General features: G+C 52.7%; 2 protein-coding genes and 1 non-coding gene across 3 annotated transcripts; all 3 read right to left on the bottom strand.

Annotated features, from left to right (window-relative positions):
• Nucleotides 1–11,656: 11,656 nt before the first annotated feature.
• On the bottom strand, nt 11,657–11,763 carry LOC136321617 (U6 spliceosomal RNA). Its single transcript, XR_010728763.1, has one exon. It is a non-coding gene; the product is annotated as a U6 spliceosomal RNA (small nuclear RNA).
• An 18,912-nt stretch (nt 11,764–30,675) lies between these two features.
• Nucleotides 30,676–53,101, bottom strand: REXO1 (RNA exonuclease 1 homolog). The gene is made up of 16 exons (XM_066277110.1): nt 52,831–53,101; nt 41,195–42,888; nt 39,584–39,688; nt 38,544–38,754; nt 36,121–36,275; nt 35,623–35,754; nt 35,383–35,506; nt 34,572–34,685; nt 34,299–34,439; nt 34,042–34,155; nt 33,346–33,419; nt 32,979–33,089; nt 32,281–32,396; nt 31,992–32,130; nt 31,710–31,830; nt 30,676–31,607 (listed from the first exon to the last, which is right to left on the bottom strand). The coding sequence occupies exons 1-16, from the start codon at nt 52,985–52,987 to the stop codon at nt 31,519–31,521; spliced, it is 3,597 nt and encodes a 1,198-aa protein (XP_066133207.1). The 5' UTR covers nt 52,988–53,101; the 3' UTR covers nt 30,676–31,518.
• A 3,740-nt stretch (nt 53,102–56,841) lies between these two features.
• On the bottom strand, nt 56,842–67,326 carry KLF16 (KLF transcription factor 16). Its single transcript, XM_066277098.1, has 2 exons — nt 66,374–67,326; nt 56,842–59,011 (listed from the first exon to the last, which is right to left on the bottom strand). The coding sequence occupies exons 1-2, from the start codon at nt 66,828–66,830 to the stop codon at nt 58,710–58,712; spliced, it is 759 nt and encodes a 252-aa protein (XP_066133195.1). The 5' UTR covers nt 66,831–67,326; the 3' UTR covers nt 56,842–58,709.
• Between the last annotated feature and the right edge of the window lie 1,681 nt (nt 67,327–69,007).

The following is a 69,007-nucleotide window of genomic DNA, read 5'->3' as shown; positions in this document are numbered from 1 at the left end:
TGTGGCTTCTTGGACACTTACTGAGCAAATCACTTGCTCTTCCCTGCATTTGAGGCCCAAGAGTCGGAAGCAAAAAGCCTCTTGTTTTGTCTGGAAATTTAGAAATTGTCTTGGGATCCTTCTGGTTGTAGAACATTCTAGTTATGGTAAACTATGGTCCAATCAGGTCAAGCCCAATTGATGCAGGTCACAGAAGCTTCCCCACCGCCATCCCTTGGTCCTTTTATAACACCTTCATATCACACATGTGCACATATGCACAAACACACACACCAGCTCCTAGACCTCCTTCCCTGGTTGGCCATTTCCCCTCCAGCAGACCTGCACCCCATCCTCTTCCTGAGCCCCCTTGGGTCCCATCCTGCCTGTTGCCAACACCCAGCTGGTCATCACAAACCAAAGACCATTCTCCACGCAGGGAACAACACTTCCAGCACAGCTCCTTCGAGCCTTTGACAATTTTCTCTGAAATACCTCAAAATATTTAATGTATAGTTTATGTGATTAAAAAAAAATCCTTAGCTAGTTTTTGGAATACGTGACTTGAAGCTTTATACCGTTAAATTATAATTTTGCAGACAATGGTATGTCATTTCTTTGACGAGTTCCATGGGAGACATATTGAATGTTGGGGCAGCGAAAGCTGGGTGGTCAGAGGTGAAAGAAGGAAGGAGTGCGAGCGAGAGACTGAGCTCGAAGGACCAAAGGACCAGGCGTTTACAGATTTATTTAAACGAGTCCTTTAGGGAAGAAAGGGAGAGAGAGAGAGAGAAGGATACTTTTGTGTTCTCTGGTGTGTTCTGTTTCTTGTTTTTGGAGTCATGTCTTATAAGAGTATTTATTATTCTATGTGGTCTGTGTTCAAATGTAATTTAAAAAAAGGAAGAAAATGGAAAAAAAAGACGCAATGGAATTTGATTTGATGCATGACTAATGTACTCTTTCTTGATAATGTACTAAGTGGATGGGGTGGGGGGTGGGGTGGGGCGTGGGGCCAGAGCCCCCGCAGTCCATGTGCATCCTTGTGTTTTGTGCCCGATCCATGCTGTTCGGGCCCCTTTGCGCTGCTCTCTGTTAATTTCCCCCTTTCCAAGGATCTGTGTCCAGCCAGCGGGAGGTGGGGAGGAAAGACGGCAGACAGCAGGGCTTAAGCACCCAGACCAGGTTCCCACCTCCTGGCGCCCACATGCCACCTGCCTGTGCCTGCTGAGTACCCTGTTCCTAGTTCCTGGGCGCAGGTGGCTCTCACTGCCATCTTGGACCCCTGTTGGTTTCACATTAGCATGAATTCCCAAGTGTCTTGTTCAGAGGAGAGAGACAATCAATTCGAGTCTTGTCGCCCAGGGTGGTGTGAGGCTAGGGTGTACCCCAACTTCCTGAAATCCTAAGAACCCTCCTGAGACACCCCTTCGCATGGACCCAGGACACACACTGGCCAGAATCTACCCAGACACCTCCAGCCTCCTTGGCTCTGGGCTGAGCCTGAGTTCATCTTTCTGTCTGGCCTGGGAGGTGGAGGGGGATACGTTTCTGTGGAGCCCTCCTTCCAGCCCATGTTGGGACCCTACACAATGGAGGGACCCCCAAAATCATGAAGGGGTCTCCTGGAGAGTCTCCATGCCTATGACTACACTTCTGGCATGAAGCCCCATGCTTCCACCAGGAAAGCCCACCTTTCAGGACACGCTCCAGGAAGGGGGCCCCTTACACCCTGAAGGACAGAAAGCCTCAGTTTGGAAGATCAACACACCCAAAATGAGGGAGTAGTGCATACCTCAGGGCCCCTGCCACCCAGCCCCTGCATCACCTAGAACTTGGGACATCTCACATTCTCTGCCCAAAGCAGCATAAGCCACACCAGCCCGTCAGATCCTTGGGCCCCTCCTTGTGGCCCCAATAGACCCCCCCACCCCATCCCAAGGGATGGTCTTTGTGTGGGTTCCCTCAGCCAGGGGTAAGGGAGAGCCCTGAGTATTTAATCAAGACTGGACACTAAGGCTGTTTTCAGGAAAGACCCTACTGGGGTCATCCAAAGTACCTCCTAGTGCTAGAGGGAACTGAAGCCCTCTTCACCCCACCCTCAGGCGACAGGCTTAAAAGTTAAAAAAAAGAATCATCATCATTGTTAACCACTGCTGTGCTGGATTTGTTGTTTTGTTTTTCTCCAATAAATTATTTTCTAGTCACTCACCTAGGCGTATGTGTTGGCCGACGGTGGGGGGATGGGGTACAGGACGGGAAGGAATGGAGCTCACCCACCTCAAGAATGGAGACAGAGGGGAAAAGGGAGAAGAAAGTTGGCCTCTCCCAGTCCGGTCTTCTTTCTCCAAACCTTGCCCTCTTCCACAGTCACAGCCATAGCTGTCCCTGAGCCCCCACCCTCACAAGGCTGCACCTTCCTTGGGAACCATTAAGAATCAAAAAGCTCAAGGTCTTTGAGCCAGTCAAGGCTCAGAACAAAGATCTTGTTGGGACTTGCATGTGAGGGATCACTCCCCTTTGCTTTCTAAAGCATGAAGTGTAAGGTGGTATATTTGAGGGGAAGAAACCAGGGCAACCTGGTGGGGGTATAGGCTGGGGTGGCGACACAATTAGACTTTTACAACTGTCCTGGGAAGGGCCAGTAGGTGGCGTCAGGGAGCCAGGACTGGTAAGCAGAATCTGTTCAGCACATTTCTCCCTCTGAGAGCAATAAAGTTTTACCCACATTATCAACCCCAGGGAGAAGAAAAAATAAGTTTTCTGGCCCTGGCCGGTTGGCTCAGCGTAGAGCATCGGCCCAGCGTGTGGAAGTCCTGGGTTCAATTCCTAGCCAGGGCACACAGGAGAAGCACCCATCTGCTTCTCCATCCTTCTGCCTCTACTTTCTCTCTTTCTCTCTTCTCCTCCCACAGCCAAGGCTCCATTGGAACAAAGTTGGCTCAGGCGCTGAGGACGGCTCCATGGCCTCCACCTCAGGCGCTGGAATGGCTCCTGCCATTACAGAGCAACACCCCAGATATGGGCTGAGTGTTGCCCTCTGGTGGGCATGCCGGGTGGATCCCGGTCAGGCACATGCGGGAGTCTGCCTGACTGCCTCCCCGCTTCTAACTTTGGAAAAATACCAAAACAAAAACAAAAGCAAAAAACGACGACAAAGAAAGTTTTCCCTGCAAATCCCCCATCTGCCCCCTAGAGGTTAGTGTTTTGATTTTTAAAACCAGGAAAGACTATTCCAGGATGTATCACAGAAAGAAGCATTGGAAAAGAGTTATCCCAAGGAGCCCTGGGTCAGAGGAACCCTGGTTAATTAGAAAAAGAAAAGGATGTGAAGCCCTTGCCATCAGGGGAATGTCTCCTGTTGCTGGTTGACATTTCCTGAGCTCGGGCAATCATTGTTCTTCTTGAAGCAGGGGTGGCTGCCCCTCCGGAAGAGGTGGAACTTGGTTCCCACTGGGCACTGGCAGCCATTCCAGGGTGACAGCTGCCTCTCTGAGGGCAAGGGCTCCACCTCTACCAGCTCTTCATTTGTGGACCATTCTCCCCTATGTGGTGGCAGAGTTTCCACCAGAGTAGGGTGGGACTCAGGAAGTGGTTCCTTCGCCTCCTTCTGGAGCTGGAGCTCCTTTTGCCAGATATATGGCCAGCTCTTCCGAGACAGCACTGAAACCTTCCAAAAAGACATCTTCTCTTCCAGGGATGCTGGCTGGTTCTGGAAAGATGAGTGGCCTGAAGGCAGTGACTGGCTCTCAGAAAGGGGCATCTGGCTTTCTCTGGGCGATGGTGGCCTCTCTTTGGTTGGTGGCAGATTCTTAGGAAAATGTGGCCTTGTTTGCTTCATTGGCAATTTCTCATGGAAAGACCCAGATTGCCAGTTCGTGGAAGGAGTCACATTTTTGGTGAAAGAGAACTGCCTCTCCATAGTCAAGGAGGAGCTCATCACAGAGGTGGGTTGCATGTTCTCGGAGGACACCTTCCCGCAGTGCTGGTGCCTCTTCTTCCTCAGGAACAACACCTTCCTCTGGTACAAGGCTGACTCCTTGATGCTCAGGGCTAATTCTTCATCATATGGGATTGTGTGATCAACCAGTGTGTGGCTGTTGAACCCTGGTGAGCTCCGCAGAATTGTGCCCTGAGTGATGAGGTCTGCGTAGCCTTCCCGGTGGGAGAAGGCATAGCTAGAGCGCCGAGCATTTGACTCCCGGCATAGGTAGGGCAGAGGTTCCGCTATGATCTCCTCAGTCCGGGCATCCTCCTCTTCCTGCAGAACAAAGGAGTGAGTAAGTCATTAGGCTCCTACACCATGTTGCTTGCTCTCAGCCTCTGCACCCAGTGAGGGCCATTCATAACCCTTAGCCACTACTCATCAGCCAGTTTCTCTGCTACCCAAGTTGACCCTACTAGAGTCCTCCCACGAACCTGACTTTGACCAGCCAGTCACAGTACTTCTCAGTACTTCCCTGGGACTTGACTGGATCAGCTACCAGGTGGCTTTGGTACCCTCTTATGGAAGAACAGGAGAGGTTAACCATAGGGTAGCCATGTCTCCAGCCTGTGTGGCACAACATGGCAGGTTTGTGGTCATTTCTTGATCCACTATTCCAGTCGATTCTGCAGCCTATCCCAGCTGCAACTGCTCCTTTTAGGTTTTTGTTACCAAAGCCAATAAGTATATCCCCCACCATTTTTCATTTGTGGTAAAATAGACATAAAATGTACAAATTTAACCTTTTCTTTTTTCTTTTTTTTTTTTAAGTGAGAGGGGGAGATAGACAGACAGGCTCCCACATGTGCCCTAACCGGGATCCACCCAGCAACCCCCTTCTGGAGCTAATGCTTGAATCAACCGAGCTAGCTTCAAAGCCTGAGACTGATGCTCGGGTGAACCAAGCTATCCTCAGCACCTGGGGTTGACTCTCAAACCAATCAAGACACCAGCTGAAAGAGGGGAAGAGAGAAGGGAGAGAGGGAGGGGAAGAGAAGCAGATGGTCACTTCTCATGTGTGCCCCAAACCAGAGATTGAATCTGGGATGTCCACATGCTGGGATGACACTCTATCCACTTAGCAAACCAACCAGAGCCAATTTAACCATTTTTAAGTGCACGTCTCAGTGATATTAAGCACATTCACATCGTTATGCAACCATCACTTTCATCCATCTCTAGAACTTCATCTTCCCACACTGACAATCTGTCCCCATTAAACACTGACTCCTCCCACCATCCACTTTCTGTTTCTATGAATCTGACATCTCTAGGGACCTCCTGTAAGTAAAATAACACAGTATTTGTCTTTTTGTGACTGGTTTATGTCACTGAGCATAATGTCCTCAAGGTTCATCCACATTGTAACAGGGGTCAGAATTTCCTTCTTTTTTAGGGCTGAGTAATATTCCACTGTGCAGATAAACCACACTATGTTTATCCATTCATCTATTAATGGACACTAAGGGTGTTTTTAAACTCCCCCATTTGCCTAGACCTTTTCCAGGTTATTTCTGTCATCTCAACCCCCAAGTCCTAGATAATTCATGGTGGAAGCGTGACAATGTCAGCACTGGAACCAGGCTGGCTGTCTCCATCCCAGGAAGTACAGGCTCCTTCCTGGGGTCCTGGGGCCTGTTATTTGCCCCCAACTGAAGGCACTGAGTGTGCATCTGGGTCCCCAAAACCCTACCCCCAGCTCCACATCTCCTTGGAGTCCCTGCTCCCAGCACAGGCTCTGGTTGATGAGTCCCAAGAATACATAGTGGGGACTCCAGCCAACCTCACCTTGGGGCTGAGTTTCCTGAGGGCTTGGTAAATTACACGGAACACCAGTATGAGCAGGGTGTTGAATGACACATTCAGCAGGACCACCAGCAGTATGGAGGGGTGGGACAGCACGTTTTGGTCAGCATCTGGTGGCAGGGCAGGGTCACGGCATAGCCCAGGACGGAGCCTTTCCAGAACCTGCTCGGTGCCCCTCTTCCTAACACCCTACCTCCTCCCTCACCCTTTACTTTCCCAGGGTATCTTTGTGCAAATTCCCTAAAGACACAGTTCCCACCTATCTCCAGGGCTGGCTTCCCTGTCCCTTGCTGGGGGGCTTACACAGAAATGGGAAGGTCTCGGGGGAGACAGTGAAGAGCCAGAAGCCCTGGCTGGCCCAAGTCACGACCACGTAGAAGCAGAGGCTGAAGAAAATGGCCATCACGGACAGGATAGTCCAGTACTTGATGCTGAGAATGACCTGAACAGGAAAGGGGGATTAATCTATGAGCACTGGAACCCCAAGCAAAGCTACCTAGAGGAGGGTGGGGGCTAAGCCCCAAGGGTCGAAGGACATCTGCTAAGGCCTCTCAGGCAGGGTCACCAGGTGATGAGACCTCCATAACCTGTGTCCAAGGTTCCATGTGGAGGGGGGCAGCCCTGCCTACCTCCATGGTGATGGACAGCAGGCCCGACAGGGCCATGACCACAGAAAAAGACTGATAGTCGCTGAGGGGCCCAGCTGTGTCATAGCTGATCCACATAGTCATGAAGAAGTTGACCAGGGAAGTGGCCATGCCATGGGCAATGGCTTGGAAGAAGACCCAGTAGTTGAAGAGCTCATCCTTCCGGCCAGCGATGTACAGCTTGGGCAGCTCCAGGCTCTGCTCAGCGCTCACGTCTGGGGAGGGGCAGGCGATTCTGGAGGTTGCACATCAACATGCACGTGTTGGGCTGTTCTCAACATGCCTGAACTATGTATATGAGAATGGTGAGATGGTGAGTTTTGTTACTGGTGTTTTACCACAGTATAAAAACATTTTTAAAAATGAAAAGCATCCTGCTTCAATAGTGAATAGGAAGGTCATTGAGCTAAAGCCTGCCAGGCTTATATGCCTTTGCTGTGAGGAAAAAGGGACACTAGAAGGTAGGCTTCCCCCTCACTACTCTAAGGGAGGGTTCAGTCTCTTCCAGCCCTGCTCCAGCCACCTATGACCTAACCTTGCCCAGCATGCTGGGGTTTGCCACTGAAGGCTGAAGGTGCCCAGGGCCGTCGGCCCCATCTACGACACTGTGGACGAGCCTAGGGTATTTCTTCCAAGAAGCAGGTAAACTGATCTCATTTGCGCAAGGGCCACTTAACTATGTCTTGCCTGAACAGTCAGGTTTTTTATTCTTCCCTCGAAGATCTCTGTTGTGGGTGTTGACAGTCCTATTTTCTGCTGCTTTGTTTAATATATAGTGTTTCCTTTATTCCTCCTACCTCAATGCCCCACTCATATTTCAGACTGGGACCTACTCCTAATTTAGAGCTCTCTCTCCCCCTTTTGCCAACTTCTATTGTGAATTTACCTTTGCCACCCAGCTTAGTGTATCCCAAGGTTCTCTTTACCATGCCACAGTCACAGAGCTCCAGGGAAAAGCAACCTGGTCTCATCTCTCCAGGCAGAGGAGAACAGAAGCTCCATCTCCACACATGCTGCAGATGGCTTTTCCAGTCTACCTAAATCATTACCAACTAGAAGCAGCGGTCATTGGGACTTAGACGTGAGCTGCAAAGTATAGAATTGTGACAACAATTCCAGTGCCATGCGGACTTTTCCTGGATGTGGACTTTTTCTGGACTCCTGCTCCTTGTGACAGCTCCTAACGGACTGAACTGGGGTTGGGTTGCATTTGCAGGGATTTGGAATGGTGTTAGTGACAACTTGGACTTGGTGAACATGTTAAGGACACTACTCTTTTATGGATTCTTGTTGTATTGGCCAAGAGTTTGCTTAAGGGCTTTAATCACTGTAAAAAAAAAAAAAAAAAAAAAAAAAAAAAATATATATATATATATATATATATATATATATATATATGACTGGATAAAGAAGATGTAGCACATATACACTATGGTACACTACTCAGCCATAAGAAATGATGACATCGGATCATTTACAACAAAATGGTGGAATCTTGATAACATTATACGGAGTGAAATAAGTAAATCAGAAAAAAACAAGAACTGCAGGATTCCATACATTGGTGGGACATAAAAACGAGACTAAGCGGCCCTGGCCGGTTGGCTCAGTGGTAGAGCATCGGCCTGGTGTGCGGAGGACCTGGGTTCGATTCCTGGCCAGGGCATATAGGAGAAGTGCCCATTTGCTTTTCCACCCCGCCCCCTCCTTCCTCTCTGTCTCTCTCTTCCCCTCCCACAGCCAAGGCTCCACTGGAGCAAAGATGGCCCGGGCGCTGGGGATGGCTCCTTGGCCTCTGCCCCAGGCGCTAGAGTGGCTCTGGTCGCGGCAGAGCGACGCCCCGGAGGGGCAGAGCATCGCCCCCTGGTGGGCAGAACATCGCCCCTGGTGGGCGTGCCGGTGGATCCCGGTCGGGCGCATGCGGGAGTCTGTCTGACTGTCTCTCCTCGTTTCCAGCTTCAGGAAAAAAAAAAAAAAAAAACGAGACTAAGAGACACGGACAAGAGTGGGTGGGTGGTTATGGGGGGGAGGAATGAGGGAGAGGGGAAGGGGGAGGGGGAGGGGCACAAAGAAAACTAGATAGAAGGTGATGGAGGACAATCTGACTTTGGGTGATGGGTATGCAATATAATTGAATGACAAGATAACCTGGAGATGTTTTCTCTGAATATATGTACCCTGATTGATCAATGTCACCCCATTAAAATTAATTTTAAAAAATGAAAAGCAAAGTCCCATTCCTCGGGTCATACCAGGCATGCCTCAGATGTTCATCATTAGCCACCTATGGCTGGTGGCCCCCATCTGAAAAGCATAGGTATGAGACACTTCCATCATCAAAAACTCAATTGGACTCCCTAGTAAAGATCACTTAGCCACACCCTCTCGGGGAAGGAGACAGGGTAAAGAGGACAACCATCCTTTCTGATCCTTTCCCCACTGTTGTACAGATAGATGGGCAGACAGTGGGACTGAGATTTGGGGGTAGTCCCAAAAAGGGTGGTGGTAGCCGGACAAGAAGGCTTCACCCACTACCAGGTTGGGCTCTGGTAGGAACAGTCGCATGGTAGTGGTCTCCCATCCTTCCCCTATCCCATCTCAGTTCCCCAAGGAGAGAAAGTGAGGTGGAGACAGAAACATCTACAAGGAAGGAGGGGGCACGTCCTTGGCCTGCTCACCTGCTCTAAGAGCCCAATGTACAGAACTGGCAGGGCAGTGTAGAGCAGGTTGAAAAGCATCAGGAACCAGCCTTCATAGAGAGGCTAGGAAGGGGGAGGAATGGGAGGATATAGTTAGTTGTCAGCCTTCAGATGCGGAATGGTCAGAAATGAAATGCTCTTCATCTGAGGATACCCACCCAAGCTAGCTTTGGCACCTGGCGAGGATTTCAGGTGAGTTAGAAAATTGCATTATAACCCTAGCCTCAGTCAGTAAGAAAGTCATCCCACAACACCAAGATTGCATGTTCAATCCCTGGTCAGGGCATATAGTAGAATCAACCAATGAATGCATAAATAAGTGCAACAACAAATTGATGTTTCTCCCTCTCTCTTTTCTCCTCTCACTAAAAATAAAAAAAAAGAAATTTAAAAAATTGCATTATAATCAAGGGTTGGGTTAAGTGAGGCTGGAAGATAAAAGGCAGAGAGTGGAACCAGAGTCTAATTCTTTTAAAACAACACCTTTGAATATTTAATTGGAAGGCTTCAATACAGAGCTACAGGATGAAATAAGTCTAGAGAATGTGGGGCTTTGTCATTTTAGGTTTAGGGAGTCACTGATGGGCAAAAGAGTGGGAAGAGACCCTACAGACAGTGAGCCCATCTTCCTTCCCAATGCAGAGTCTAGTCCAATGAAAGGATATGAGTTTCAGTTCCAAAAACCATTTTATGCACATTCTGTGAGTGAGCAAAAAAGTGATGATCAAGAGTTTTACAAGAATCACCTGACCAGGTGGTAGCACAGTGGATAGAGAATCGGCCCAGGACTCTGAGGACCCAGGTTCGAAAGCCTGAGGTCACCGGCTTGAGCGTGGGCTCCTCTGGCTTGAGTGTGGGCTCATCAGCTTAAGCACAGGGTAGCCAGCTTGAGCGTGGGATCAGAGACATGACCCCAAGGTCGCTGGCTTGAGTAAGGGGTCACTGGAGCCCCCCAGCCAAGGCATGTATGAGAAGCAATCAATGAACAACTAAAGTGCTGCAACTACAAGTTGGTGTTTCTCATTTCTCTCCCTGTCTCTCTGTTTCTGTCTGTCTCTCTTGCTTGTTTAAAAAATATATCTAGAAACAAAAAAAAAAGTCAAACAAACACAATATATACTTTTTAAGGATGCCTCTGTAAAGCTCCCTTTCAAATGCCTTGGTATCAGTGACAGGAAGATTATTCCCTATTACGACCATCTATTTTCAGACAATTTCCTTATATGCACAGAAAATCATCACCCTATGACTCTTCTAAGGCTCTAGAAGGCATATCTATTTTCACCATGATACTGTCAATAGTCTTTTTTTTTTTTAATTAAGTGAGAGGCAGGAGTCAGAGAGACAGACTCCTTCATGTACCCTGACCAGGATCCATCCAGCAAGCCCTCTACTTGGCAATGATCAGCCCATCTGTTGCTCTGTTGCTCAGCAACTGAGCCATTCCAGCACCTGAGATGAGGCCATTGAGCTATCCTCAGCTCCTGGGGCCAACTTGCCAAATCATTCGAGCCATGGCTTTGAGAGGGGAAGAGAGAGAGAGAGAAGGGAAAGGAGAAGGGGTGGAGAAGCAGATGGTCGCTTCTCCTGTGTGCCTTGACCAGGAATCAAATCCAAGACTTCTACATGCCAGGCTGACGCTCTACCACTGAGCCAACTGGTCAGGGCCAAGAGTCTTGAAATCAGAGACCCAACCCCTACAGTCTTATCTTGTCTAAGGTTCAAGCTTTCCCTCTCTCTCCTAAAAATATCTACCTTTGTAGCATCTGCCTTGCTCTGGGTGCAAAGCTCAAATCTGCCAAATATCCCTGAAAATGTTGGGCAAAGAGCTGGGCAAGAGCCATTCCCTCCCTTTATCTGGACTCTATACTTCTATGAATTCAGCCGTAGAAAAGGTTGCATTGTCCAGGAACCTCAGGCAAGTCCTACCCCTGAAGGACCCCAGAGTGTGAGCATGCCTGCTGCCTTCCTGGAGGCCACAAAAAAGGCACAGCACCTACAATCCCCAAAGGCCTGTTCTCCCAGTGCACCTGGGCAGTGAAGCCACTGTAGAAAGCAAACCAGATTTGAGCCATCATGCTGGCCAGTGTCTTGTAGATAAAGTAGCCTAGGAACTTGCAGACTCACATGTAGGACCAACGCCCGTGCACCAGCAGCCGCCGCCTCAGGGAGAAGAACTGGGCCAGCATGTAGTCGCTGTTCTGCACTGCCTGCACACCCTCTTGGCCTGTCAGTCCTACACCAATGTCTGCAGCTGCAGGGGCACACATAGCTGTTGACTCTGGGCAACCCTCAGCCCACCACAGGCCTCCCCCAAGCCTGGTGCCCACCACTCACTCTTGATCATGTTGACATCGTTGGCGCCATCCCCAATGGTCAGGGTCACCAAGTTCTGGTATTTCTTGACCAGTGCCACAATCAAGGCCTTCTGCTTGGGCGTCACCTGGCAGATGACTGGCACCTCGAGGCCAGTTCCACAAAGGCCTTCTCCCGCTGCACCTCAGGGCTCTCCTGGGAGTTTGAATTCTTTTTTTTTTTTTTTTAATATGGAACGCTTCATGAATTTGCGTGTCATCTTTGTGCAGGGACCATGCTAACCTTCTCTGTATCATTCCAATTTTAGTGTATGTGCTGCCGAAGCGAGCACGGAGTTTGAATTCTTGTTTCGTGGCCTCAACCCTGGGCTCCTCGGCTGGGTCCTGAGGGTCTGCCACATCAGAGAGACGCGCCTGGCTTGCAGGAAGTCTGTCCTCTGCTCACCTAGCTCCTGCCTGGACTCTTTCATGTCCACATTCACATTTTCAACCAACTCCTAGGTCTCTTTGCTCAAGGACAGCAGTATCTGCTTTCCGGGGACAAGGACTGAGCCAAGTGTTCACAGAGACAGTGCAGCAGGGAAAGCTCAAAATATTTACTTGCTGGCCTGTTACAGGAATAGCTTGCTGACCCCCAAAGAGAAGATGCTTCTGGATGCAGTTCTGCGGCTCAGATCTGGGTGGGCATGCTGGGGATGGGGCTGAGGGCAGGGTAGGTCCACCAGCCCTGAGACCCACTCAGGGCTCCTGGCAGTCGCAATGGCCTCTCACACCCAAAGGCCATTCCTAGCTGGGCGGCCCCATGGGGAAGGGACACACCAGGGCCAGTCCCCACCATAGACAATGCCATTGATGCAGCACTTCTTGAAGGTCATGATGTTCCGTGTGAGCGTGCCAGTCTTGTCCGAGAAAATGTATTCCACTTGGCCCAGCTGGTTGTTGAGGTTAGTGCTGCAGGCTTTGGCAGGCATGTCCTGGGGCTCATAGTACATCTTCACATCCCAGTTGATGAAGATGCTGTTCCCCAGGTAGATGAATTCAGCCCTGCAAACACAGAGGTTATGCCCTGGCCCATAGCCCACTCTAGCTCCGTTTCTCTCCAGCTGAGTAGTGCATGGGGAAGGGGCTCTGGGACTCACATGATGAACATAGTCATGGGCACCATGATGCTGAGCAGGATTAGGAAGCCCAAAAAGATGAGGAGAGACTCAGTGATCACATTGTACATGTGCTTCCCAGACACATAGTGGTGTGTCGCCTTGAATTCGTCACCTTGTCCCAGAAGCCCAAGGTCAAGGCCATAGAGATCAGTACCAGGGACACAAAGTTCTGCTCAGAAAACAGAGATGGTGGAGCATATAGAGGGACCCAGGGCAACATAGAGACATCCCAGGGACTTGACAACAGGGATAAACTCAGTGTAAAAGACAAACAGGAGATAGAAAGCCCCTGAACCTAAGCTCTGCCATCATGATGGGGAAGAGGGGCTAGGTGGAAGTGACCTGACAGTCTCAGGGAGAGAGGAGCTTCCAGATGTTTTGCTGGATTTTGTGGCTGCTATTTTAAAAATTATTACAATAACCTTTATTTTATTTATTTATTTATTTATTTATTTATTTATTTATTTATTTATTTTTACAGGGACAGAGAGAGAGGGATAGATAGAGACAGACAGACAGGAACGGAGAGAGATGAGAGGCATCAATCATCAGTTTTTCGTTGCAACACCCTATTTGTTCATTGATTGCTCTCTCATATATGCCTTGACTGGGGGCCTTCAGCAGATGGAATAACCCCTTGCTCGAGCCAGCGACCTTGGGTCCAAGCTGGTGAGCTTTTGCTCAAACCAGATGAGCCCGCGCTCAAGCTGGCAACCTCGGGGTCTTGAACCTGGGTCCTCAGCATCCCAGTCTGACGCTCTATCCACTGCACCACCGCCTGGTCAGGCCTATTACAATAACTTTTAAAAACATAAAGTTGAGCCTGACCAGGCAGTGCCACAGTGGATAGTGCATCGGACTGAGACGTGGAGGACTCAGGTTCGAGACCCCGAAGTCGCCAGCTTGAGCGCGGGCTCATCTGGTTTGAGCAAAGGCTCACCAGCTTGGACCCAAGGTCGCTGGCTCGAGCAAGGGGTTACTCGGTCTGCTGAAGGCCCGCAGTCAAGGCACATAAGAGAAAGCAATCAATGAACAACTAAGGTGTTCCAATGAAAAACTAATGATTGAAGCTTCTCATCTCTCTTCGTTCCTGTCTGTCTGTCCCTATCTATCCCTCTCTCTGACTCTCTCTCTGTCTCTGTAAAAAAAAAAAAAAAAAAGATAAAGTTGATTAGGCAAAAAGTTAAGAATTTTAAAAGAAATGTTCATGGAGGATAGGTAAACATTTTATTATCTCCTATGGGTTTGGAAAAATATCAGGATAAAAATTTATTTTATAGCACAGTGGATAGAGTATCAGACTGGGATGCGGAGGACCCAAGTTCGAAACCCTGAGGTCACCAGCTTGAGCACGGGCTCATCTCCTTGAGCAAGGCTCACCAGCTTGAGCCCAAGGTCGCTGGCTTGAGCCAAGGGGTTACTTGGTCTGCCGTAGCCACCTGATCAAGGCACATATGAGAAAGCAATCAATGAACAACCAAGGTGCTGCAACAAAGAATTGATGTTTCTCATCTCTCTCCCTTCCTGTCTGTCTGTCTCTATATGTCCTTCTCTCTGTCTCTCTTTGTCTCTGTCACAAAAAAGAAATTATTTTATAAAGACATTTTTAAAATATCATGATTATAAGGAGATTCTGTGACCCACAGACCTGTCTGTAGGATCAGGATGCACATTTTGCAAAAGAGAGAATCCAAGGCCTGAAAAGAGCCAGCTGGGACTTCTGTCTACGGGGAGGGGTCCTCTTCTCTCTTTTGTACCTTGCCACAGTTTCTCATGATCTTTGTGTCAAAACCTGCAGAATTTGAATGTATCTGTCCGTCCATCTATCTATCCATTCATCTTCCCGCCCACCCGCCAGTTCATCCATCCACTCATCCACTCATCCATCCATCCATCCACCCATCCATCCATCCATCCATTCCATCCTATATCCCTCTGTTACCCCACAACTCTACCCACCCATCCACCTGCCTACCCACCCATCCATCTATATACAAGCATCCCACTTTTCCAGCCAAATAACAAAGATGCTGGCTCAATATGTCTGTTTCCACCATTTTAGAACCCAGACCCCATAGATGCCATGGCAGGAGCCCCACATCTTATGGCATCAGACACGTGGCAGCCAGACCTGGCCTGTGACTTCTTGCCAACAACTTCAGGGTTCTCACCCACTCCTACCAGGACAGCTCATGCTGCAGAGGCTTCATAGTGGCCATACCCGCATACATGACCATTCCGTAGCATGTGTCAGTGTTTCAGATCTTAGAGCCACATAGGAGGATATTGCCATTGTCCAGGGAGTATTTCCTGCCCTCTCACTTCAGGTACCCCATAAAGTAGTGCATCCGACTATAGGGTTCCTTACATACCACTTTGCCTATGGGTGACAGGCAGTCAGGAAACAGGGCTTGGCTGGGGTTGGACCAACCCTCTCCAGTGCAGGGTGGTTTAGGGTGTGGGGAACATTCTGTCACCCTTTGGCTCCGACTACCCTCAAGGGACCTGCACTGCCCCAAACTTGCCCCACTGGCACCTCTACCCCCTGCCATGCAGCCTCCTCCTGGATGCTCCAAAGCTGGCTCTATTAAGCCTCATGGCCTTTGTGTGTGCTCTTTCCTCTGCCAAGACTCACAGCTCCTCAGGAATACCCTCTCTGATCCTCCAGCCAGATCAGGTCTCTCCCACTGAGCCCCGTTCCTGCTGGTTACAATCCTGGGAGGTCACTAGACATTTATTCCCACCAGTGGTGTCATGAATACCTGTGACTTCCATGAGAGGAGGCGTCAGCCTCATCTCTGTCAAGCTGGGAACCCTGGAACCCAGCTCAGCACCTGGCATATAGTGCCTGGCCCTCCATGTAAGAAAGGCTTTGCCTCAGATATCATGAAAACAAATGCAATCAGTGCTTGAATATCAAGAACAAAAGGGCTGTGGTTTAAGAGAAAGATTCTGTCATCCTAGAACCAGTTAGAGTAACTATTCTTTGCAACAAGACAGGAAAAATAAAAATAATGTATCCACTTTCTGGGACCTGGCAAATAGTAGTTGTACCCACAGCAAAATGTCTCACTTTTCAGATTGAAAAAAAAAGTGCAGTGGCTGGATCAGTTCCCTGTCTCTGTGCATACAGGCTGCCTTTTTGATTAAACAACTAAAAACATTTGTTTTAATGTAATCACATTTTAAAAATAAAATGTAATGTTTGATAAAATGGTGCAGCATGCTTTGTAACAATAACAGAAAATGCCTGGACATGAAAAAGGCCTAAGATAAGCTGGCCTGATAAAGGCTATCTCAACCCCCCAGCAGACCCCATCACCATCCTCAAAACCAATGAAATGGGGAACTTTCATGCCCGCTGTTCATAGGGGCAGCTGAAGGCCCTGATGGGGTGGATGAACTTGCCATCTCTTACCTTGAAAGGAAGCCATCTTCTTTACATTGGTCAGCTCATGGTGTGTGACCATCAGGACCTGCTTGAACTTTAAGTTGATCTCCCTGATGATGAGAAGGAGAGCAAGGTGAGACGTAGGAACAGACAGCATCCAAGCAAGGCACCCCAAGCCCCCTTCCAGAGTTACTCAAACATTTTCACTGAGCCCCTATGCGCCAGCTGCCAATCAGGAGGCTGAGGCCCAGAGAGGGAGCAAACCTTGCCCAGGGTCACATAGGACATTTGTGAAATGGCTGAGACCAGACCCTAAATTTCTCTCTTTTGGGCAGCTGCACCTGGAGTACAGTAGGTTCTCCAGAAATGTTGGTGCAAAGAACGTGGGTCCCTTTGTCTGATTTAATGTAATTGCCCCCCCCAGCTTACAAGTGCCCCACAAATACTCCCAGGATGAATGACCTAAATATCATAGTGGCTTTGGGGAGCCACATTTTGTGGCTGTTGGGGAACGCTTCACTGGCTGCCAGGCCTCCAAACCCCTAGTGATGACCTGCACCTCACCCGTCAATGTCAGCTGTCTCCACATAGCACAAGCTGCTGGGCTCTGTGCTGGCCAGCAAAAGCACATCAGCCTGGGGTGGGGAGGGTGTGGGTAGGAGGAAGGAAACAGTATTGCAGGAGGAAGACAAGCAAGAAGGCAACCCTTCCTCAGGAGTGGGGAGTTCTGGACCAGGCTGTCACCAGCTCACCGGGACAATGTTGTCTTTGTGCAGACAGACCAGGTCCCCCACATGAAGGTCCTTCCATTTTTTCCATAGAAAGCTGTGGGGAGTGGGTGACAGGTGTGAGAGGGGGTCCCAACCAGGTCTATCTTTGGAACCCCTGGCCCCCAAACCACCCCCAAGCTGAAAGAACAGCAGGGGAAGGGGGCTGCAGATGGCCCTATGCTATATTGCTTCCCTGCGTGTCCATCTGCAGGTCTTTGGTGGTGGTGGTGGGGGATGTCCAGCTCACACAAGAAGTTCAACCTTCCCTAAACCCGCCTCTCCTCCTGGCTTGGGCATCCAAGTCCCTTCAGACCTTCTCTACCTCCCCCTTCATCTAAATCAGGGGTCCCCAAACTTTTTACACAGTTGGAGGGCCAGACTGTAAAAAAAAAACTATGAACAAATCCCTATGCACACTGCACATATCTTATTTTAAAGTAAAAAAAAAAAACAGGAACAAATACAATATTTAAAATAAAGAACAAGTAAATTTAAATCAACAAACTGACAAGTATTTCAAGGGGAATTATGCTCCTCTCACTGACCACCAATGAAAGAGGTGCCCCTTCTGGAAGTGCAGCGGGGGCTGGATAAATGGCCTCAGGGGGCCGCATGTGGCCCGCGGGCCGTAGTTGGGGACCCCTGATCTAAATTGTCAGCCCTGAAAGGGTTAACAGTCAGGTCCTCAGCCTCTGTCACCAACACAGGACCCACCTCCTAGACCGTAGACAGCAGGCATCTTATAAATGCTGGCTGGGTCCCTGTCAGACATCAGACTCAACTAGGATGTCTGGGGGCCATAGAAGATTCCAGGCATTCTGTTGGGCACCACTCCCTGATACGTCCTCACCCTCCTACACACAGAGGCCCTCCAGGTGTGCTGGAGTCTCCTTCCTCAGGATGAACTCCTCCACACAGCACCAGAGCCCTTACCTCTTTCCAACCAGCATCAGACAGGGCCTGTTGTTGATGGTCCTGTCGCTCCTATGTCACCCCTGAGTCAACAGGGTTGGGTCAGAGGGATGACCCCACCCAAGTCCTGCCCCCACCCAAGATGATCCCACCCCCAGCCATGCTTCATCTTGTCCCCACACTGCCCTGGTGAGGGCCCAGATGCAGAGCACAGTTCTAGATCACACACGTGGCCCCAAACGTGAGCCCACCCCAGCCACATCTGTCTAGGGACTCTGAAGGGGGAGGGGGGCTGCTCTGACAACTGCTATTGGCAACAGGAAAAAGGCATAGTCTACCTGTCACCCAGACTGGCAGCAAGAGCCAAAGGGCCATGGGGCACCTGTTCCTTGTGGAAGTAAAACAAGGACCCCACCTTGCCCCAATCCCCTCCCCAGTTGTCCCTTGACCCCACTTACAATGTTGTCCACCAGGTCTCGGGTGTCCCGGATGATAAGGAGGCAGACAAGTAGAGCAAAGAGGGTAAACCAGGGCAGCATAGAGATCTCAGGGATGCCCTGACACGGAAAGTGGGTCATGCTAGGCGGGTAATACTGAACCACCATCTCAGACACTTCCCCCAATCGCTTCCCCTGTCCTCAGCCCCTCAACCTGGTATCCTGTGTCCCAGCTGCCAACCACCTAGGCTCAGGGCCAGCCACCCCCTTCAATAAACCTTGGGACAACTGCCCCTCTATTTCCTCTCCCTGCCCAGAACTTCTCCCTAGCAAACTCATCTCCCTCCATGCCTGGCTCCCATGGCACATACTCCAGGAAGCCCTACCAACCTCAAGCTCGTTCCCTCCTCAGAGCCTTGGTTCTACTGTTCCCCTCCCTATAATCCTGTTCCTCCCAGCCACCCTTCAGGCTTAAGCTTCAAGTGAACCCCAGACCAGCCTGGCTTGGGGTGGGGGTCCCTTTCCCATCACTGGTCCCTGCCATTTGGTTTTGTGACAGTGGGATTAAGGCCACTGTTGGGTCCAGCATAGGACCTGCACATAGTATATTTATTGGATCAATGGATAAAAGCAGAGGATCAGAACAGAATGAAATGTTGGATAGGGGTCAGGGTGCTCTGTAAACTGCCCACCTACTGAGAGAGAGAGTTGTCCATGCTGGATATCCGCCCCTATGACAGGGCCACCCAGGTGCTAGGAAGTAGCCCAGCAGGTCCTGAGAACCTGCTCTCAATCCATCTTTTCTCCTCACCCTTTGGGGTCAGCTCTGTGTGCTGGGGCCAAGGGGGTCATGTGGCCAAGGCAAAGCTACTCATGCACCTTCGTCATAAAACATACGGTGAGCACCTCCTGTGTGCCAGGCCCTGGGCCAAGCAGTGAGGATGCGGCCATGAGAGAGCTCCCAGTGTATGAGGAGCCGAACACTGACCCCCACAACTGCAGACACACACTTGAACCCTTGTAAGTCTACAGAGCCATGTGCGGGAAGTAGTCAGGGAGGAGGCAATTTGAGCAGGTAGGAGAAATGGTATGTGCACATGTGCTTACCCTTGGGATCACCCTACCTCACCCCACCTGAAGGATGAAAATAAGAAGGAAGTAGAGGTTGGACATTTGATGGAACTGCTCATACAGGTTTAAGGGCAGGAAGGAGAAGAAGTTGTAGGTGGCCGTGTGGATGATGTCGCCCTGGAATGAGAGCCAGGATGGGAGCACTGCCCAGGCCAGTGCCCAGTGCTTCTCAGGCCAGAGCCTTTCCCTAGCCTCGCCCCACCCTTTGGACACAATTAGCAATAATTGAGCACTGCGTGTATGCAAAGCCTCAAGCCACAGTTAACTACCAAATCCAAGACCTTGAGCCAGCTCTGAGTGCCAGCTAAGTGCAAAACCTTGGGGAAACATTAATTAAGCCCCTATTGGATGCAAAGACATAACAAGCAGCGCTGTGACCCAAGTATTTCCAAAAGTGAGACACACCCAAGGGGATTTTAAAGAGCTTGATGGACACATTGTATTTTTATGGTTAAGTATTAATTTATTTTAACATGAACTGAGGTAGGGCCAAGGAACCACAGGAAACTCCAGCACCAAATTGGTGATTTGTTCATCATTAAAATTGGGGGGGGGGTAGACTAGGCGGGAGGAGGTAGGGGAGGGCAGTGGAGCGCAGCCACCTACCTTGTACATTTTCCTCTGCCAACACAGGAAGGCCTTTTCCTTGAACTGGTTGTTGTAGGTCTGGTTGTTGGCCTTCAGCTCCCAGGTGAACGCTGAAGTTAGAGAGAGTAGGGTGTCATGGGATGCAGACAAACACCGCCTAAGGATCCCCCAGAGGAGATCTAATGAGCTCCAGAGGGAACCCAGCCACTGGGAATGCCTGGCTCTCTGCCATGGGCATGGGAGCCAGTAAACAAACACCATCCTGGGCCAATCCCTAGGCTCAGAGGACAGACCCTAGGAGATCCATTCACGCCCAGTTCTTCTACAGAGGGGGTAAAATTGAGGCCTGGTGCCTAGCTCTGAGGTGTGGGAGGCTGCCTACCCAGCCTGGGCAGCCCAGCTATTTCAGGTCTGGAGCCCCCAATTCCTGAGTCTAGCATTCAGTCATGGAATTTGGGACTATTTGTAACCCAATGAGAACCCCATGCTGGGTCTACTGAATGGGTTTGGGGGTTCTATCCATCCCCACATTTTAGCCACCACACCCTACAATGCCACGTGGCTTCCTCCACAGACCCCATACCCCACACTTGGCCCCAAAATGATGCACCTGAGTTCTTCTGTTCCTCAAGATCCTCGCCATAGGCCAGACTGCCCATGCTGGTGGGGCTGTCAGGGAGAGGGGCCAAGGTCACACCAGTGGCCCAGGCTTTCCAGGACACTGTCCATTACTATGCCCTCTCCAAAATGTCACCTCCCACTTCCATCACCTGTCCCCTCCCCAGGCTTTAAAGGACCAGCCACTATGTGTCCTTCCCTAAGTATTGAGGGCCTCCACTGATCCTCAATCCTGCAACAGCCCCACGTCCACCAGTTCCCCAGCTACCAAGCTGAGGTTGCCTCGACATCCATTATAGCCAGTCCCCCAGGATAAATTCTACCTCCAGCCACAGTTCTACGCCCTCCAGGACTGCTCTCTGTTCAGGTCGCCATCACCTCTCTTGGGATGGTCATACCCACCTTCTCCCTAGTCTTTGTTTCCCCATCCTGCCCCTATTCTTACATGGGACACAATGCCCACCCCAGTGAGGAATCCCATATTGTTTATTGACTGACAACATGGGTCCCAGGGTTATATGTTATATTGCTAAGCCTATATAGGAAAGCCAAGCTGCTCTGAGAGGTCTGAGTGCGGTCTCGGGACAGTTAACCAGACAGAGGCAGACACCAGACCTTACACAGAGCCCAGAACCTTCCCACCGTCTAGTTCTTGGTCATTCCTTCAATGCCAGGAATTTGTCTCATGAGCGGGCCCTCAGCAGATCTCCAAGCCAGTGCCAGGGCTGCTCCCTCTGCCAGAGGAGCACCCTTCCCACGAGCTTGGTCACTGTCTCACCCTTCTGGTCTCAGCTCATAGTTCTCAGATGGACCAGGCTTGTCCAGGCATCTCTTCTGGGTTCTCCCTCTGCCTGGGGTGTCCTTCATCCCAGGTCTCATCACCCTCTCTGCTCTCTCTGCTTTCTTCCCTTTCTGAGCACGGGTTGAATAGGAAACCTCGTGGGTCAGGACGGCTTGTTTTGATTACAGGTTCCCCGGAGCTAAGGGGAAGGACTTGCTCAGGGACAGCTCTGCTGCTCCTGGGAGCCTGAGCCTGTATGCCCATTCCCCAAATGAGAAGTGAGGCTCGGCCAGTAGGACCTGGAGCCCAGGGAGAACCTAAAATTTCACCCAAAGTATATCTAGGGTAGGAAGCCCTCCCCCCGGTACTTGTCCCCTCCTCACTTCCACTCTACTCACCCAAACACCCCACTAACCCCACCTCCCCCGCAAGCCTCAGGCACCGGGATTCAAGACCCAAACTACCACCCTGGGACCTCCTTGGGCAGGGAGATTTAGGTAAACCAGACACTGACGGAGAGTAGAGCTCCCCTCCGGAAGGTGGGACCAAGACAGAGGGTGGGGCCAAGACGTGTCGGGGCGGGGCATTGCGGAGAGGGCCGAGGTAGGGGCAAAGCAGAACAGGTCCTGTGGGCGGGCCAGAACAGAGGCAGAGCCTGGGAGGGTCTCTGGAGTGGTGCCAAAGTAGGGGCGAGCCAAGATACAGGGTTGGGGTGCTACAATGGGTAGAGGGCTGCGGTGAGTCAGTGAGCGGGGTCTTGAACAGCGGAGTGGGATGAGAGGGCTCTTAATAAGCTCCAGGGAATTAAGGGGCCTGTCATTTAGGGGCGGGACCTTGTAAAACGGCCTGAGTAAGGTGGATTGGAGCTGGCAAAGGCTGGACCAGGCTAGTATGGAACTAGGGACAGAAGAGGGATACCTGGGTAGTTAATTGTAGGTACCTGGGCATGAGTCTGACCTGCCTGGATTGTCACACCTCCTATGCGCAGGCGCAGTGTTGGGTGCCAAGATGGGGGGAAGGCCTTTGGAGTCACTGAGACCATCCTAATGCCAGGAGGAAACCCACAGGGCTCCGTCCGGGTCTGTTCCCATTCAGCGTCCTGGTGTGTTCCCACTCAGCAAGTGCACAGGGCTGGGGCTGGGGGGGGGGCCTTCCTGAAGGAGGTGATGGGGGTGGGAGACAGTGGTGAGGCTGGGTGCTGGGGCAGCCTCCCACAGGAGACAGGGATCTAAAGCCAGGGTGGGAGGACGTGTGGAAGGGGTTATTAAAGTTAGGGTTCCCTTGAGTTGGTACTATGGGAGGAGCAAATTCCGGAGCACAAGGGAGATGATTAAACTCCATGTTCCACATTTTCACTTTTAGGAGCCACCCAAAGTACATAAATTAAGAAGGGAGTGGCAGAACAGGCGGAGTCCCACTACTGAGCGTGGGCACGCAGTCCCATCCAGCCTGTGGAGCCAAGGCTTGCAGCGGTCCCACGAGCAGGCTCCTCCTGCAAGGGCGGGGCAAAAGCCCGGAATCAGGCAGAGACCCGCAGCTGAGCAAAGGTGCTCACCCCTACCCTCAGGGCCAAGAATAACGCCACCCCTGGGGGCAGGGCGAAGACCAAGGCCACAGAGGCTTGTACACCCGAGCACGTGATCACAGCCACTCTTGTGAAGGAGAGGCAGAAACCACAGCAACAGCCCCAGTGTGCAGGCACCGGCAACGCCCATACCTGAACTCCCTAGGCAGCAACAGCAGAGGGGGTGGTGGGCCTGCAGACCACACCTAGGGAACACAGAGGCCACACCCAGTGGACTCCAGTAGCCAAAACCTTCCTTTACACAGACAAAATGAGAAAGCAGAGAAATGCAACACAAATTAATCAAGAGAAATCCCCAGAAAAGGACCTGAATGAGTCAGATATAACCAAATTACCAGATGCAGAGTTTAAAATAACGATTGTTAGGATGCTCAAAGATATTAGAACAACAATATGGTTCATAGATGGTCACTACGAACACCTAAAGAAAGAGATAGCAAATATAAAAAAGGACATTGAAATAATAAAAAAAATTAGTCAGAAATGACAAATACAATATCAGAAATGAAGAACACAATGGAAGGAATTAAAAGCAGGATGGAGGAAGCTGAGAATCGAATCAGCGAGTTAGAGGACAAGATAAATGAAGGCAAGGAAGCAGAGCAGAAAAAAGAAAAGAGACTCAAAAAGTCTGAGGAAACTCTAAGAGAGCTCTGTGACAACATGAAGAGAAATAACATCTGCATCATAGGGGTTCCTGAAGAAGAAGAAAAAGAACAAGGGATAGAGACTTTGTTCAATCATATCATAGCTGAAAACTTTCCTCAATTAAGGCAGGAAAACATCACACAAGTTCAAGAAGCACAGAGAACTCTATTAAAGAGAAACTCAAAGAAATCTACACCAAGACACATCATGATTAAAATACCAAAGCTGCCTGACCTGTGGTGGCACAGTGGATAAAGCATCAACCTGGAAATGCTGAGGTTACCGGTTCGAAACCCTGGGCTTGCCTGGTCAAGGCACATATGAGAGTTGATGCTTCCAGCTCCTCCCCACCTTCTCTCTCTGTCTCTCTCTCCTCTCTGTCTCCCTCTCTGTCTCTATCTCTCCCTTTCTCTCTCCTCTCTAAAATGAATAAATAAAAATTAAAAAAAAATTAAAAAAATACCAAAGCTAAGTGATAAAAAGAGAAAATAGTAAAAGCTGCTAGAGAAAAAAAGACTATCACCTACAAAGGAGCCCCCATAAGGATGACTTCCACTAACATCACTAGATAGACCCTCAAGAAAGAAAATTAACAAAGAAACAGCAGACTTAAAGGACATATTAGATCAACTCAATTTAATAGATATCTTCAGAACCTTTCACCCTAAAGCAGCAGAATATACATTCTTTTCAAGTGCTCATGGTACATTCTCTAGGATAGACCACATGTTAGGGCACAAAAGTGGTCTCAACAAATTGAAGAAGATTGAAATCATATCAAGCACTTTCTCTGATCACAATGGCATGAAACTAGAAATCAACCACAACAGAAAAACTGAAAAATACTCACACACTTGGAAACTAAATAGCATGTTATTAAATAATGAATGGTAGGCTCTGGCCGGTTGGTTCAGTGGTAGAGAATCAGCCTGGCATGCAGGAGTCCCAGGTTCGATTCCCGACCAGGGCACACAGGAGAAGCGCCCATCTGCTTCTCCACCCCTCCCCCTTTCCTTCCTCTCTGTCTCTCTCTTTCCCTCCCGCAGCCGAGGCTCCATTGGAGCAAAGTTGGCCCAGGCGCTGAGGATGGCTCTGTAGCCTCTGCCTCAGGTGCTAGAATGGCTCTGGTTGCAACAGAGCAACGCCCCAGATGGGCAGAGCATCGCCCCCTGGTGGGCGTGCCAGGTGGATCCCGGTCGGGCGCATGCAGGAATCTGTCTGACTGCCTCCCTGTTTCCAACTTTGGAAAAATACAAAAAAAAAAAAAACCCAGGCCCTGGCCGGTTGGCTCAGTGGTAGAGCATCGGCCTGGCATGCAGAGGTCTCGGGTTCAATTCCCGGCCAGGGCACACAGGAGAAGCGCCCATCTGCTTCTCCGCCCCTCCCCCTCTCCTTCCTCTCTGTCTCTCTCTTCCCCTCCTGCAGCCAAGGCTCCATTGGAGCAAAGATGGCCCGGCCACTGGGGATGGCTCTGTAGCCTCTGCCTCAGGCGCTGGAGTGGCTCTGGTCGCAACATAGGGACCCTCCCCATGGGCAGAGCATCGCCCCCTGGTGGGCAGAGCGTCGCCCCCTGGTGGGCGTGCCAGGTGGATCCCGGTCGGGTGCATGCGGGAGTTTGTCTGACTGTCTCTTCCCGTTTCCAGCTTCAGAAAAATACAAAAACAAAAAACAAAAAACAAAAAAACACGAATGGGTTAACGAGATCAAAGAAGAGATAAAAAAATTCCTAGAAACAAACGATAATGAGCAGACATCAACTCAAAATTTATGGGACACAGCAAAAGCAGTCCTGAGAGGGAAGTTCATAGCATTACAGGCATACTTTAAGAAGCTAGAAAAAGCTCAAATAAACAACTTGACACTGCATCTAAAAGAACTAGAAAAAGAACAGCAAGTAAAGCCCAGAGGTAGTAGAAGGAAGGAAATAATAAAGATCAGAGCAGAAATAAATGACATAGAGGCTAAAGAAACAATACAGAGGATCAATGAAACCAGGAGCTGGTTCTTTGAAAAGGTAAACAAGATCAATGAACCTTTAACCAGACTCACCAAGAAAAAAAGAGAGAGGACTCAAATAAATAAAATTAGAAATGAGAGTGGAGAAATAACAACTGACACAACAGAAATACAAAATATTGTAAGAAAATACTATGAAGAACTATATGCCAAAAAACTAGACAACGTAGATGAAATGGACAAATTCCTTGAAACATATAATCTTCCAAAAATTAATCTGGAAGAATCAGAAAACCTAAACAGACCAATTACAACAAATGACATTGAAACAGTTATCAAAAAACTCCCAAAAAAGAAAAGTCCTGGGCCTGATGGCTTTACAAATGAATTCTACCAAATATTCAAAGAAGAACTAACTCCTATCCTTCTCAAGCTATTTCAAAAAATTCAAGAGGAAGGAAAATTTCCAAGCTCCTTTTATGAGGTAAGTATAATTCTGATTCCAAAACCAGGCAAAGACAACACAAAGAAAGAAAATTATAGGCCAATATCCCTGATGAATTTAGATGCTAAAATCCTCAACAAAATATTACCAAACCGGATCCAGCAATATATGAAAAAAATCACACACCATGATCAAGTGGGATTTATTCTTGGGAGGCAAGGCTGGTACAATATTCGCAAATCAATCAATGTGATTCATCACATAAACAAAAGGAAGGAGAAAAATCACATGATAATTTCAATAGATGCAGAAAAAGTGTTTGATAAAATCCAGCACCCATTCATGATCAAAACTCTCAGCAACATGGGAACACAGGGAACATACCTCAATATGATAAGCCATCTATGACAAACCCACAGCCAACATCATACTCAATGGGCAAAAATTAAAAGCAATCTCCTTAAGATCAGGAACAAGGCAGGGTGCCCCCTTTCACCACTCTTATTCAACATAGTTCTGGAAGTCCTAGCCACAGCAATCAGACAAGAAAAAGAAATAAAAGGCATCCAAATTGGAAAAGAAGAAGTAAAACTATCATTATTTGCAGATGATATGATATTGTATATAGAAAACTCTTAAGTCTCAGTAAAAAAACTACTGGACCTGATAAATGAATTCAGCAAGGTGGCAGGATATAAAATTAATACTCAGAAATCAGAGGCATTTTTATGCACCAACAATGAACTGTCAGAAAGAGAAATTAAGGAAGCAATCCCCTTCACCATTGCAACCAAAAAAATAAAGTACCTAGGAATAAATTTAACCAGGGAGATTAAAGAGTTGTACTCAGAAAATTATAAAACATTGATAAAAGAAATCAGGGAAGATACAAACAAGTGGAAGCATATACCGTGCTCATCGTTAGGAAGAATAAACATCATTAAAATGTCTATATTACCCAAAGCAATTTATAAATTCAATGCAATACCGATTAAAATACCAATGACTTACTTCAAAGATATAGAACACATATTCCAAAAATTTATATGGAACCAAAAGAGAACACGAATAGCCTCAGCAATCTTGAAAAGGAAGAATAAAGTGGGAGGTATCACACTTCCGGATATCAAGTTATACTACAAGGCCATTGTACTCAAAACAGCCTGGTACTGGCATAAGAACAGGCATACAGATCAATGAAACAGAACAGAGAACCCAGAAATAAACCCACACTTTTATGAACAACTGATATTTGACAAAGGAGGTAAGAGCATACATTGGAGTAAAGACAGCCTCTTCAACAAATGGTGTTGGGAAAATTAGCTACCTGCAAAAAAATGAAACTAGACCACCAACTTACACCATTCACAAAAATAAACTCAAAATGGATAAAAGACTTAAATGTAAGCCGTGAAACCATAAGCATCTTAGAAGAAAACATCTCTCAGAGGCAGTGAGCTCTCTGACATCTCTTGCAGCAATATATTTGCCGATTTATCTCCACAGGCAAGAGAAATAAAAGACAGGATAAACAAATGGGACTATATAAAACTAAAAGGCTTTTGCACAGCTAAAGACAATAAGAACAGAAAGAATAAAAAGACAAACTACACAATGGGAGAATATATTTGACAATACGTCTGATAACGTGTTAATAACCAAAATTTATAAAGAACTTGTAAAAAGTTCTTTATACCAGGAAGACAAACAATCCAATCAAAAATGGGCGAAAGAGCCCTGGCCGGTTGGCTCAGCGGTAGAGCATCGGCCTGGCGTGCGGGGGACCCGGGTTTGATTCCCGGCCAGGGCACATAGGAGAAGCACCCATTTGCTTCTCCACCCCCCCCCTTCCTCTCTGTCTCTCTCTTCCCCTCCCGCAGCCAAGGCTCCATTGGAGCAAAGATGGCCCGGGCGCTGGGGATGGCTCCTTGGCCTCTGCCCCAGGCGCTAGAATGGCTCTGGTCGCAGCAGAGCGATGCCCCAGAGGGGCAGAGCATCACCCCCTGGTAGGCAGAGCGTCGCCCCTGGTGGGCGTGCCGGGTGGATCCCGGTCGGGCGCATGTGGGAATCTGTCTGACTGTCTCTCCCCGTTTCCAGCTTCAGAAAAATACAAAAAAAAAAAAAAAATGGGCAAAAGAAATGAATAGTCACTTCTCCAAAGAGGACATACAGATGGCCAATAGGCATATGAAAAAATGCTCCACATCACTAATCATTAGAGAAATGCAAATTAAAACCACAATGAAATATCTCACACCAGTCAGAATGGCGCTCATCATCAAAACAACACAGAATAAGTGCTGGTGAGGATGTGGAGAAAAGGGAACCCTCCTGCATGCTGGTAGGAATGCAGACTGGTGCAGCCACTGTGGAAAACAGTATGGAGATTCCTCAAAAAATTAAAAATCGAACTGCCTTTTGACCCAGCTATACCACTTTTAGGAATATACCCCAAGAACACCATAGCACTGTTTGAAAAGAAGAAATGCACCCCCATGTTTATGGCAGCATTGTTCACAATAGCGAAGATCTGGAAACAGCCCAAGTGTCCGTCAGTGGACGAGTGGATTAAAAAGCTTTGGTATAGCCTGACCTGTGGTGGCACAGTGGATAAAGCGTCGACCTGGAACGCTGAGGTCACCGGTTCAAATCCCTGGGCTTGCCCAGTCAAGGCACATATGGGAGTTGATGCTTCCGGCTTCACCCCCTTCTCTCTCTCTCTCTCTCTCTCTCTCACTCACTCTCTCTCGCCTTTCTCTCTAAAAAAAATGAATAAATATATTTTAAAAATCTAAAAAAAAAAACCTCTTAAAAAAGCTTTGGTACATATATACTATGGAATACTATTCAGCCATAAGAAATGATGACATCAGATCATTTACAACAACATGGATGGACCTTGATAACATTATAGTGAGCAAAATAAGTAAATCAGAAAAATCTAAGAACTATATGATTCCATACGTAGGTGGGACATAAAAATGAGACTCAGAGACATAGACAAGAGTGTGGGGGTTACAGGGTAGGGGGGGAGGAGAGGGATGGGGTTGGGGGAGGGGAGGGGCACAAAGAAAACCAGTTAGAAGGTGACAGAAGACAATTGGACTTAGGGTGATGGGAATGAAGCATAATCAAATGTCAAAATAACGTAGAGATGTTTTCTCTGAACATATGTACCCTGATTTATCAATGTCACCCCATTAAAATTAATTTAAAAAAAAAAAAGAAGGGAGTGAATTCTGGGCACTTTCCCTCCAGCCCTAGGGTCCCTCACTCCGGCCCAATCCTTACCAAACAGATGGGGGTGCCTATGTCTGACTCTGCCCTAGTTTCTTCTCCCCACCTGAGGCACCAGTATCACCTATGAGATGATGGGTGAGTGAATGAATGAATGAATGAATGAGTGGAATCCCACCTTCAACATTAGAGCAACAATCTCTCAATCATATTTCTTTGGAAGCCAGATCTGCATATCCTGCTTATGGTTTAGGGGCACCAAGTAAACCTCTCAATTCATTCATTCATTCATTCACTCAATAAACGTTTATATAGCCCTACCCAGTGGTTAGTGAGAAAGACCATGGGGAAGGGGCTTTAGGAGAGAACTTGCTGGGTGCAGCTGTTCAAAGGGAGCTGATTTCCAACCCAGGATAGTAACAGCAGGGAAAGGATCTTCCAGAGCAATGAAATGGGTTTCGGTCTACAAGAGACAACAGGTTTGGCAAGCTGAAAGCTTGCATACCTCGGAAGCTGGGGAGCTCCTCTACCATCTTCCCTTCATTCGTGCTAAGGAGGGGTTCAGACCCCACACAGAAATAGGTTTCTCCAGAGCCACCAGCACTACCTATTATAAAGCTCCTGTTTACAGAAGAGGAGGGGTAAAGTCAAATGGTTACAAGAATAGCCAGAGGGATGTGACAGTGGCAAGGGGCCTGACTGGCCCAAGCCCTGTCCCACTCTAGGGCCCCCAGGACCTGGAGAGGAAACTTGATGCAGCTCTGGCCCAGGAACCCACTGCCCCAGGAAAGGCACTGTCATGTCCTAAGCCACAGATCCTGCTCTCTTGGCCTTTAGCAAAAGCCAGAGTGACAGGGTGGCAGGGCCTCCTCCGGGCAGCCTTCTTCCCAGCACCTTTGTATTCCCACACCAGGACCTAGGGACCTCCAGCATCTCCTATCCCACAAAGCTATTTCTGGCTTCACTTTCCACTTCAAATAAAAGTGGCATTTTGAACAACCCCAGCCCTCCTAACCCCTAAGAGCCAGAACACACAAATGGGGTAGATTCAGGGTGCTGGGTACATTTCTTGGGATGGGCAAACAATGCACAGTGGGCCATGGCCATCCTGTCCTTCCCATGGTAGCTTCTCAGGTATTTAACCCCCACAGGACTTGGCTACTGGCTCCCACCGAGACTGGAAGTGGGGACTGGAAGTGTGACAGGCCCCAATCGTTACTGGAGAACCAGAGCTGGCTTTTTTTTTTTTTTTTTTTTTTTTTTTTAATATGCCTTGACCGCAGGCCTTCAGCAGACCAAGTAACCCCTTGCTGGAGCCAGCGACGTTGGGCTCAAGCTGGTGAGCTTTTTGCTCAAACCAGATGAGCCCTCTCTCAAGCTGGCGACCTTGGGTCTCGAACCTGGGTCTTCTGCATCCCAGTCCGACGCTCTATCCACTGCGCCACCACCTGGTCAGGCCCAGAGCTGACTTTTAAGTCCTGGCCACAGGGACAATAATCTCACAGGGTATGTGGAGCCATACCTAGCATCAAAAACACCAGTAGACCCAACATCTAAAATTCATACAAACATTTATTTTGTCCCTGCCTAGGGGTGGGAGAGAGGAGGTTTAGGCACTGGGGTGGGGAGTGGGAGGGACTATGGGCCTTGACTGACAGCTCCCAGGTGAGGGCAGGGCTCCAATGGAATGTGTCCAGATGCCAGGACGAGGACCCTGGGGGCTGGGGCAGGAGCTGGCTCAGTTCCTGGAAGTCAAGGAGTCTGGGTGGGTTGGGGGAGACTAGTTCCCACCCAAACAGGCCAGGCCAGGTTGGCGTTTTTGAGTCCTGGTGGCTGTGGAGGCACCAGCTGACTGCTCCCGCCCCCAACCCCCATTACCCCAGGAGGGAAGGCAGCACCAGGGTCTTATTCCTCCAGGTTGGGGAAGACAACCATGCAAGTCATAGGTTTAAATTAAAAATAATAAAAATAACAATACAAAATAAAAAAAGACAACCCCTGTCCAAATAAACCCATGACAAGCCCACCCAACCCACTGGACACTCTGACAGGTGAGGGGAGAAGAGCAGGTGGTCAGCCTATAAGGGTCACTGCTGGCGACACTAGCAGGCCAGGCTGATGTGCCAGGTAGGTAGTTCCAGCCTCCGCTGTCAGCAGCAGCAGTCTCCAGAAGACAGTGGTCTGGGCAGAGACAGGGAGAGCACAAGGGGCCACACAGGGGCTGGGGCTCCAGGTAGGTCTCAAGGTGGGTCTTGGAGTGCCACGCAACTCCTCCTGTGCTGATTCCGTGTCTTGGTGATGTGAACAGGTTAGCTCTCGAGATTTATTGCACTGTTTTGGAAGAGGCCTGGGGCTAGAGGACAGGCCAGGGCAGCGGGAGGCGGGAGGCAGGAGGCAGGAGTCAGGAGGGCAGGCGGGTGGGCGGCAGTCACCGCTTGGTCTTGGCATCTTCTCGAATCTTCCAGATCACCAGGTGCATGCAGGCGCTGGCATCCTCACTGGAGCTGTGCCCATCCACTGTGGAATGGGCAGAGGCTCAGGGTGAGCCAGTCCTGGGGTCCCACCCCACCCCCACCAAGCCCCAATGCTGTCCCTACCCACGCCACCCCCACCATTCACCATTGTCCTGGATGATCTGTCTGAGGTAGTCAGCCATGAGATTCCGAAGGGAGCGTTTGTAGGGGAGGCCCAGGCGGTGCGGGAAGAGCACAGACGTGTCTACCACAGTGTTGTGGATGACCTGTGGGAACGGCCAGCCTGTCAGAGACCTCAGGGTAGAGGGCCCCAGGAGAGCTGGGCCACGAAGGCACCCAGAGCCTAGGAGGGTTCCGGAGCAGCATGACTGGTCACTGTCCTGCAGCCCTACCCACCGTGAGGATAAAACCTGCGGGGTCAGGATACCTTCAAGGCCAGTAGGTCACTCTCCAGACTGTGTCCAACGAGGATGGTATCAGCACTGAACATACTCAGCAAGACGGCCTGGACATCCCGGAGCGAGATGCTTGTGTCAGCAAGGTCAGCCTCAGTCACCCCTGAAAACCTGGGGAAGGAAGGGCAGGGGCCTTAGAGTGGCTGAGATGGTACCTGGGGTTCCAAACCCTGGAGCTGGGTCAGGGCCAGGGACATTGGACCGTGGTGGAGCATGCGGTTCCCACCCTGGGATCCCAGGTCCTTGAGAATCAGGCCGCACCTAGTGTTGTAGTCAACAATCTCGTTGTCCGGCTTGACGAAGGTGTCATAAACAACCTGCATGTTGGTGTCCACCACCGTGACACGTGTCAGCTCCAGGCCATATGTGGTGTAGGACTGCAGACCAGGAGGACACGGCTCAGACATGCCCCATGGCCTGCATCCCTCCCCAGGCACCACTGACCAGATACCTCCAGCCCAGTGCTCATGACAGGGATGTCCCTGGTTCCTGAGCCCCGCAGCAGAGGTGCTGGCCCTAGGCCAGAGACCTCTGAGGCCTCTCTAGGGGTCAAAGTGGCCATGGACCAGACACCCTTCCCCAAAGCCTGCATTATGTGCAAGAAATCCACACAGCATCTGAGTGCAGAGGGGACCCTGAGTAAAGCCAGACGTGTCCACAGCATGTAGTGTGTGCCGGGGGTAGGGTGAGATCATCTACTTGGTAACAAGAGAAAAGTCTGTTCTAAGCAGATGCTGGCAAGGCTGGGAATGAGCCTTAGAGCTACAGATATAGCGCAACCCACAGGGAGGCAGACCCAACTGTTGTTCACAGCTCTTCTGCTCTTTATACTAAAACCTGCACTGGCCCAAAGCTTCAAGCAGAGGAGATGGGATAGCCCCACAGAGCAGCAAAGACCCCTGCAGCCTACAAGGGCCATGAGTCCTCAGCAAGTGCCTGTGGTCATTCAGATGACTCACCATTTCACAGTCAAGGGCATAGATTCCAGGGTGAGCATCTTCTGGAAGCTCTTTATCGAAGGTCTTCATGAACCCATCAAGGTTTTCTTTGCGGCCGTCCTGCACATGTTGCTGAAGGTGGGGAGGGGAAGAAAGGGGAGGGTGGCAGGCTTGGAGGGTGGAGAAGGAACCTCAGGAAAAGTCAATGAGGCCAAGTTCATGGGGCCAGGCTGGTGCTAGACATTTTCACGGAATGAGCTCCCCTTTCCATTGCAGAGAAATCAAAGGATAAGAAGAAGGCAGCTGAGGGTAATCTTCTCCAACCAGGACAGGGTAGAAGATTCCCAGGACAAGGAAGTATCAAGCAGGGCCCAGGACAGGTACCTACCTTCGCAACCTGGCAGCCAGCGGAGCCAATGGTGGCCGAGCAGCACATGTACTGAGTCTCCCAGCCACCAGCCGCTGAAAGGGAGATGGGGCAGAGGTCAGAGGCAGTATGACCACGCCTCCTGTAGGTCGTTGCTGATACTCACTTTGTCTGGGCTGGCAAGGGGTTCCCAGGAAAGTGAATCCCAGCCCTAGGTCAAAGGGCAGCCCCTGAAAGACCAAGAATTCCAACCCTATTTCTGGGGGGCACCAGGCCCTACATGGGAGAGAGGATTTGGGATAGGCGCAGCCCACTGACCCTGCAAGGGCCCATCCCCAGACTGGCAACAAGGACATGTACAGGCATGGGTCCCCTTGGGGTATGCCCAAAAGAATGCTGCATCCCAAGGAACCCTCCACATGCTCCCCAGAGACGCTCCAGGAGACCTGTGTGTCCCCATAGGTGAAAATCTGACTAAGTGAAAACAGCCACAGGACAAAACAAATCCTTTATCCCCAAATGCCATGTATTTCTACAAGCACTTATGTACTGAAGAAGAGCAAGGGGGGATGACAAGGTTGTGGGAAGCCTTTCTTTACCTGTGTCTAAATGTTGTGACAGAAAGGTCTTTACATTATATTTGTCTTAAGTACAACAAAGGAAAAGAAAATTAAAAGGAGTTGGCCAGGGTCAGAGGGGAGAAGGGCAGGATCTCACCTCGGTTCCGGCGGAGCCGTCCCCAGTGGTAGTAACACTCTTCCTCACGCACACAGCGGCCCGAGGGGGACACAAGGTACTCAGTGCCACAGCGGCAGCAGACCCTGCAGGAGGCTGTCAGGTGCAGACAGGCAGATAGGAGGAAGGGTGAGAAGTCAGGTCAGCCCCATGGCCTGAACCTGTGTCTGCAGCATTCCCTCTACCCAGATGACCTTCCTTGTGCACCTTCAGAGGAGCACAATGACCGGGCAACTCACAGTCTTTGGGCTGAGTCTTCTCCTCAGTGGTGAAGATGACAGCGCCCCCGGGCCGCTTGGGGTGAGGGAAGGGGTAGCCATTCTCCTTGAGCTGGTCCTCAGTGAGCAGGTACTCTTTGAGGCGGTTGTACAGGGCAGCCCCTAAAGATGACCAGGACAGGCAATCAGCTAACAGTGGGATTAGGATGGTCAAGGGGTAGGAAATGGGTGGAAGACAGGGTCAAGGGTGGGGGGCAGGCACTGCGCTCCAGACTCTGGGGGAGCTGGGCTCACCTTTCAGATCTTCCACACGGGGGCTGCTGGGGCGGCTGAATGAGAAGCTGGTCTTGGCGGCCAACTTGCCCCCCAGTACTACCTCATGGGACACAACCTTCCGGCCACTGGTTTCTGGAAGCAGGAGGGGAAGAGTAAAGTAGGCTCAAACTCCCTCATTCCTCCCAAATGCTCCCCCACTTCCTCAGTGCCCTGTTTCCAGGATAGCCTCCCACCACCCAGAGTCAGGGGAGACCTGACCTCATGTGACCCTGGGCAAGTTACACTACCCCTCACATTAATTCAGCACCATCAGGCTTTGGGCTGCCTGGAAGCCCCTCTGTCTTCCCTCCACCTCCAACTCCCTGCCTAGGGGTTTTCACACTCATAGGGAAAGAATTTAACATGAGCTATAATGGCCATTTCGCCCAGGAAGAATAGATTGGGGCAAGGCAGCCCAGCTAAGAACAGAACAGGGAAGCACCCGCTGATGGCTTAATGTATCCTCAAGAAGCACCATGAATGTCTTCCCAGGTTAATGTACAGGCAGGCGAGCTTTGAAGAGGTAGTCCCATTAGCAGGTGATTGGTCCCTCACTGGAGAGACCAGCTCTCAGAGAGGGAGGGTGGCTAAGAGTGAGAAGAGGCTATTCTGAGGGCATGGGGCCAATGCCAGCTTAGACAGAGTCTGACAGCCGAGGGCCTTTTGTCTGAGAATCTTACAGCTCAGAGCAGCAGAAAGGCCGAGGGAGGGTCCCAGCCACCCACTGCAGGAGGTGTGGCTTCAATCTTATAGCTAAAACACCCAGGCTGCCCCGTCCTGTCGGACTTACTGCTGAGAACAGGCACAGTGCTGGGGACCAGGCCCCGCAGCTTTTTTAGGGTGTTCACAGCCACGTTCAAGTAGATGTTCTTGCTGGGGCTGCGGTCGTAAGCCACCTTCTCCTCATTCAGCGCCTAGGGATAACACTCCACTCAGCCCTGGATATCCCGACAAATGGTCCCAGCCCCTCTACCTAGGACCTGGCCCTGCACCCCACAGCCAGCTGGCCCTACCTCCCAGGGTCACCCACCTTCTCTATGGCTTCTTGGTTGGAGGAGCAGAACTTGAGACATTCCTCAATAAACAGGTTGAGATATCGTTGGCGGATGACGGTGGGGACTTTGCCCCCAAACTCTTTTGGGATAACAGGCTTCTTTAAACTCTGGAGGAGACACAGGAATAGTGGAGGGTGGCATGCCCCTGCCTAGTTGTCTGACACACTTTTTAGCACCTTCTCCATATAGGGTGGAGCTTACTGGAAACTGGGCCTTAATGACCACGGGGTCATCATGGGCTGGCTGGTGCCAAGAAATAACCACATCAGTGCTGACAACAGTGTAATGGCTCATGGCAATCTTGTCCTCTCTCCACTCAATGTTTCTGTAAATCAAAACTATAAAACTACTCTAAAACGTGAAAGGTGTGAATTAAAGAGAAAACAAGGGAACGGGAAGAAGGGAGAGCCAGCCCGTAATGCTGGGTGCATCATAAGGGGGGTGCTCTGGCTGACGCAGGGAGGGACAGTTACCTGCAAAGATGGGCTGTGTGCCACACGCTTGGGGGTGATGGTGCTGGTGGTCTTGGACGCCATTCCTGACAGTGTGCGAGTCTTCAGGGGCTGGCTGCCCAGCTCGAGGCCATTGGGAGGCTGGCTGCTGCTGGCTGCGAGGGTCCTCTTGGCACCTGTAGGGGTTGGTGGCGGACAGGGGACATGAGTGCAGGAAGACAGCACACCCATCACTGAGCTGCAGAGCACTAGGCAGCTGCGGCCATTCAGCATCAGCAGAATGTACATCTCGGAGCACAGGGGGTAGGGCAATGGGTGGGAACATGGGCTGTGGAAGGACATTAGGCTCTATCTGCTTTTGGACAAGTCCATTGAGAGGGGGGACAAAAAAATAGGGCTGTGAAGGACGGCAGGTTGGTCTGGCAAGTGGCTGGGGGCTTGGATAGCCTCTGCCACATGTTCCAGCCCCTGACTCTGAAGCATTGATGTCTGAGAGAGGAAAGTCTTGGTTCCTGGACTGAGGACCAGAGGGTCTGGGACGTTCCAGCCTGGTCATTGTGATTCGGTCAGCCTGCCCACCACTGTCTTTGTGTTCTCCTCTCCCTTTGATGAAGTCACAAACCAGACAGTCTCCTGCCCCCAGGGTGGAGGGTGCCTCCTCTGGGGCTGTTTCTGAGGGCTCCAGATAAAGCAGTGGGGTTGAGGCAGGTGTGTCCCTGAGTGTGTGTGCAAGGGGACCTCTGACTAGCTCTGAGCCTGGGCTTGGCTCTGATGACAGGATAAGAGCAGATGAGGAGACCAAGGCACAGAGTGGAGGGCCCAGGTCTCTGGCTCCTGGGAGTCCTAGGCGGTTGGCCTTGCAGGCCATACGAGAAGGGAGAAACATGCACTTTTCAGCTTTTAGACTCATATGGATGAAGAATTTTCTGCAGGGCAAGTGTGCAGCTGCACCAGGTGGGTCTCCCAAAGCTTCAAGAGAGCTGTCGAGGCTCGGGAGAGCCAGGCAGTATTTAGGAATGCCGGCTGCCACAGCGGTGGCTATAGATGGCTGAATGCAGAAGGTGCAGATTAATGAAACTGTACCTGTCTCAGGATGCAATCTCCTTACTCTGGGCTAAATCACTGCTATAAACCCACAACCGTGTCTGTCACTGTCAGGTTCTAATTCAACCTCTTTGGGGAGGGAGAAATCAGAGCCTGGACACACCAGGGAAAACCAGGGAAAGGCTGTGGACATCTGTACACGCAGGACCCCTACATGGAACCTGACCACCCACTAAGTTGGCTGTTTAAGTCTTTAAACAAACAGCAAGGGCCTGACCAGGTGATGGTGCAGTAGATAGAGCGTCAGATCAGGACACAGAGAATCCAGGTTCAAAACCCTGAGATCGCCGGCTTGAGTGCGGGTTCACCAACTTGAGCATGGGGTCACTGGCTTGAGTGTGGGATCATAGACATGACCCCATGGTCGCTGGCTTGAGCCCAAAAGGTTGCTGACTTGAAGCCCAAGATTTGAGCCCAAGGTTGCTGGCTTGAGCAAGGGGTTACTCATTCTGCTGTAGCCCCCCAGTCAAGGCACATATGAGAAAGCAATCACTGAACAACTAAGGAACCGCAACAAAGAATTAAAGCTTCTCATCTCTCCCTTCCTGTCTGTCTGTCCCTATCTATCCCTCTGTCACAAAAACAAAAACAAAAAAACCAGCAGCAAGGTTTTTTCCAGACATCCTAGACTGGAACAGACCCCAGGGAGGCTGAGCCTACATCTGAGGCTTCCAGGTGGCTACAAAAGCCTGGCCTGCCACATTTTCTCAGCTCCAGCCACCACCACAGAGACACTCCCACTGTGTGTGCAGCCCTACTTTCAGACAAGGCTCCATTGGGAAAAGTGTCCCTCAGAGCAGGACAAGAGGCACAGTCTTCAGCTCCTCTCTCAGATTGAATGCACAGTTCAATTAGGGACTGACACCCTCGGCTACACCCCCAGGTTGGCTCCTCCTTCCTAGCACTACTGTCTGAGGCCCAGTGACTACACTCAGACCAGTTCCCACCAGGTCACTGGCCTCCAATATCCCAGGAACCCGGGGGAGGCAAGGACACAAAGACCAGGTAGGGACAAAGCAAGAGGGCCACAGGGAAACCTCCAGGTCAGGGCCTTGGAGGAAGACAGGAAGCTAATGCTAACAAGGCTTAAGTCTAGCAGACAGACATCCCTCAGACTCCACAGCCAGCCCCCCACTCCCAACACCAAAGCCAGGAGAGGCCCAAGGCCGCCAGGCATCATGCATAGTCTACTCTAGCCTCTAACAGTTGAGAACACTTTCTCCCATTTTACAGACCAATACACTGAGGCTAGGCTGGCTCTGCTCAAGGCCACGACTGCAAATACACTGGGAGCTTCACCTCCAGAGACCCCCTCCTGAGACCCCTGCTCTAGAACTCACCTGTAGCCAGGCAGGGGTTGGGGACGTGGGCAATCCTCCTCTTCTCGCCAGGAACTGAGATATGGATGGAGGATGGCTTCTCGGCCGGCTGCTGGGCAACCTGGAGCCAGCTGGCTGACTCCTTCTGAGCCTGCTGAGCCCGCCGGTAGCACACCTCTTGGGCAGTGGGGAGCCGGGTCGGGGGGGCCAGGCCTCTCCTCATGGGCTCTGGCTGGGTGATGAGAAATTCAAGGGCCTGACTATATGTGGGACGCACCCAAAGCAGGCTTCCCAGAGCAACAGGCTGATGGTAGGGCCACTGGCAGGGAGGCAAGGACTCCAGGGTTGGGACTGGGCAGGATGCACCCCTCTCTGCCTTTAAGACTTGCCAATTCCCTGGTGGAAACCAGCTCAGCACTGTGATCCTCAAGCTCATGTTGTCCCACTTGCCCCAGGTGCCGATGTGGCCCTGCTCTCCTCACCTCTGGCATCTAAGTATCCAGGCCATGCCCTCAGCCCTGATATAGGCACAGGGTACGTGGAAATCCCTGCTCCTGATCAGATTGTCATGCTAATCCAATCTCACTTGATCTAACCTTCTCTGGAGTGAATTCCAGAATCCCAATCCTCCCTCAAGACTGAATCAACAGGAGGGAGCTCCAAGTGTAGAGCATAGGACCCATCCTCTGTCCAGCCCTCCCTGTGCCAGCTCACTGACTGCCCCACAGAGATCCGACAACCACTCCTGTCTTTGGGCCGTGGGAGGAAGCTAAGACTGAGAGGTCTGGCCACTTGCCCAAGGTCGCACAGTGCAGTTCAGAGTGAAACAGGGATCACACAGTGTGACCCTGAGGGAGGGCTCAACTGTATCTCACTCTCCCTGTTCTGGGCCCCACTGCCCCCAGGATGCAGCACAACACAGACTAGATGTGGACACCAGGTACTTCTCTGCCAGGACACAGGGAGAGCTGGACTGTGTCTGCCAAAGGAACCCATCAAACTTTGTTCCATAGACAGATTCCCCCTGCCACCCTCCAACCAGGACCCCAGAGGATCCTTACCTCCTTGCCTTGCTTGGAGAGATGAGAGATCCTCCTCTTTTGCCCAGGGAACAGAGTGGTCAGACCCAACTGCTCTTTGTCCTCTACTTTCTCTTCCTTGGGAGGCTAGAACACACATTCGTCCCTCAACAAGGCTCCCTCCCCTGGCCTCACCACCCATACCAACACAGTCAGCCTGGGAGTTAGGGATGGGATTCCCAGACCATAACAAGGAGTAGGGTGGGAAGGGCGGCTCCATATGAGATGCAGGTACTCAACTCCACCCAAAGAGGCACTCCCAGCCCCACCTTACAGGCGATGAAACAGACTATGCCCCCAGCCAAGGACCCTGGGTACTGGCCCAGTCCTGAGCCTACTTCCCATGCCTTGCTGGGGGTGAGTTCTGCAGATGTGCCCAGCCCTTCATGGACTAACTGCCTCCTCCTCTCCCTCCCTCATCTACCCACCTATACCTGCCACCTTGGCCAGGGCAGAGTTAGGAATGTGGGAATCAGACCTGGCCAGGTAGCTCAGTAGGTGTCATCCCAAAACAAGTTTGTGAGTTTGATCCCCAGTCAGGGCACATACATGAAGCGACCAATGAACACACAACTAAGTGAGACAACAAATGGATTTCCCCTCACTCCTCGTCTCTCTCCCTTCCTCTGTCTAAAATCAATCAAAAAAAAAAAAAATGTGGGAACCAAGGGTAGGAAATCAGTATTAGCTGGCAATGCCTCAAAGGGATGTGAACAGGGTGGTGCTAAAGGAACAAGGAGCCCAGGGTTGGACTCTGAGACCCCACAGAGAATCTGCAGTTTTGTGACCTGGCCAGGTAGCTCAGTTGGTTAGAGCGTCATCCTGATAAGCCGAGGTTGCAGGTACATACAAGACACATACAAGAATCAACCAACAAATACATAAATAAGTGGTACAAAAAAATTGGTTTCTTTCTAACATCAATTAAAAAAAAGAAACAAAAAAGCAGGTTTCTGTGCAGGGGACTGGTATGTCCTGTTGTTTAAAGCAAGCTCCCTCTGGTGGCTGACATGGGAACAGGGACCAAGAAGACCCAAACAGATTGGAGCCAGCAAATTTTGGGAGGGACGTCCAAGGAGGAAAGGGAAAGGGGCTAGAACAGGGAGGGGGTAGGGAAGAGGGAAGAGGGAAGAGAGGAGAGAGGAGAGAGGAGAGAGGAGAGAGGAGAGAGGAGAGAGGAGAGAGGAGAGAGGGGTAAGAAGGGACAAGGGAAGAGGGAGACAATGGATAGAGGGGAAGAGAGAAGGTAGTGGAAGGAGGAGGGACTAGAGGAAGAGGAGCTGAAAGGAGAGGGACTAGGGAGAAGGAAAGAAACTGGAAAGAGGGGGAGGAGGTTGGGGGTGCCCGATACAGCACTATCTGACACTTGGATGCTGCCACAGAAGCCCCACAGGGTAGGCCAGAATCCCACCAGTGGGCCATAAGCCAGCATTCTTTTTTCTGGACAGGATGCAAAGGGGCAGTAAGCAATCACCAAGGGTTCCTGAATTTTGGACAAGAGGCTGTCTCCATCTGGGTGCTGAGATTCTAGTCACAGGGATATTCCAAGGACAGAGAACCAGCCGTCTTCCTGAGCCCAGCCCAGACTCTCACCTGCTGGGCCAACCGGCCCCTGTCCTCTGTCTTTACACAGGTGGATTCATTGAAAATGCGCAGGCATTCCTCCATGGGGTCAGAATCAAAGTCAACCTCCTTCTCCAGGGCAGAGTAGTCCACATCTGTGCCTGCTCCTGAGGTTGAGGGGGAGGCTGGGCAAGGCGAGGGGTGTGAGGAGGCTTTGAAGCGCTTGCGTGGCCCTCGTGTGGCTGAGAGGCCCAGGCTAGAGTCCGAGTCAGAATCCGAGCTGGAGCTGAGGTCGGGGAGGGCAGGGGGACGCAGTCCAGGTGCCATGGGCCCTGGGTCCTCGTCCTCACTCTCATCCCCAAAGAGGTCTGCATGGCTCAGGGTCCGCTTCTGCAGCTTGGGGCCAGCCTGGGAGATACCGTCATCCAGAGAGTGTGCCTTCCGCTCCACCAGCTTCCCAGGTGGGGTCTTCCCACCCATCCTGCCCGACAGCTGGGAGGCATCCCCAAGAGTGGAACTGGGACTTAGCTGGTCAATCTGACCTTTCCCTGAGCTGGCCACTAAGGTGGCCAGAGATGGCTTTTTCTTGGTCCCTTGGGGCCGCTCTGCCCTGTGCTGGGGGCTGCTGGCCTTCAAGCCCCTCTTGTCCACACAGGGTTTCACAGCTGGCCTCCTGTGTTCTCTGCTCTTACCCCTGTCTGTTATCTGGACACCATCCCTGGGGCCAGGGGCCAGTGAAACCCCATTTTTCTTCTTCTTGGATCTTCCCTTCTTGGGGCCACTGCATTCTTGTGAGGCCCTGGCTGGGGTGGAGCCAGTCTTGGCTGGGCACGTCTCACTAGGGCCCTTGGGAGGTTGCCCAAGGTCCCCCACATCGTACTGCACGGCCATCTCCTTGGTCTCCCGAAGGCTGCCCTCCTCAGGCTCCTGGGCCTCCCTAAAGCCCGGCTTGCTGAGGCTTTTGCACTTGGACCCTGCCTGGGCCTCCTGGGGGCTGGCAGTGGCAGGCCTGTCCCCAAGGGCTGTGGAAACATCATCATCTGAGTCAGAGAACCTGGCATCGCAGCCACCAAAGGGGTCACAGGGCTTCTTGAGTGCAGGTGTGTAGGGCTCACTGCTGCCACGGGAGCCCCGGGTCCGCTTGGGGGCCCGGTCATCCTTGGAGCTTGCCCTGCTGAGCAGCCGAGCAGAGAAGTTAGACAGTGGGTCATATTCCAGGTCAGTGGACGGCTTGGAATCATCTACTACATACTTGCTGCTAGAGACTGGGCGGCTGTACCGTCGGGGCTGACTCACAGCCTTGGGAATGTACTCCAGGGAACCGCTGCCTCCTCCACCATGGCCCTGGGCCCGGTCCAGGGAGGCCAGCAAGTACTTGCTGCCCAGCTCAGCAGGGCCAGCTAGTGGGGTGGGGTGGTAGCTAGTATTAGGGCTCAACAGGCCTCGGCCAACAGGGTTGTAATCAAAGGACAGTGGGAAGGCATCCTCATCCAGGCTGGTAGCAGGGCCATGGGGTGGCAGGGTGGGGTCGCGGGCTGTTTCCAGGAGCTCCTGGTACCGTCGCTGCTCTATCTCCACCTCAGAGCGCACGGCCTCAATAGCTTGGTTGACCAGCTCCAGCTCCAGGATGTCTGAGCGGGGCTCATCCCCTCTGCCCAGGATGCCATTCTCCCTCTGTGCCGGGAGTTTGGGCAGCTCAGGGTTGTACGGGTCATAACCAAGCCCTGGAATGGTAAGAGGGAGGAAATAGCAGTGAGCAGGCCTGTGAAGTAGTGACCAATGCGAGCCAGCAACCAGCCACTGCCTTGATCCAGAGAACTGGCTTTGGGGAACCTAGTAGGAACCAAACCTCCAGCAGACCCCCACCAAGGCTCAGTGTGCACAGCAAGGATTCCAGAGCACCTCTTCATGCAGGCCCTAGCCTACAGAGGCTAATAGGTGGGGTGAGGGGTGTAGAAGAACCTTGGGCCGAGAGACATAGTCTCCTGGGTCAAGAGACTGGCATGGCCCCTGGAACAACAACTGAAAGAGGTGGATACTTGACAGATAAGACCATAAGATCCAGAAGCCGGGGTGAGATGGCAGTAAGAGTCCCACTGGACACACCTACACCAAAGCCACCCCACACTGCTTCCTGCAATGGGGAGCTAGGAGGATGAAGGAGGGGCCTGACATCCAGGCAGGTCAAAGGGCACAGAGATATTTGACAGGATAAGATGGGAACCTGTTCAGAGCTCCCTGGTTCAGGGTTGAGGGTCAGGGTTGCCCACACAACAGGTCTAAGGCATGCAGGCCTCTGTCCCACACACCTCTCTGCAGGAAAGTCTGCTGGGCTGTGTGTATACAAATGAGAAAACAGAAATCACTAAGTAGCACTGTGGACAAAGGATACCCCCACACTTTTAACGGAAAACGAGGCAAAAGGCAATCTATGGGGTGATTCCATGGGTATAAAAAAGGAAAAAGTACATGCCAGAGGTCAGCACAGCCCAAGTGCCACCAGTGTTGGCATGAACCTCAAGGACTCCCTTATGGACAGAGATGCAGATATCTTCAATTAAATGTGAGCAAATAACACATGACACTTTGAGAAAGGAGTAATATACATATTCACATATACCAATTTACCACAAATATTCCAGAGTTTATATGTTCATCACTAGATAGTCTATCAGACATAACCCTGCAGCATCTCCAAAGAAAAGGCCAATAAAGATGCCCTTTGGTTGGAGAATGACAACTGATTCTCCCAGAGCTTCCAGGAGCCAGCCTGCCCATATGTGGACTTAGCTCATGAAAGCAAGTGTGGACCTCTGGTCCTCAGGACCAGCGGTTCTCAACCTGTGGGTCACGACCCCGGCGAGGGTTGAACGACCAAAACACAGGGAAGAGAGGGTTGAGAACCGCTGCTCAGGACTGTCAGAGAATCCATCTGTGCTGCTGGAAGGTCCCCAGGGTGTGGTGACTTGCCATAGCAGCCCCAGGAAACTCACGTCACCTTATTTAGGGAGATGTCCATTTGGCTGGCTGCCCACCAGTGACAATCTTTGCAGGGGACAGTGACTGGGCCTGGGCTGCCTTTGGGGAGGGGATGAGAGGGAAGGGTTTATTGTAGAAGTGTAATCTGGCTTTTAACTTGGATGCAATTTTTGAAATTATAGTATATTTGGAAAGGAGAAAGGAAGCATGTATCTATGCTTTAGACCACGGAGGACATGCCAGGGCTGGGCATGGGAGACAGGAGGTAAAACGACAGAGGGCCGAGTGCCAGAGGCAGACCAGGTTTCAGGGGCTCTCCTTGTGCGGCATTCAAGCTGGGAGAAGCCACTCCATGTCTCCCATATCACAGCTGAAGACACTTGGGTGTAAGGACCCAGGGTCAAGACTCACAGGCTCTCTGCCCCATTGAGGGACAAGGTAAAGGGACCATCCTGAGGAAAGGCTAGAGAGCCCAGCAGCAGGATCGAGGGCACCCTCCTAGCCCCACCCTGACCCAGGATGGACTCCTTCACACCAAAGGCAGACCCACTCCAACCCCGCACCCACCTGTATGAACAGATAGGAATTAATGCCCCTGCCTATCCCCCAAGCCCTGGCTGCCAACAGAGCCCAGGCCAAGGCCACCAGCCATTAACTAGGATCACTTACTGGGCCTGTCTACAGAGGGTTGCACTGGTCTCTAGCGGGGGGGGGGGGGGGGGGGGGGGCATGAGGGGGGGTGGATGAGGGACTCCAGCCCAGCCCACCTCACTCCCTAACCTCCCTCCTTTGGTTAAGATGGCTCCTGCCCCACCCTGCCTTCCCTGTGGGGTATTGGAGCAAGGGCCCACCTAGTAGGAAGGCTCTCCCCCTGGACAACTCAGCAGGACCAATGGATGGGGGTCAGGACCCATGCAAAGCCCACAAATGGCCACAGGCAAATCCACAGACGCCTTAGCCCTTCTCCAAGGTCAGGAGGTCAGAGTACGGAGCCTAGGGATTTTCAGCCACTTTGGATTTGAAGGGTTTTCTCCAAGGAGCCAGTGCTTTGGGAGACAGGTGGAGGAGCCACTGTGCCCTGGGAGAGAGGTAGGAAGGTGGCAGCCCTGCGACATTCCTGAGACCACCTGGCCTCACTGGCTCCAGTGGACCAGAGGCAGAGCTCTGGCTTTGTCAATGAGAGACTGTACTGGCATGTCTCCTTAGGGCTATTACACATGCTCTACCCTTTCCATTTTCCAGGCAGCCCACAAACTCAATTGTCAGATGGAAAGGGCAGTGCACTGGGGGATCTGAGCCACTCACTCTGAAAGGATGCGGCTCCTGGCTCTACCCAGCCCTGGATCTGAGCACCTATGAGCTCTGCCAAGATGGGACATTTTCAATCCCAAATGGAGGCTGTCTCCCTGTCCTACCCACTACACCAAAGAGCAAAAGAAACTGCCCAAGGTGGGCCTGTGTCAAGGTCCTGATCCTGCCCTTCTGGGCCTCAGTTTCCCCACTGGTATCATAAGGCTGTATCACCAACCTGAGGTGCTCTAGACAGATCTGGGAGCTTCCAGGGGTTTTGCTATAGCCCTGAGGCTTAGAAATAAGCACACAGGAATAGAGCTCAGCTCCCGAGGCAGGCATCCCCTGAACCCAAGATTATCTGAGGTTTGGGGAGCACAAGTACAGAAGGTACTTGTTCATGCCATCTAGCTTCCTGCCCCACCTGCCTTGGAGGACCAGGTGCCTCATGTGATCTGTCAGAATCAGAAAGGTTCCAAGAAAAGGTTTTGTAAGCTGCCTGATACCCTGTGGATCCTGCCCACCCACTGATGGGAGCAGTCAGAAGGCAACTCAACAGGTGACCCTTGAGGTCAAGAAGGGCACCTTGGAAGGAGTCCTCCAATTATTGGGGATTAATTTGGATAGAAGAGAAGAGTGCTCATTTGTGCTGTTCACACCAGTAAGCATGCCTCTGTTAAGAAAGATTAATTGGGCCGTTTATCAGAAAAGAGAGCCATCTGGGGATGGCTGGGAAAGCCCCCTAAAGGCCCAGACCAGGGAGTTACACCTTGAGAAAACCCCAGGCCTAATTCCTGCCCCCTACTCCAAGGCAAGGGATGGGCCAGCTTCTGCTCAGTTCATGAGACACCCATGAGGTAAAGTGCATATCAGGTGATCACTTGAGGGGTGTCCCTTGGGAAGGCCCCCTGCCAGGTTGGGGAGGGGGAAAGATAGGGAGCAGCCCCAACAGCTCACCTTCCCCTGGTCACTCGTGTTGACTTTGTGTACCCAGCACCACACACCCACAGGAACCTGGCCTGGCTGAAGGAGAAAGCAGCTCCTCTCCTGGTTCCAGCACCACTGGCGGCTCCCCCAGTGACCTCATCCCCCCTTGGACTCTCTGATCATCAGCTTCTGGGACAGACGTCTGGCACAGCAGAGACCAGGCCTCTTCCCCGTTTCTGGGGCTGTGGACAATGGATGAAAAACCTGTATGGGCTGGGGCACGAGCTGGGGGAAGAACATCGCCAAACTGCAACAGGCTGACCCACAAACAAGACAGGCACAGGCCTTCCCTGGTCCTTGCGGCCACCTCCAACCCCTCCAGATCTTTTCTCTGCCAAAACACCCTTCCCCCTCTGGCCCTGTCCTGGCTTCTTCTCCTCCATGCTCCAACAACACCCTCTGTTCCAAAGACCACAGGTGCCCTTCCCTAACCGCTAAACATGGAATCAATGACAAGACATCGAGTGTAAAGACCCCACTTGGGGAGGACATGATCCCACCACCTCTGGCTTCTGAAGGCCCAGCCATCACCCACCGTCTTCTCTCCCCAATCCACCCAAGGACTGAAGATAAATGTAGGACTGCAACAGGGGTCCCCCAGCTTTGCATCTGTTAAGACATCAACATGGACTCCTCCAACCCTGGTGGCAGTCATAGCCTACTGATCCACCCCCCCCCACACCCCCAGCAGGGGTGCTAGGGACACCAGGAGACACAGTCCTGCTGCACAGGAGATAAGCAGAGACACGAGGACTACTCATGGTGGAGTAACTAGACTCAGCCAGGATGGCAGAGGCCTTGAGATGGAGCCAGGAGACTAAGGACATTCCCTAAGGCCGCAGTGGTGGAACAGGTATTAGGGAAGGTGGAACAGGGCTGGAGTGCTCCACGCTTGGGGTTTTTCTGGGTAATGGGATCTGGCAAACAGTACTCCTGAAGGCTACCCCAATGGGAGGCAGAGTAACTCCCCAGGTCCTAAGAGGGACTGGCTACTTCTTCCCAAGCCATCTCTCTGCTACTGGGAGCCTCCTCTCATCCCTACTCCTAGACATTAGGACACCCCATTGGTGAGGCCAGGAGCCTAGGGATGAAGGTACCTGGCCACCCACTCATTCTGAACCACAGGAGAAAGCCCCCTGCTGCCCAGGGCACCCCAGACACCTGGAGAGAGAACATACAGGCCACCAGTAATGTGCTACCAGATATACATGGGGACATTTGAAACATGCCCCTGCTGAGGCTAGCTGCACGTAGAGGAGTAGGTCTGGAGTCCTCTTCCCCACTTGGCAGAGTCCACACCTGCCTCTGTGGCTGATGACAACACTGGAGGACCTGGGGTGATGGTTTGAGGCTCAGACCCCCTACAGCCTCCCCTAGTGCCCCTCAGTTCTAGTCCCACCTGGGATACAGTGCAAGTCCAGGGTCTCAGTGCAGGTGGCACCACACAGCCACCTCCAGGGGAAAAGACAATCCCACCAGACCTGGGACCACCACCAAGTCCATTCTCTCTGCACCCTGGCATCCATCATTACACCAGCTGCTGGACAGCCCTGCTCCCCAAATCTGATCCCGGGGCCAGCCTGCCCTCTAAACACCCACAGACTACGCTTCAAAATATACAGGACAGTATAAAAACTCAGGAAAAATATCTAGAGCGGCAGGCTGCAAGGGCAAAGATGGGCACCCTGGGTGTGGGGTGAAAGGCGGACTTTTCTCCTTTGCACTTGTCTGTGCTCACAGTCCATGACAGCATGAATATTTTAATGGGCCCAACCAAGAAAGTCTCAAAATAGTGTTGCCACTCTTTCTGGGACTGGTGCATCACCGACTTCCCAAACATACGGTTTTTCTACAATGAGTAATTCTGGGGTCGTCTCCTTCATCACACAGGCTCTCAGGAGTGTTTTGCCCTGCCCCCCAACCCCTGCACAGAGACCCAGCGACTCAGAGCACCTTTCAGATGTTCCAAGTGAAGTCAGGTGAAGGTGCACCCCATCCAGGAAAGACAGAGTGCTGTGCTCCTATAGGCAGTCCCAGGATGTAGGACCAAGGCGAGGGGGGAGCCAACTGCAACCCCTAAGAAAGAGTCCACACACAGGGGTTACACATGAGCACAGTGGCTTTTATTACTTGACTTGCAGGCAGGTGCTGGGGAGGGGGGTGACAGAGGGCTAGCTCCTGAAGCAGTGCTCACACCCTGCTCTATGAGGGCCCTCTGGACCACACTCCCACAGGAGGGGACACCAGTCTCTCCAGACAAGAGACTGTGATGTATGACTATCAAATAGGCAGGGATGGATCTGGCCTCTAGGACACAGAGGGACAAGCATCACCAGAATGTGCCTGGAGTGACTGTGGTCCAGTGCCCTCTGGACATGCCCTCCCCATCACCTTCCAGGCTCTGCCTCCTCCGTCTATCAGCTCAACATGCTGAGCCCCTGGTTTCTCTCTGCATGCCTGAGCTAACCAGTACAAATGTCTGCAAAGGTCTATAGGATGGATGAATCGATGAATGAATGAAATACCGACCAAGAGCCATGGGCCTCTCAATGCCTGGAGCACGTCCACTCCCAAGGACACAGGCCTCTGTCGTGATCAGTAGAGACAGTCCCTTCAGGACAGACAACTCCAAGTAGCCACACAGCAAGGTTAACCGGCTCTGAGTCCCCCATCTCCCCATCTTTGGGGCAGACCAGCTGGACCGCAGTGGCACTCTCATGGCCTGTACTAGAAAAGGACAAGTTATAAGTCAGTGTGACAATGGGAACCCTACCAAAACTGCCAGGGATGGAAGTGATGATGGGGGACAGCTTCTTCTTCCCCTCCTATGCCCCTCCAAACCACAGAGCACGAGAATATCCCAGGCCTTTCAGTGTGCTATCTCCCTGCCCAGAATCCTAGACTGCTGCCAGCCTTCCAACCTATTTCTAATACCAGGTAGAACTCCTACTCATCATTCAAAGCCCAGCTCAGTAACCATGTGCATGGGGACATGCACCTGACTTCCCTACTACCCCATGTGCCAATTGCTCTCTGTCTCCGGACTCTGGCCCATATCTGTGATGCTGGACACACCTCCTTTGCTTCCAGATACGTACTGAATTCACAAAGACCCAAAAGAGCTCTTATGGAGGGCCCTAGGGCAGCTCCTGCTTTTACCGGTGACATGAAGGCCTGGATGTACTTACATGCGTGGGTACAGGCTAAGGTCACAGCGTGTGAAATGGCCAAGTCCCACTCCTCAGAGCACTCAGGGTCTGGGCCCCCCATCATCTTCCTGTCCTGTTCTCCTCCAGCAAACTAAAACAGCAATCGGGAGGGCAGTTCCCCCATGAATGCTCCTTGGCCTTTTCAATCCTGCCTGCCACCAATGTAGCTCCACTGACAGGCAATCCACACAGCCATCTCCAGAAAACCCAGTGCCCAGAGGTAGCCACAGGACCAATCTCCCCAAAACTTCTGGCACACATGCCTGCTTCCTCAAACAGTGCAGGCTAACTACTGCAGGTACTCCTGAGGTCCTGGCCACCACCAAGGAGGAAAACGGTGGCCAGGAGATGCCTCCATGAATCTCAGTCCAAATATGCCCACACTGGCCTGGACCAGCCTCTCCCTCAATACTTAATTTCATTCTGTTCCACTCTCTGTTGTGAACCAGATCACAACAGTCAGACTGCTGCACATGTACAGCTCAAAGAATAACAAACCCAACTCCTGAGCACCTACCGCTCAGCTCCTACTGCTCAGCTTACAAACCATCTGCTGGAAAATACTTGTAAAGGGGGTTCTGAGGGGGAGGGGGAGAGAAGCAAAAGCAGGAAGAAGGGTTTCTGCAGCTCAGCAGCATCAGATGGAGAGGAGGCACGCTGCTATTTGTTGAGGCCTGGTTTGCAGAAGAGATAAATGAGAGGCCAGGCTGCCCCTTCCTGGGCCGGCTCTTTGCACAATACAAAACGAAGCCAAAATGCCTTCACTAGGGTCTCCACCCCATTGCAAGGGCTAAAAATCTGTTGGGTACTCCACCTCCCCTCTAGAGCCCCTGAAGAACTTGGGGGGGGCCACACCCAAGCCCCATGTAGTGGTCCCCCAACCCTAACCAAGGTTCTTAGACTCCTGTGCCTCTAGCCTCTGGGCCTGAGGAACTAACAGAGGTGGTGTTTTCAGGGTCTGTCATCCCCACAGGCCTTGGCAGCTCACCCATGCCATTCCAAAATACACAACAGGCCAGTGCTAGGACACTGATCATGTCAGCAGTATTGACATTTGGGGCTGATAAATCTGTGTGTAGGGGAAGGGTCCATCCTGGGCACAGTGGGGTATTAGGCAGCATCCCTGGCCCCCACCCACTGAATGCCAGCAGCACCCCTTGTTGTGACCACCACAGATGTGCCCAGACATTGCCCCAGGTTCCCTTGGTTGGGGAGTGCAGACTCCTTCAAGTGAGAAGCTGATGTACAGATAACATGCACCACCTGCATAACACATTCATGTCCCTCCTAGTACAGCCCCCTTCCCTAGCCCCTCCATGTATCCCAGCTACTCACCACCCACTTTCATACAGCCTGAGCCCAGGCTGTGGGTCGTTTGTCAAAGCCTGAGCCCAGAATATCATTGCTCTACTGATCAGCACTAAGCAAAGAACCCTAAAATACCCAAGCCTGGATCTCGGTGAGAAACAGGTTTTTACAGCTCCCAGACCATCTGGAGGGGCTGCCTGGTGTGGAAACCACAGACCCGGAATGGCCTTACTAAACAGAATCCAACGTAATCAATGTGGCAGGATCACAATTTTGGTGAAAAGGCACAAAGTCTTTTGTCTTTAAGGCTGAGAGGAAGGATAAGCTGACAGATGGGAGACTTGGGACAACATACAAAACATTTTTCTTTTGGCTTTTTGGTACTCTTCAATGTTTTTAAATGAGCACCATCTAAGTTCTGAAAAAAACTTATTTTAACAGAGGGATCTGTGTGAGGCAGAAGCACAAACAAATCCAGGTTTGTTTTATCCGTGAAACAGCTAGTGCAAGAAGTGAATTCAGTGCTGGTGACATTTACAAAAAGAGAACTGCTTTGACAACCCATAGCACCTTTACTCTAATCCACCTTTACAGAAAAAACAAGAACAACAAAACAATCACCCACCCTGCAGCAGTGAAGGCCCCTCCTCTGGGAGGCCTCAGGCTTCAATCTCAGGAGGCTCATAGCCCCAGTTCCCTGAGGGGGTCCCTGGGGGGCTGGAACCACACCTGTACACAGAGCTTCCATGGAAGGACATAGAGGTGATGCTTAAAAAGGCAGCCTCAGCAAGAAAAGAATAATCTATGACCAGAGGTTATTAACATCTCAGCTCAAATCTCACACCTCCTACAAGAACCCCCCCCCCATCTCTCCCAGCTGTCACCAAACCCTGCTATGACAGTGACAATCACCACTATGATACCTAAAGAAGCAACTCAGGCCCTGGCAGAGTGGCTCAGTTGGTTACGGCGTAGTCCCAACTTGCTAAGGTTGCAAATTCCATCCTGGTAACGGCATATACAAGAAACAACCTGTGACATGAATAAGTGGAACAACAAAATTGATGTTTTTCTCTCTCTCCCTTCCTTTCTCTCTGAAAATCAATAAATAAAAATAAAAAATAAAGCCCTTGCCGGATAGCTCAGTTGGTTAGAGCATTGTCCCAATATTCAGAAGTTGCTGATTCGATTCCCCGTCAGGGCCCACACAGGAACACTGATGTTTCTGTATCTCTAAAATCAATAATAAATTTAAAAATTAAATTAAAAATAAAAAAGAGAAAAAGAGAAGCAAGTCCAATAATGTTCTCTGCTCAAAGCAAAGCAGGGCTGGGAGCCTATCCCCCTCCGGTCCCTGTCAGGTGGGTCTGACTCCTTCCCTATGCAGTCGCGACTGACACTCAGCTTGACACACAGTAGGTGCTCCTAAGTAAGGCACAGTCGGGGAAGTAGCGCAGAAATAAACAAGGGCTGTCAGAGGCACTTAAAAGGTCCGGGTAAGCGGCGGGCACAGTCCTCCCTCCCCAGGAGTTCAGATGCGAATTAGAGTAGGAGGAATCCTGGGGCCTGCTAACCAGTGTCAGCCGGGATCGCTTCCCAAGTCCCGCGCTCGGACTGCATTATCTCACTCCACCCTTGTGTGACACCCCTCGAAGGGCATGTTTTCCCGTTGTTTACGTTTTACACTCGTGGAAACGGAGGCTCACAGAGATCTCGGGACTTTAGCCGGGCCCTGAGGTGGGTGGTCCCGGTCCTGACTGGAGGGACGTTGCCCGCGAGTGTGTGTGTGGGAAGAGGGCTGGGACGGGAATGGGGACCGGAGAAGCGCCGGCGGTGGAGTCCAGGCCCGGGGCGAGGAGCCTAGCCCGGGGAGAACGAGCGGGCTGGCATTACCTGCTGCGGGGGGCGCCGCTCCGCCGCCGCCGAGCGCGCCCGGGCCCCGGGCCCCGCGGTGCCGAAAGTGACAGTAGGGCCGCCGGCATGGACCCCCGGGCGCCCCAGACCAATAGGGGCAGTCGATGGCCCGGAAGAAGCCGGTGGAGCGTAGCATGGTCAGTCCCGTGGCAAGGCCCCGACCCGGAGCCGCCCAGGTCCCAGACCGGGTCCCTCACTGGCGCCGTGGTCGCCTCCGCCCGCGCCTCACAAACCCCGATACCGCCATCTTGCTCAGAGGACCCCAGAGGCCCCCGGGACGACGCCGTAAGGCCCCGGGGAGTGGCTGTCCACAGCGCGCCCGATCAGAAACACCTAATCTCGCGGGATCGAGGCGGGTCGCGAACTCGTGGACCGGGACAGGCAGCCACGAGCGATGAGGTGGGAGATGCAGACCGTATTACCTGAGGTTTCTGCCGGCCTCTCTGGTGCCGCTGCCCGGCCTTCCGCGGCGACTGTAGCACCATCTTGAGCCCAAAGCCCCTGTGGTGCCTGGGTTGCCCACGGTGCGCCTGACCAAAAAAGCTCCTCAGGGCCGGTATATGGCTTATTTGCATTTAATTTGTGTATATTAGCATTTTCCTCCAACATGCCCTCTGCTGGACAAGTGAGTCCTGTACCTGTACCCAACAATCCCAATGCCCGAGTTACTTCACACTCTAAAATTCAGTGATTGATTTCTCCCACCTGGACTCTTGTCAGCAGTGTAATAATCCCCAGGTCCACAGAAGTCCTATTCTCATTCACTCATCTGTCTACCAAATACTGAGCGCCTGCTCTATGCCAGCTGCCATACATGCTATGCTGAACCGTATTTTGTTTATCCATGCCTCAGATGAGGGACATTTGGGTTGCTTTATGTTTGTCTATTGTGAATTGTGCTACTATGAACACGTATGTAGGTATAGTTGATTAAGTACCTTTTCTTTCAGTACTCGTTTTTATTTTTTATTTTTTAGAGGGAGAGAGACAGGCAGGAAGGGAAGAGATGAAAAACATCAAGTTGTAGTTGCAGTACTTTCAGTTGTTCCTTGATTGCTTCTCATTCATGCCTTGACCACAGGGGGCTCCAGCCAAGCCCGTGACCCCTTGCTCAAGCCAGCGACCATGGGATCATGTCGATAATCTCATGCTCAAGCCAGTGACGTTAGGGTTTCGAACCTGGGACTTCAGCATCCCAGATGTACAGTCTATCCACTGTGCCACCACCAGTCAGGCTTGTTTTTAAAATGATATAAGGCCCTGGCCGGTTGGCTCAGTGGTAGAGCGTCGGCCTGGCGTGCAAGGGGTCCCAGGTTCGATTCCCGGCCAGGGCACACAGGAGAGGCGCCCATCTGCTTCTCCACCCCTCCCCCTCTCCTTCCTCTCTGTCTCTCTCTTCCCCTCTCGCAGCTGAGGCCCCATTGGAGCAAAGATGGCTCGGGCGCTGGGGATGGCTCCTTGGCCTCTGCCCCAGGCGCTAGAGTGGCTCTGGTGGCAACAGAGCGACGCCCCCTGGTGGGCAGAGCATCGCCCCCTGGTGGGCAGAGTGTCGCCCACTGGTGGGCGTGCCGGGTGGATCCCGGTCGGGCGCATGCGGGAGTCTGCCTGTCTCTCCCCGTTTCCAGCTTCAGAAAAATAAAAAAATAAAATTAAATTAAAAAATAAAATGATATAAATTTGTTGCCCATGTTTAGAACTTGGGGTGATGTCACATAAAAATTGTAATCCCCAGCCACTCTATGAATTGTTGGTGACACTGGGCCCACCAGCTGGCAATTGCCGTGGACCCCGTGTGAAGGGGGTGAGGGGTGAGGGGTGTCTGTTCAGGTCCCCCTTCTCCCAGCCCACCTCTCTCCTTACTTCAGCCACCCAGCCCCAGGGCATTTGAGATTGAGACCCCTTGCCCAGAGATCTCAGCACACCTCTCCACCACCAACAAAAGGGTTGAGTGTAGCTAGTGACAATGTTAGTGAAGTGAAATGAGGTCATCCTTGAACTCACACTAGTAAGTGCTCCATTCATACTCACTGGCCTTAGCCGTTCATTCCACAAATGTTTACCAAATATGTACTCCATGCCAGACACGGTGCTAGAAACATTAGTGAACAAAGAAAAGACCCCACCCTGATGGAGGTGACATTCTAGATGGAGTAGAGAGACAATAGGAAATTTAGGAAATAAGTAAATAAATGAGATAAAATGACAAAAGGCAGAAAGTGGAGGGGAGTAGAACTGGGTAGGGAAAAGGAGTGATCCATAGTGGATCACTATGGAGAAAGTGGGATTTCAGCAGATCTGAAGAAGGTAAAGAGCCAAGGAGACATCTAGAGAAAGAGCATTCCAGGAGGAGGGAACAACATATCCAAAGGTCTGTGCCTGGCATGTTGGAGGAACAGTGTGCAGGCACAGTGAGCAAGGGAGAGAGATGGAGGAGGTGAGGGCAGCAAGGTAACAGGAGTAGGGAAGCAGGTGGTACAGAGCCTTGCGGGCCTTGGGATGTTGGGTTTTTATCAGGAGGGAGGTGAGAACCTTGGAGAGCTGTGGGACCTGACTCAGGCGATCGCGTGCGCCCTCTAGTGGATACCATGGGAGGACAAACGATGGGGTTAGGGAGAGGAAAAGGGAGAAGTGGACAGATTCTGGATATGTTTTGAAGGTACAACTTAAGGGAGATTTCTTCATGGACTGGATGGATGTGGGTGGTGAGACAAAGAGTTGAAGTCAAGGGTGACCCCAAGGCTTGCACTCATGGATAGAACTGCCAGTGACTGAATGGGTGATGCAGAGGGCAGCCAGAGGATGAACTGGAGACATCGGGTCTGGGGTTGAAGGCAAGGTCTGACTAGTGATGGAGCAGGGGTTGTTGTCTGCACACAGGGGGACCTGAGCAGGGGGGAAGGGCTAGGGGTCCACATGCCAACGGAGCGTCCAAGAGGCAGAGGGGGCATTTTCAATCTGTTTCGAAGGCGTGTGGGAGTGTGTCCAGGAGAGACTGAGGGAGGGGCTGCACGCATGGACTCCGCATTCCAGGAATCCTGCCAGAGGAGGACAGAGGAAGCTATGTCTGCAGTCTTGCGGGGCAGAATCCAATAAAGAGAAAATTGGTGGAGCGGGAACGAGGGGATGCAAGAGGGAGGCCGTCGTCTAACGTGAGCCCAGGCTCAGGATGGTAGCTACTTTGACGGCCACAAGGGCAAGGCCCTGAGCAAAGTTGGGCAGGTGCCCAAGGAGTAAGCAACCACCAGATGGCGGGGTTCTATGCTTACCCAGAGCGGGAAGAAGGGAAGCCACCCTAGAGGGTTTGCGTTCACAACCACAGCTCCACCGGCCTTCAGGGACTTGGAGATCGCTGAGATCTGGGGTGCCTTTTTCCTAGGAAGGGAGTTCAAAGTTTGCACCAGCTTCACGATGCTCCCAGGGAGGCTAATCTTCCCTTTCTAAGGGGCTCCTCACCCTCACCAGTCCTCCTCCCAATTGAGAGCATATAGTAGATGTACAATACAAGAGCTACCACAAGGCTGGGCACTGGAAGAAGGAGCGGGGAGGAGCCCTGTTGCTCGCCTTGGTAGCCGGGTAACAGGGTGGGAAGGTGGGCAGTGGTTGTAGCTGTGCGAGGCGTGGATGACATTGGGCAGCAGCATTCACTGCTGCGGGCAGCGTTAAACTTTTGGAAGTTCAAGGCTGCGTCACGTTATTTTATGTCCCAGCCACTGTAAACTTGCGAAGATTCCCCACCAGGGATCTCTGAATTCACCATCCCTGCTGCCTCAGTTTCCCCAAACGGTTGGTGATCTTGGGCCTACATTGATGAGTGGTACAGAGCCATTGGCTGGGAATTGGAGGTGGGAAAAACCACAGAAGCACTGAATTGGGTCTAAAAAAGGGCTTGTTTAATTAAATACAAGGATGAGGTCAGGCAGGGGAGAGGAGAGGGGTGCTACCCAAGAAAGCACAATTCCCTAGGGATGCAACCATTTTTTGCCCCCCTCCACTTCCCCCTCTGAAAGGCCACAGCTACCACCAGCCCATTGAGGGAGGGAGGCATGGGTCTCTCCACAGGCCCCTCTTGGAGAGGGGCCAGAGTTCTCAGCTTCCTGGGCCCTGGGACCCACAGTCTATCTGCAGACAGATACCTGCCAGGCCTAGGACAACCAAGAGGATAACCACATAAACACAAAGGTGAATGGAGCACACACCAATCCACCCTCATGGACAAAGGCATTTTACCACCTCTGGGAAAGGAAGGATTGAGGGCAGATGGACCAGCCATGCAATGATCTGCCCATAGGAAACCCCTGAAGACAGATCCTCCCTAGCCCAACTCCAAAAGGATTCACCAGCCCCCACCCACCCAGGATCCCAGGCACCCATCCCTGGATCCTGCCAGGCCAGGTCTGGGTCCACAATGGTGCCATCCAAACCCCCAGCCCCCAATCAAGATACAAAGAAGGCTCTGTAACAAATGCAGCTGCCACAAACCTCCTGCAGCGACTGGTGTGGACACAGGCCCTTTTAGGGTCTGGGGGCAGAGAGCCTGGGTCCCTTCCCACTCCAAGGTGTGTGGGGTCCTAAATCCAAAATGAAACCCAACCAACCTACCAAAGGACATGGTAACCATCATTCTTTAACCCTAAGTTTAGGTAACTGAGGACCATTCCCTCACACCCCCCATCCTCTGAGGATGATGGACCACCCACAGTGGCCCAGATCAAGAAAGGGATTGGTGCCTGAAAAAATATTCTACCCGGTCCAAAAAAACGAGCTATCCCCAGGGGGCTGGGGCCAGTCCTCCTGCCTCCTGTCCTTGTGGCCAGGACCTCAATCATCGGTCCAACCCTGTAGTCCAGGGAGACATGCAGCAAGGGTAGGATGGAGCCAGGACTCCTGCCTCCACCTGCAGGGTGGGGGGTGGAAAGGGGTGCATTCAAACCCAGTGGCACTGGTCCCTAAGGGGAGGGAATGATTGTCACGAGATGCTGCAGAAGGCCAAAGTCAGGGGCAGGGAGCAGCTGTGGCACTAGCTTCCCAGAATTTTCTGAACTGTCTTTCTCACTCACTCACTCACACACCACCTCAGCCAGTAGAAACAAGAAAATAAATAAGCCAGCATTCACTCTATCTCCATATCCGCCCCCCAGCCCCTAAGTGAGGCAATGCTCTTTGGAAGAACCCTGTTCCTCACCCACCCTCCCCCATCTCAGAAGCAAAATCCAGACCCTGTGGTTACCCTCCCTTCTCCCTGCCTCCCAGGGGCAGGGAGACAGGGGCCCCTCCTATGGGCAGTGGGGCAGAACTTGTGGACACCTGAGATCGAATACCCGAGTGGGGGACGGCCGGGCCGCACCCCATTTCCCTGAACATCTCCAATGGCTTTCTGTGGTGTGAGGGGCCCCAGGAGGGTGTGTGGGGACAGGTGGGCCCTCAGTCACCCCTGGTTCCTCTATGGCTCGTTGCACACTTCTTCCCAACCTGGAGAGAGGGGCCTGGGGCCAATTCCAAGCACTGGGCAGGGGGTGGCTTTCTGCTCCCCAACATCCCCAAAAGCAAGGAAGGGACTAAGGGGAAAAGGGAACACCTGCCGGCCACCCACCTGGGGTCCCAGTTTAGCAGATGGAAAGAGTTATAGGTCATGGCTATTTACAGACACAGGCCATAGGCACCCATCCCAAGAGGTGGGATGGAGGATGGGGCATCTCCAAGATCCAGCTGACCCCAGTCCAGTCTCAGGCCCCCTCCTTGCTTTCTTGAGGGGATCAGAGGCATTTTAGGGCCCTCAGGGAATGCTGGAAGGGAGCCTGGACAATAGGCATGTTGCTGGTGCTCTGGGCAGGGGGAGCTCTGGGCAGGCTAGATGGGCCCTACAGGCCGGCAGGGGCTGGGCTTGGGGCTGGGCTGGGTGCAGGGCTGCCAGCCAGGCTGCAGGGCAGGGAGTCGCTGGGCGAGGTGCTGCGAGCACCAGGGCGCCGGAGTAGTTCTGGACGGAAGCCAGGGTGACGGCGTGCATGCTTGGTCAGGTGGTCGCTGCGGGTGAAACGCTTGGAGCAGAGAGGGCAGGGGAAGCGCTTCTCCCCTGTGTGCGTCCGGTGGTGGCGGGCCAGCTCATCGGAGCGCGCAAACTTCTTGTCGCAGCCTGGCCAGTCGCAGGCAAAGGGGCGCTCACCTGGATGGAGGAGGCAAAAGACAAAGACAATGGTCAGTGTGGTGGGTGTCAGGAGACAGGGAGAAGGGAATGTTCCATCAGATCCCAAAGCATTCTGGTCATCTGTCTCACCCCCACTCATAGTTTTAGCAGCTGAATTCTGGGTGTGAATTTAAACCATGTAAATGTGAAAAATAAAAAAAGGATCCCCACTCATTTCACAAACCCCTAATGAATATCCTAGCCCTTGATTTCCTGGGAACTAGTAGTAATTACACAGTTGTGAGCACTTTCCGTTAGTTATAAGTACAACCTACAGAGGCTGGGTTCTATCAACACACCCCCTCGTGGGCGCCCCCCTAAAATGATACCTCCACAGTGATGAAGGCCTCCTTGTGTATTTGCCACATGTGTGAAGGCTCAGATGCATGCTGGGTTTTTGAAGGGACTTCTCAAGCAAACTGGTCCTGCCATCCCCATCCCCAACTACTCTTTTCCACCCCTTCTTTCAGGCATTCCAAGGCCTCCCAGGTGTTACTGACCCCACTTAAAACACCCTCCTTTTGGAAATGACCAACGGGGTGCAAAGTAGGGGATACAATGTGGGCAGTTTCCCATGCCCAACCCCTCTGCTGACCCTCGTGGCCCCTGTACGGGCAGACAGACATATGAAGGGCATCCCCAGCTACCTGCATCCCCGCATATTCAGGCACAGCAGCCCTACAGAAAGGGCCCCAGCATTGGGCCGCTGGGAAGAGGCAGGGCACAGAGGCCCGGTTGTTACCCTGCAACTTCCTCCATAGGCCACACCCACCACCCAGGCTAGCCTAGCCCATCCTGTCCCATCTGAGGTCTCTGCCCCACAACCATGACCAGCCCACCCCCAGCGTCTCCCCAGCCAGCCAGGGTACTAAGGGCTCCACCCTTGAACTCTGTCCACCCCTGACCCCGCCACACTCCAGGCCAAGCATCCAGAGCTCGTGCTCTGCAGGGTTCTGCACCAGGTATCTGGGGCTCTGGATTTCCCCCTGTGGTGTTCTGCCCAATGCCTAAAGCAGCGGTTCTCAACCTGTGGGTCGCAACCCTGGCGGAGGTCGAACGACTAAAACACAGGGGTCGCCTAAAGCCATCGGAAAATACATATTTATTATACAATACATTTTTAAATAAAATATGTATTTCCAATGGCTTTAGGTGACCCCTGTGTTCTGGTCCTTCGACCCCTGCCCGGGTCGCCACCTACAGGTTGAGAACCGCTGGCCTAAAGGTTCTGAAGTGTGTGGGGGCAGGTGTAGATAGAATATGGGCACGTGAGCTGGGGCGCTCATGCACCTGTACAACACCCCCTATGGCACTGGATGCAAGCCCATGAAGGAAAGGAGCCAGCTAGACCAGGTTGGGGGAAGCCACAGCCTGGGCAGGGTGTCACCTCATGGGTTATACAATGGAAATCCCACTCTGGAACACTTTGGTGACTTGGGCTGATCCTTTTTCCAGGAATACCTCCCCCGGAAGGGCAAGTGGTTGGGGAGACAGACAGAAGGGAGTCCTCAGCCAAGAGTCAGATAAGATCCTCAAAGCAGTTCGATTCCCAGCCAGGGCATACAGGAGAAGCGTCCATTTGCTTCTCCACCCCTCCGCCGCGCTTTCCTCTCTGTCTCTCTCATCCCCTCCCGCAGCCAAGGCTCCATTGGAGCAAAGATGGCCCGGGCGCTGGGGATGGCTCTGTGGCCTCTGCCCCAGGTGCTAGAGTGGCTCTGGTCGCAACATGGCGACGCCCAGGATGGGCAGAGCATCACCCCTTGGTGGGCAGAGCGTCGCCCATGGTGGGCGTGCCGGGTGGATCCCGGTCAGGCGCATGCGGGAGTCTGTCTGACTGTCTCTCCCTGTTTCCAGCTTCAGAAAAATGAAAAATAAAAATAAATAAATAAATAAAAAAGATCCTCAAAGCAGGACCCATAGTGGGGAATAGATAGAGGTGACCTAGAGATGACAGGAGACACCACAGCCATGGGGAGAGCAGGGCCAGGATTCTTAGGGTAACCTGGTGACATTTCTGCTCTGAAAGCTCAAGCTTGGCCTGCCCTCGGAAGAGGGGTTGGTGTGGGGGCCACCAGCGGACACAGGGGCTCAGCCATTACCCGGGCCTAGGAAAGACTAAAGCCTCCCCTACCCTACCCCTTCCTCCAGGCCACACGTGGACACCCCTAGCACAACAGAACAAAGGAGGTCAGAAGCCAAACAGGCTCCCCCCAGAAAGTTTCTTGTGGGCTACCTGTCGGTTATGTTCACAGCTGGGGGAAGACAGTCCTTAGAAGATGTGGGCCCAGGTGTATGGGAAAGATTACCAGAGCAACCTTCCCCCGGAAGTCTCAGACCACACTGTGCTGCTGGGGGGAGAGTAACTGTCCCCAAGACTGTAGGCAGCCCCAAATCCCTGGGGCTGTCCCCTTTATGCCCCATGCCTCCCCCAAACAATCCAGAAGGCAGGAACAGCAGCAGTTGGGGAAGGGGTCACAGCAGGGAAGTTCTCTTCAGAATCAGGGATCCCAAACTCACCTCAACTGTAGCCACTCAGAAGAGTTACCTGGGGAAGGGGAATCTGGTTACCGTGGCAGGGCTGCTAGCTTTGGACTAGACCCAGGGCCAGGGCAGTGATGCCCCTCTGAGGGACATGCAGTCATGTCGCCATTTGCAGGGCACAAGTCAGGAGAGCAGAAGTGGGTAGGGGGAAGCATCCCACTGCTTTGGCAGCCAGCAGTTGGCTCACTTCCCCATTTAGGGCAGTGGGGCTGGCCCCTACCTTCCCCCTTAACCCCACAGTTCCACTTTGCACAGAGCAGGTTGCAGGAGTGGCGATAGGGCCAGCCAGGGCAGGACACACACGCAGCCGCAGCCGCTGGGAACACAGCTGCCGCACATAGGTCATTGGTGTGGGGACATCCGCAGCCCCAGCCCTCACTGCTCACGTGGTCCCACCCCCACAGGGGCCGGCCCAGCTTCCAGCCCCCACAACATAGGGCAAATGCCTGCAAGATGCCAACCACAACACAGGGCAAATGCCTGCAAGATGCGAGGCCCTGCCACCCTCTCACAGTCCACTAGCCAGGAAAGGTGGTAGGTACATTTGGAGACTCAGGGGCAACGAGGGCCCCCAAGTGTGGCCACCTGGCTGCCCCAGGCAACTTGGCCAGAATGGGTGCTGGGGAGCATGTGGTGGGTAGGACTGTAGTGGACTTGATCCTGTGATGGGCTAGGCCAGGGTGAACTAGGAACAGCCAGGAGACAACATGGTGCCAGCAGGCTCAGTCAGCATCACCCCTCAGAGTGGTCTCTTCTTCCCTAACTGCTGATGCTCCCTGACCCCAACATCCCCTTTCCCCACTTTTCTGTATTTGTGCTCAGCATCTCCTGGGTGTGAGACTGCCGCCCACCCCCCAACTGGCATGCGGAATAAATCTCTGGAAAGAGTCTACAGACCTAGAAACTCAAGCTCAGGCTCCTGGCACAGCTCAGGTAGCATCTAACATATTTGCCCATCATCTCATTTACCCCCAGAGAGGAGCTATGACTATTCCCATTTATTTAAGATGTCTATCTGCAGTCTCTCCCATGTCCTTCCTCCCTCCTGGAGGACCCAGGCTGCCCCATCTCACTTCCTACCCAGACTGGTATCTTTGGCATGGAGGGGGAGCTCTTGGTGCCTGAGATAAGGGGGCACAGTTCCCACAGGACCGCCCAGCACATGTGTTTCAGAGGCCTAATGTTCTGAAAACATCACTGGGTAAAGGTGACCCACCGAGCCTGCCTCCGCAAGCTACTCATCCCCATATCATTTGCCCATGCCAGGCCATCTGGGCCACCTTTATCAGGGAGCCTGGGTGGTAGGTGGTTATCACCCCCTGCAATGTTGAAGGGCCCTCCTCCACCCACCTCTAGCTGGGGCATAGGCACCTGCAGCTAGTCTCAGCTGCTCTCTGTACCCTTGCCCACTGGAGAGAGGCTAGGTGGGGAGACAGCTCCTGGGCACCCATACCCTCCTCAGGACTAGCAATGTCCTCCTGCCCCAACACCAATCCCCTGAACCCCACCTGACCTTAAGGGAACTCCCAACTCTGCCTGAGCTGCATGGAACTGTTCCTCCAGGCTTCAGTTTCCCCATCTGCCCTCTTCAAAAAACTATAATCATCACTACCACCCTGCGCCACCTCAAGCAGATCACTCTAGCCTCCTCCTGCCCCCCAACATCCTAAGGCTCCCCCCACACTCAATTCATAAATCAGCCCACCCTTCCCCTCCCACAGTGGCCTGCATCCTCAAGCCCTAATCCCTTTTCCATAAACGGATTTTCCTCTGCAAAGCCCAGATGCTCTCTGCCTGTCCCCCACCCTGCCCTTGGGATTAAATGTAGCTCTTAGACTGCTCTGCCCCCTCCCCAGTTTACACTATCACCTCTCAAAATCCACATCCCAGGGCCTCGCCCCCCACCCCTTGCAGTCAGGGTGCTGTCCCCTGTCCTGGGACACACCCTTCCCTGTCCCACCCAATTCAGGTCTCTTCTTCCAGGAAGCTTTTTCCTCCATCAAATCCCCAAGGTTCCCGGGGCCCAAGGAAAAGGACTGGGACCCCAACAGTGCCTAGATGCTCAGCTATTATTTCTCAGTCTTAAGTAGACAGGATTTTAGAGCGGTACAGGGAATCTCAACTGGAGGTGATCTGCAACCTGCCATGGAACACTAGGCAATGTCCAGGAACATCTACAGTTGTCATAACTGAAAGAGCTCTTACAACGAGTGGATGGGGGCCAGGGAACTGAGGCCCCCTCAAGGCACACATGGCTGACTGCGTGCTGGGCACTGGGGGCGCAGGCAGGGGAGCCCTTCGGAGCTGAGGGAGGCTGGGGAGAGCAAGTAGACAGCCAGCCTCTCCCGCCCCCGCCCCATCTCCCTGCTCGCACTCTCGTATCCATGGCAACAGCGTCAACATTGGCAGCTTTTAAAGTCCTTGCCCGCCCCACACAGAAGAACTCCGCGCTGGGCCATGAGCTGCAGGATGGACACAAACCACAGGACTGCCCTCTTCACACCCTATGCAACTGGGTGGCCCTGTGAAAAGACTCATAGCCTCTCCAGGCCTCCTCACCCCCACCCTGCACCAAAAAGCAGGGATGGTGGTAGCACCACGCTCACTCCAATGCCTCAGTCTGCTCATCTGCACAGCAGGGCTAGACCAAGATTGGCATTGGCATTCCCTTTACAGAGAGAACAATCCTCATAAAGGGGTGGGTAGCAGGACTCTCTCCCAAAAGCCTTTGAGGGAACAGCTCAGCAGACAAATAGCTTTAACTATGTTCTGTCCTTAGCGGTGGGACACCAAGGATAAGCATGGATTCCTCACCTCCAAAACAAGCTTTAACAGCAGCTGCCCATCCCCCAGGGGTTAGAAAAACCAAAAGGCCTTCATACAGACTCTGGGCAGGTACCAGAAATCGGAGATACACAACCATTAAGCACACAAGTATCCAAAACCCTTGGGAAATGGAAAAGAGGGTGCCTGCCAAGTGGGTCCAAGAGCTGTGCCTCACTAGGTCATCACACTATTGTTATAAAGGAAGGTCCAAACAAGACATCCAGAGACAGAGACACAGGACCCAGCAGAGATGGCACCCTGCCCGTGCCACCATCTTCACCCATCCCTGCAATTCAGCTTCTTGGGCCTCAGTTTCTCATTAAAAATGGGGGTGGCAATGCTGATGTACTGGCCTCAGCAAAGAATCCTTCCTCCCCCATGGGCTTAGGGAGGTGGCCATCACTGCCCAGGGACCTACAGAGGCTCTGAAGGATCCTAGGACACCCTAGAGAAGTGTCCCTTGGAAGCCATGGTAGGAAGTGACATGGCCGCCCCCTTCAATCCATCCAGGAAATCTGACAGAATTTGGAAAAGGAAAAATCAAACCAAATCAGAGAACTGGGGATCCAAAAGGCTCTCAGATAACAAATACCTCAGGCTAGAGATGGGATAAGCATAAGATCAAACTGCTAAGTGAGGGACTGGGCCCATCTGTCAAGTCTCCCACTTCAGCCCCATCCCACGCTGTTGAGATGGGCAAACTCACCCCAATGAGCCACTGAACTCCTAGACACCAATTTGCTGCCCAGAGAGTTAGTTACCTCTCCATCTTCATGGACCCCCAAATGTCTCTCCCACAGACACAAGGACCCCACTATCTTACAGAGAAAATAATATCCAGTGACCAGGGAGGGAAAGATGGTGGTTCCTTGTAAGGAAATGTAGACTCCGCCCCAAGTCTTGTCCTGGCTGTGCACACAGGTAGGCAGAGCCTCCATCCCCTGAGGACAAGGAGAGGTGAGAATGGGGCAGAGAGGGGGAGAGGGGCTGCCAGCACCTGTGTGGCATTTGAAGCCTGGCTACCTGTCTCTGCCAGGCCACAGAGACTAACCTGCTTTCCGGTAACCAGACAATGACAGCGTGTCCACCAAGGCCCACCATCCTGTCCCCAGCCCAAGCTTGCAGCTTGGAGGACATTCTCAGGATGGAGGGTAGGAACTAGTGAGGAAGAGAGGGAGCTCAAGACAAGGAGAGAGGATGATAGAATAAAAGAGTGAAAGGGTGGCCAGCACCTCCATTCCTCCAGGCTCCCTAGCTGCCCCACCAATCCCCCCAGGCTGTTAGATTCTGTTCCAAAACCGTACCCCTTAGCCCTGTGCACTTTCCGGGTTCCGCAGCAAGTGGGGGTAACTAACACGCTAGAAACACGGCGAGGACCTGTTTTCCTCAGGAGATTCCCCCATCAGATCTCTCTCCTTTCCAGACTCTGGTCCCAACCTTCACTCCCAGTCCAGCTCTCCGCCCTATTAAAACACCCCCAACACACACCCTGGCCCCGAGCCAGGCGCTGCACCGCCCCCTGGAGAGAACCCACGCGACTGTCCCGAAGTCCGCGACGTGGCTCCTCCCTCTCCACAGCTAAGGAAACTGAGGCCCCGGAAAAGAAGAACCTCAGAACTAGGTGCTCCAACGATACTGCATACCACCCAGATCCTAACACAACAGAAAATAAAAGAGAAAGAAGCCATCGCAATAGGGGGCTCCCTAGGAGCCCTGACCCCACTCCCCAACTGCGCGGCATCGCGAGCCTAGCAAACCCCTGGCGCCGCCGCCGAACCCGCCAACCGCGCGCCACCCGACCGCATGGCCGCCACGCCCCCTGCGCGCGCCCAACCCACCGAGGCCCCGCCCTCCCGGCAGGCGCGGCGGCGGCCCGGGCGCGCCCCCCTCCCCGCCCCCGACGCGCCACGCAGTTTCGGGGTCCCGGCGGGGGGAGGGGACCTGAGAGGCCGCCCTCAGGAGGACCGGACTCACCTGTGTGCGTTCGCAGGTGCGATTTGAGGTGCGAGGACTTGTAGTACGCCTTGGCGCAGCCCGGGAAGGGACAGCGGTGGCTCTTGGCGGCAGAGGGCGCGGCGCCGGGGGCGCGGCCAGAGGACGGAGACGAAGCAGCCGAGGAGGAGGAGACAGGCGAGGCGCTCCCCGGGGCCGCAGCGGGCCCGCCACGCAGGTCGGCCAGAATGCTGGCAGCCAGCAGGTGGGGAGCGGCGGCAGCTCCTGGGCTCGGGCCCGGGACGGCCCGGGGGGGCGGCGTTGGAGGCCCCGGGGGCCCGGGCAGGGCGGCCTCGCGGCGCGGCGCGCGCACATCCAGGCCGGCGGCGGGGCCCGCGCCCTCGGGGCCCGGCCGCCCGCGGTGCACCACGGCGCCCGAGGAGATAGCCATGAGCACGTCGGCTGCGAAGTAATCCACGCATGCTACCGCCGCCGACATGCCGGAAAAGGGCGCGCGACGCGGACCAAGCGGAGGCGGCGGGAGCAGCGCCCGTCCGGCCAGCGGCGGCTGCTTGAGTGCGGGAAGAGGAGGAGGAGGCCGGCGCGCGTCGCCGCCGCCGCCGCCCGCGCTCGACCCGCCCCGCCTCGCCTGACGCGCCCTGACGCACCGGAGCCCGCGGGGGCGGCCACGTCCCGCCCCGCCCGGAGGACGCCCCCTCGGGGCGCAGTGGCCACGCCCCCAGAACGGCGCGCCCTCCACCGCCTAACGAGCCGCTCGCTGCCGCCGGGTGCGCGGCCTGGGCGAAAGAAATCATCTCCCCGGCGCGCCCCCTTCTGCCCCAGAGTGCGCTTCAGCCTCATGCCCTGAGCTCTCCCGCACGCGGGTGCCAGTTCCGGAGCTCGACCCTCCTAGTTCGTCCCTTCCCCTGCCCCGCTGCTCTCAGTGCCCTCTTCAGAGCGCTCCCTCCGCATGCCGGGGATCTCCGCCCCCTGCCCCCATACAACCCTCCCCCGAGAGCCCGCCCCGCCCCTCCCGGCACGCCCCTCCTTCCCCGGCCGGCCTCCGCCTTTTCTCGGCGCGCTCCCATCCTGCGGTGCTGCGCGCGGCCGACAGGAGGCCGCCCCCTCCCCGGACGCTTCAACGTGGGTCCCGGCGTGCCCCCGTTTGCGATGGGGGAAGGACTCCACACCCACGTGGCTTGGTGGGGGTTCAGAAGCGGCCAGCCCCGCCCCCAAGCCACGTGCGCGACCCTTTTCCCTTCTGCCGGGCCTAGTGCCCTGCTTAGCTGGGCGTATCTGCGTCCCCTCGCCGTTCCCGAGGACTCTGTAGCCTTCCTGGCCTAGGCTCCGGGAAGGGTGAAACGGCGCTTATCTCACTCCTCCAGGTGGAAGGAGCCTGCGTTCCTCTTTTTGCGCCTCACTAGCATTAGGAAGGACCGGTTTGCATCCGAGTAGGGCGAGAGTAGCGGGGTAAGGAAAAGAAGCCCACCCGAGTTGTAAAGGTCTGGGCTCTGGGCGCGTTGGCGAGGCATAACATCTGACCCTTCCGGGACACGCGGGTCAGGGACGTAGGTTCCTGGCGATGAGCAGAGATCCTTGGGGCTTGGGACGGTGAAAGTGGGGTCTCTCCAAGCCGGAGGGCGTCCAGGCCAGCTGGAGACAGAAATGGCCGGGGTCTGCAGGCCCAAAGTGGCGGTGCGCGTAAATGGGCGACCACGCCCCCCACTCTTTCCTATGCGGATGGTAAGGGCCATGCAGTGGCCTAAGCGGCCCCCAGGGGGCCTGCGCGGCCTCCCTGACCGGGTTCCAATCGCTAACGCTGACTCGGTGACCCACCCTGACCTGCGTGTGGACAGGGGCCGTGACCCTGGTCCCAACCCCATTCTGGAACTCTTATCTTCACTCTCTCAACCTGCAACTACTGCTAACTGAACTGACCCGGCTGGGTCCCTCTGCCCTGATGCAAGCCACTGTCCCCTGGTGTCTCCCGACCCCCATTGCCCTATCGTCCTTGGTGATGCCAGCTTGTTCCAGCCCCCTCTGGCAACCCCAAGGGAAGAGAGAAGCATGGAGAATTGATTTCAGGCTGCAGAGACGTATTGCAGTCCACTAGGCTCCTTTTGATAGACAAGCCCACTCTCACATCTGGGACTCTTAAGGCCCACTCTGGACAGCTACTCTCTAGGTGAACACTTAGTGGGCGCTGGTGGTCAGCATTCCTGCTGATCAGGGCCCCTGTACCTTTGAAAATCTGGGAGGTGAATCACCTGGGCAGGCCTACGCCCCAGCAGCCCTTAGGAGCCTCAGCCCTCCCCCACTCCCACAAGTACTACTGAGCCCCAGTGGCCCAGCGTCTCCAAGTCTAGATAGAGGCAAGCAGCACCTTGCAGCTCTCCCCACCAGGCACACGGGCAAACAGCAGGAGAAGAAAGAGGCTGGTACCTGTCATTCCTTCCACCCATGTTTATTGGGCCAGAATGAGCCCCTCAAGGGCTGACCTCCAGGGGCTCAGTCTAGGGCAGGGGTCCCCAAACTTTTTACACAGGGGGCCAGTTCACTGTCCCTCAGACCATTGGAGAGCCGGACTATAAAAAAAACTATGAACAAATCCCTATGCACACTGCACATATCTTATTTTAAAGTAAAAAAACAAAAAAATGGGAACAAATATAATAT

Source organism: Saccopteryx bilineata, chromosome 1, assembly GCF_036850765.1.
Source record: "Saccopteryx bilineata isolate mSacBil1 chromosome 1, mSacBil1_pri_phased_curated, whole genome shotgun sequence".
Classification (NCBI taxonomy): Eukaryota; Metazoa; Chordata; class Mammalia; order Chiroptera; family Emballonuridae; genus Saccopteryx; species Saccopteryx bilineata.
Note: the sequence above shows the minus strand (reverse complement) of the source record. Positions and strands in the feature narration are given on the sequence as shown.

Excerpts from the sequence above, each read along its gene's own strand:
- REXO1 (XM_066277110.1), bottom strand. The coding sequence starts at position 52,987 with ATGCTACGCTCCACCGGCTTCTTCCGGGCCATCGACTGCCCCTATTGG. Across the intron at positions 34,686-35,382 it reads CACTGTGCCTGTTCTCAGCA|AAACCAGTGGCCGGAAGGTT; the intron begins GTAAGTCCGACA and ends TCCTGCTTCCAG. Across the intron at positions 34,156-34,298 it reads GAAGACTCAGCCCAAAGACT|CCTCCTGCAGGGTCTGCTGC; the intron begins GTGAGTTGCCCG and ends TGCACCTGACAG.
- KLF16 (XM_066277098.1), bottom strand. The coding sequence starts at position 66,830 with ATGTCGGCGGCGGTAGCATGCGTGGATTACTTCGCAGCCGACGTGCTC. Across the intron at positions 59,012-66,373 it reads GCACCTGCGAACGCACACAG|GTGAGCGCCCCTTTGCCTGC; the intron begins GTGAGTCCGGTC and ends TCCTCCATCCAG.